The sequence below is a fragment of the Oryza glaberrima genome, chromosome 1, assembly GCF_000147395.1.
Source record: "Oryza glaberrima chromosome 1, OglaRS2, whole genome shotgun sequence".
Taxonomy (NCBI): domain Eukaryota; kingdom Viridiplantae; phylum Streptophyta; class Magnoliopsida; order Poales; family Poaceae; genus Oryza; species Oryza glaberrima.
Genome location: NC_068326.1, coordinates 21,264,380 through 21,333,310, shown reverse-complemented (window position 1 = coordinate 21,333,310; position 68,931 = coordinate 21,264,380). Strand labels below are relative to the sequence as shown.

Sequence of the window (68,931 nt, the reverse complement as noted above, 5' to 3'; positions counted from 1 at the left end):
CCACTCTGTCGACGTCGGCGATGTACAGTCGATGCTTCTCTGTCCATGTCGGCCTTGAATCCCTCTGCTACTATTTCTTCAAAAATATCATCCTCTGTGATCAAGTCTTCCACGGTGAACACATCTTCAAACTCTTCGGCATCTTCGACTTCATCTTCTTCGTGCGGCTCCATTCAAAGAGTTACGATACACCTTGTTTGATGCAAGTGTTTGGATGGTGGAGTAGTGTACAGAGGAGCGCACAGAACAACGATGTTTTATAGAATAAAAAAAGATGACCATTCATATTTACAAAAACTGATCGGCACCACTAAACTGATCAACTACTAGCATTCAAGCTACATTCAAATTCAGCATTCACATTTACATTCAAGTGGCACATTCAAGCTACTAAATAGATCAACATCGCACTACAGCGGCTAAACTGATCAACTGATCAACTCCAGCACCACTTAAAAGATGACCATTCACATTTACATTCAAGTTCAGCATTGCAGTTCAGAAAACTGATCAACTCCGGCTCAATTACAGTTCAGAAAACTGACCAATTACAGTTCAAATTTGTCTAGCTCAATAGGAGAATCCTTTGAGTGACCATCATCACTACTGCTGGAACCCTTTAACTTGCCATTTTTAGCTGCTAGAGCTGCCTTTTTAGCTGCCTTCTGACCAATTGGTCGTTGTGGCATCTCATCACAAGTGTCCTCATTTTCCTCAGATTCTCCTTCCAGATGGAATGCTTTCCTTTTACGTGCATTCTTCAGGTTTTCATTATATGTTTTCCACTTTGGCACATCTCGGCAAATTTTCCAAACCTCTGTCAGCATATAAGGTCCAACCACGTCTTTGCATTCTTTGTTGTCATCCACATAGAACTTGTGTGCTGCATCAAGCCACATTTCAGCCGAATATCCACTTGTAAATACTCTACGAGCCTTAGCGTAAGCACATTCAAAGAGGTCTGTCCATTTGTTAATCTTGTGCCATCTATCCTTGCATTGCTTCGCATTTCTTCTTCGAAGTGGAGGGGTAGTTTTGTTGTACGTTTCGACAACCTCACCCCAATATTGGACACCACCCTTATCCGCACCACAGGTAGAGTCGGTTGAATGTTCTAACCAAGCGCTCATCACTCTAACATCCTTGTCCGGAGTCCACATGATCCTCTTCTCGGTTCTAACACTGTCATTGCCATGTAATATTTCCACTTCGGGCGGTGAACTACCATTGTGTGCCTGATTCAGAGGACTCATGTGAATAACTACACCAACCAAATGAGAGTTCTGTGCTTCATTTCCAAAATAGCTCATGAAACCACCAGGTGGACGTACATCTTGGTCCCTGCAGGAAATTGCAATTAACATGAAATTTTCCATGGTCCATCTACAAATAAAATTCAGATGCAGTAGTAGTACTATTGTGGCTGTATTTATGAAGGGTTAGAAGGTAAAATTAGCTTAAAATGATTTCAGCACAGAAGCTTAACATGAAATTAGCTTAAAATATGAAATTAGCTTAAAATGATCAGTTGGACACAGAAGCTTGATGGGTATTTTTACTCTTTAAGAACAACTAGCAAAGAGTACAATATGTTGGACACAGAAGCTTGATGGGCTCATTTTTATGATAATCATTTATCAGTTGAATATCTAACAAAGAGTTCAATGAATCACTTCTGGACATTGTCAAAATATGGTATAAAAGGGATCCAGGTACAACAGCATGGGATTTACAGATTCACAATGCTTAATATCAACTACAAAATTATCTAGATTCACAATGCCTAATATCAACTACAAAATCAGCAATGAAACAAGGATTTACCATGATCCAGGAGATGAGGGATCACCGCCGGCCGCATCAAACCAAGGTTGAGACGATGCATGAGGACCAATTGAGCTGGTGAAGTCACCTCCGACAGAACCATCAATGGAGAAAGCCGGGACGGTCGTCGCTGCCGCTACTGACCGGCGACCGCGTCCACGAGAACGGGGCGGTGGTGGTAGCCCGACAACGTGACCAAAAGAACCCCGACCGAACGAGGGAGCCGCCGCCGCCGCCCCGACACCTAGGGTTCGGCCTGGGGCCGTCGCCGCCGCATCCAATGTCCTCGATCCATTCCTACTCCGAGCTGCGCCGGGCGTGGACATCCCGCCGCACCAACTCCGGCGAGAATACCAGATGGGGGGCGAGCAGATGGCGGCCGCGCAGATGGGCGGGCGAAGAAATTTGAGGCAAGTCGCGAGCAGAGCGCGGGAGAACAGCGCGCGCGGTTGCCTGGGAAATTTGTGGGCGAGCGCGGCCGCACGCAGGATCCGTTCGCCCGTCGCCTGGGGACGACGGCGCTCTACAGCGCGTGGGCTCGCGTCGACTCCGCCTGGGAGAACGGGATGAACTCGTCGCGTCGGGAGGCGCCGGGCTGCCCGCCTCTGCGCGTGCACGGGTTTTTTTTGCAAAATCACCAACACACAGACGGGGCGAGGAGACGGGTTGTACATGCCCTTAGGTAGGGGATGGGGACTCAGGGACTCTGTTTTTCGTTGTTTATGATGCACAAGGTTATAAGGAAAATTGCTCCCGCTTGGTCGTCCGGTTACACCCGTTATCTCCTAAGTGCTTCCGGTCAGTCACCAAATTAAAGCGTGTGTTTCAATTAGAACCCGACTCTATTGCATTAAGTTCTATTTTGTGTTTCTCTTACTGTTTTAGTTACTGGGATAATGTTTTGTTGGTGTTGCATTAGTACTTTTTGATACTGTATCTCGTTGAAACACTTCAGTACTTCACCCAACGAGCCGAAACATCTAATCAAATGATGCATAATTTTCTGTATCTATCGGAGCAATGCCCCATTTTTTAGCAAAAGCCGGACGTCCAGCGTCTTGTCCCACTTCTTATCCTCTTTATCCTCTTTTCTTTAGGTCATCTTTCTTTAGGCTTATTACTAAACTTAGGGGCTGTTCACTTTGGTGTCATTTTCAACCTTACTAAATTTTGGTAAAGTTGCCAAAAAAGTAGGTACATTTAGTTTGCTGCCAAATTTTGGTAACTATATAAGAAATCCTGCCAAAATTTTGGCATAGTTGCCAAAATTTTAGCAATGCCAAAATTTGGTAAGGTTTTTTGGCAGCAAAGTGAACAGGCCCTTATGAGTCGGTGTACTGTGCGCGGTAGGAGAAGGACGACTTAAACCATTTTTAAGGCAGTAGAGATGACAACGGGGCACTACTCACTTTTACACTTTGATCATTTGTCCATTTTGCAAAAATATCAACAAATACTAAGGAAGATCCACACTATTATTATGGCTAAGAAAACTTTTACTTACTTTGCCATAACCATTTAAAGAGTAATTCGTAGTGGTCAACATTCAAGTTAAAGTTAAAATTGTTAGTTATCTAAAAATGGAGGGGTAATACACAGGAGTAACAGTCAAAAGTAGCTCCCCTATGACAAAGCACGGGCCGGGGGGGGGGGAGGGGGGGATTCGATCTAATCCTCTCGCTCTCGATGGCTCCTCCAGGCGAAAAGAAGGTCTTCTTCCTCACTCTCCGTCAGGCCCCTTTCCTCCATTGATTCCGGCAAGTCCAGTCGCCGGTGATGGGGCAGGGGAGTCTAGGTAGTCGGGTTCTTCCCGTAGTAGTGTTTTCCTCTTTGTTTTCTCTTTTCTTTTGGTACTTTTGTGTAGTGCAAGAGTTTGTCAGCGTCACGTTTCTCTTGTCCCGGTGATCATCTATGGTTCCCAACCAAATCCATCCATGGAGTGGTCTCTGGGTTTGCTAGGGACGACTTCAATTGGAAGTAAGACAAGTTTACATCGGCCATTTGGTTCATCTCCGGCGAGGCAACCACAAATATGCAAGCCTTCTTCGTCACCGATGGTGCATCATCAGAGAGAAGCCAAGTTTTCATGGTTTTGTCATGTAAGCCTCAACCTCCAAGCGGAGGTCCCTTTTGGGTATGCTTCCTTGTATCTATAGATGGCCAAATGGGTCGCCCGACCCGGCACAGCCTAGGAACGGCCGGGCTTGGGCCGAGGTTAGTCGAGCCGGCATGGCCCGACCTACACGCCGAGCCGGCCCTTGCCTGTCCACGGGCTGCACCCATGGCCCAGGCATGGCCCAATAAGACTTGGGTCATGCCGGGTTGGCTCGAAGGCACGACAGCCCATTGTGCTTCTCTATAAAATAAGTATATTTTCCCTCCCTCATCTCTTTGGGTTGTCTTATATGGTTGCATTAAGTCTATTTTGTATCCCTCTTATCTTTGGGCCTTGCCTCAAATGGGCTGAAAGTATGTCTATGTTGGATCCCTCAACTGTTTTTTTTTAATTGTGCCATACCGGGCCGGCATGGGCTTGACCCTAGCGGGTCGGGCGGTGCCTAGGTCGGGCCAAATTCTCATGCCTTGGGCCAGGCCGTCGGGACTCGGGCCATATGGCCAACTATACTTAGTATCTTCATCTGCAGTCACTCTTGGTTTCTTCATCAGCGTTGCAGCCATGGATCTAGCTTGCTACCTGACAGAGAAGAGAAGGACTTATTGCTTTTTCTAGTTTCTTAGGAGTCCTTCCTGCGAATTTTCAGGAGCTTATGTTAATTTGGCCATCTTCAAGGGACATTTTATGCAAAACTGCTTTTACTTGCAATTGATTTCCCGCTAGGGATAACTCATGTGATATGTACCTAGTTATCTATAATTAATAAAATGCATGAGTTTTTTTTTTTTAAAAAGTAGCTCTCCTATAGATATGACATGTCTCGAAATAGGTGTTTTCCCTCTATTAAATTAAAAAAGTGATGCCTCTTCAGGCAACGATAATTTCATGATGACTGTTTATTTATCCTGATTTTAGAAATATACATAAAATTGTACCCCACACTTTTAAAAATATTTCCCGATTTTATAAATATTCTTAAAAGTGTTCCCCACACTTTAAGAATAATTAGGATTTCTAAAAAAAAATCAAAGGTCTACTCATAGGAAATGCAGCCTTTTCCCTACATCGGATACTAATCTATTTTAACGTCTAATTAGATCATAGAGTTCTTCCAATTAAGAAGTTAAGCTTGTTGCCTTTTGTTTTGCCAGAATTGGAGCCAGGCTCTATCATTTATTCATTAGACCCAGAAAATCAGAATTTTATTTTTCCATTAAAAAATCCAAAATAAAAAATTGATTTTATTACGACACGCTATTTTTTCCATTCATTACCCTTGAGGATAGTCGCGGTCTTATATAAGTATACCCCACCATTTATTATACTAGGTGAAACCCTGCGCGTTGTTGCGAGAGTTTACTATGATAACAATAAGTAAAAATAAATGTGTAAAATAGCTTTAACAACATAAGCTTACATAAACATAAGTTTAGATAAGTTGATGTGATTTAAATTTAAAAAGTACTACCTCCGTTTTTTAATAGATGACGCCGTTGACTTTTTCTCACATGTTTGACCATTCGTCTTATTCAAAAAATTTATGCAAATTTATAAGATATAAATCACACTTAAAGTACTATGAGTTGATAAAACAACCCATAACAAAATAAATTATAATTACGTAAATTTTTTGAATAAGACGAATGGTCAAACATGTGAGAAAAAGTCAACGGCGTCATCTATTAAAAAACGGAGGGAGTATGTAGAATGATGATTCAAATGTAAAAGTAGGATGTTGTGCTTTTATGAGAGAACAAAAGAAAGAAGATCATTTAGACCATGCATCTAAGGGCTAAAAAAATTAAAATGATACGGCTTAATGAGAGAAGAAAAGAAGAGAGATAATTTAAACCGTAGATTAATCATCTAAGGACTAAAAACAATTGATGTAATATGACTTAATAAGAGAAAAGAAAAATAACATGAACTAAGTGATGATGAACTGTAGGTATATAGGATATTCTAAAAAATAAAGAGATAAATTGAAATATTATGTGAATTATGTGGGATGATTTAACATGCTTACATTTTAAATCTCTAAAATTTAATAAATTATTAAATTATAGATAATATAGCATGCTTGCATGATGCTTAAATATAACAATTCTTAGTGGATGATGATGTGGCATCATTGCATGTTAATTTTTAGGAATTAGTGTGCTATAATTAACTTTATATAAGAGAGGATTTCTCGATTTTAAGTGTATTATATAAAATCTTGTATGACCAGATAACTCACTGCACGATAAGTCAAGTGACTCCAATGCCTTGAGATCACTGAGTTCTCGTGTATTCTTCTACACAGATTGTTTTGAGATAAGTTCAAATTCTTTAGCGTAACTAGCTAGAGCATTGATCTCATTAGGGATCTTTCAGTAAATAATCTGTTGCAAGATGAAATCGAGGTTTACAGTGTACACTTGTGGAGAAATCATTTTTACTCCCGGTTGGTAACCCCCTATAGTCCCGATTTTCCAACCGGGAGTACGAATCTGGGACTAAAGATCGGTTCAAATATCTTTGATCTTCAGTCCCGGTTGGTGTTACCAACCGGAAAAAAAGAGAGGAATCTTTAGTCCCGGTTGATAACACCAACCGGGACTAAAGAGAGTAGCGCTTTTTTTTCTTTTACCAGGTTTAATCTCTATATTTTCTCCCGAATTTAGTGCCATGTATATCCCTAAATCAATCCCCAAATCCCCAATTCAAAGTAACATCCCAAATCTTAAGTTACTTATAAATATAAATCAAATACATCACAAATCCTAAAAAATACACACAAATCAAATACATCACAGATTATACATCTCATATCCATGCAATGAATCACAAAATTACACATCTCAATCAATCACAAATTATAAAAAAAAGAAAAAAATAAGAAAAGAGGCCGACCGGCAGTCGAGAGGGCACGGCCGCCGCCGGGCGCGCCCCCGCCGGTAGCCGCGGCGAGCGGCACCTCCAGCCGCCCGCCAGGAGTGCCGCCGCCGGGCGTGGCCCCGCTGGCTGCCGTCGGGCGCGGCCCCGCCAGCCGCCGCCTGCCACGGCCGTCGCCGCCGCCGCAGCCCCGCCGGCCACCGGATGGGAAGTGAGGAGGGGGATGAGAGGGGAGGAGGGGAGGAGGAGTTAGATCTGTGAAGAGGAAGGGAAACGGATCTGTGAAGTGTAGGAGAGGATAAGGGATAGGGATTATATACTACGTATTAAATTTTAGTCTCGGTTGGTAATACTAACCGGGACTAAAGATCAATATAATTTTTAGTCCCGGTTAGTATTATCAACCAGGACTATAAAGATGTTACCAACGGGGACTAAAGATCCTCGGCCCCCTGACTGACATGGGATGAACTGGGAGTAAAGATGATCTTTAGTCCCGGTTGGTGTTTTTAACCGGGACTAAAGATCATTTTTAGTCCCGGTTTTTATTGTAACCGGGACTATTGTGGATTTTGGTCGATCGATAAAAGATGGTTTCTCCACCAGTGGTAGTCCGTACATGTGACACCTTCAAGCTGCTGCCCTTTTGTAAATCACCGATGTGTTTCTTTTGATAGTACCTGATGGCTGATGAGGCATATCATCATCGGTTTTCGTAGCGGCCAAAAATAGTGTTTTCAGGTGAGGAAAAGGACCGACCGTAAACAAAGGAATTTACGTATGATGATCGACGAACAAGTAACAGTACAAGTTGGTGAATGGCCTCTTTCAATTTGCATGTGATATTTCCGTAAAAAGCCCGTTTATGCGTGACTAACTGTCTACTTTTTTGCTAGGCTAACTACTGTCTGTTTGCCACGGGACAACACCTAGTTAATCAGGAGGTTCACATCCTCACCATAATACGTGTGAGACAATAAAAGGATACCAGTGACTAATGGTAATGATATTATGATAGAAGATCCTCACCCGTCGTTCAAGTCCCCCAGAAACGTTTGATCGGTAAGGTGTAAATGGCTAACTGTGAAATCCATTTATTTGCAAAAAAAAAAAATACAAAGCTGCTTATTTTGACTTATAAATGGGTATACAGGTTCACGGGTTAGCCACTTACATTCTACTTGTATGAGTTCAATCATTTACAACTTTTTCGCCTGTCAGATTATTTATTTAATTACATTTTAAAACAAAATACAAACATAGATGCTCACAATACGCATACACTTATCCTTATGAAGGCGCACACACAGTACACCCTACCCTTGTAAAGTATAAACACCTTCGGAAGTTTATTTATTTAATTACTTTTTAAAACAAAGTACAAACATAGGTGCTCACAATACGCGCTCACTCACCCGTATGAAGCTACACTCGGCATACGGCCTACCCATGTAAACCTAGCACACTCATCTTATGAAGGCACAAATACGTACCCTAGCCCTATAAACACCTCCGGAAGATTGGGACCATATATCTTAAAATCGATGGAGTTACCATGGAGCCTTCCTGCAACGTAAATACGAGCACGTGTGTTAAGTCCAAGATATGAATACGGATGGGCTAGTTTCGCCACAAGTAACTTAATCAGTTGAGTTATGCTCACCTTGCTATTCATTTACTTATTTATAATTTTATCTTACAAAAGTTAGTGATATAGTACTTCATTTGTTTTATTATTGGGTTTTAATTGGGACGGATGGAGCGTTTTCTTTTGTTGTTTTTACTCACGCTCACTTGCTTTTTTCTTTAAAAAAAAGAAAGCATACTCAATTGTTGCATCTCTGTAGCAGTCAATATTTCGTCATGCTCGTTGTCGTTGATTCACAAATCACAAGCTGGGTCTTAACCCCCGAACAATGCAAATCTAATGCGCGGCTATCCGCGCCCTCCCGAGTCTACCTATATCATTGTCAACAGATTTCTAAATAGAGAAAATCCCTTGTATGCCCATGAAAACTCATCCAATCCCTTCCATGCCCTCGAATTTTACTCAATCTCCTCTGTACCCCTCAAATTTCGCTTTGATCCCTTCCATGCCCCTCCCGTTAGGTTTCCGTTAGAAATGGTAATCAAACCGTGTGTTGTATTGTCAGTATTTTAAAAAAAATACCAAAATGCCCCTCCAACCCTAAGTCTTATCCCCTTTTTGGTCAACCTGCCTCTTATCCACTCGACTCGAGCGGCCTTCTGCGCCGCTGGCTTGCAGTAGCTAGCGCCGCCGTTCCGCCCCCCTCCGGCAGCACGCGCCACCCTCCCGCCTCGCGCGTCGTCGTCCAGCCGTCTTCTTCCTGCCACGCGGGCGTCGCCCTCCCGCCGCGCGCGTCGTCGTCCAGCCGTCCCGCCGCCCTCCCGCTACGCGCGTCGTCGTCCAGCCGTCCCGCCACCCTCCCGCTGCGCGCGTCGTCGTTCAGCCGTCTTCTTCCTGCCGCGCGGGCGTCGCCCTCCCACCGCGCGCGCCGCCCTCCCCGCCGCGCACGTCGTCGTCCAGCCGTCTTCTTCCCGCCGCACGGGCCGCCGGCCACCGCCCTCCCTGGAGCAGGAGGAGAAACCCCAAAGGAAGTTGGGGATCTCATCAGTTGGGGATCATCTAGCCGGTAAGTTAATCCTCTTCTTTTCCTGTTGGTTTGTTGCACTTCTTATTGGGGGTGGATCTACCATAACTAATCGACGGCGTGAGTATCCCAATGATCTGCCTCTCCTGGAGCTTCCTTGCAAGCGCTTGGAGACCAACAACACTACCTAGGCCTAGGGCACTTTATTACTAGGAGTTCAGCGACATTGTCCAACCTCTATTTGGAATTTCCCATGCATTCCCCGCGCTGTTTGTTGCAAGCTTGTGCTGTTTCTAGCATCGACAAATTTTGGTCACTCGCATTGCCTTGGCAAGAGCAGCGCTACAGCCAGCAGCTGAAGCTAACAACAGCCGAGACGACAAGCGCAGCGATTTTTCCCCTAATGTGTTAAACTATCGAATGATTTAGTGCTTTAGCGAGCCCTTTTTTTTAATTATCATGGCTGCTCCAATAGTTACACCAATAATGGCATACTCTCCTAGGTTAGACAAATTTCTTTATTTCATTCTACATGGATTTAGATCAGTTAGGTATATAACAATTTATTTTCCACAGTCAAAACTTTCATTTCACTGAGGACAATAGTACATGGAACAATAGCTCATGTTCAAGTATATCAATTAGTAAAGTAATTAGATCAATTATGTCAATTTGCTGGCATTATGTTGTTCTATGCAATTTATTCTCAACTCTCTTTTCTAGATCAAGATCACTTACTGGCTCTAATCAACCTGAGCCATCTAACGTGTTGCAGCCTTGCCATGTCTTGGAGATAAAACACCTACTGTTGCACCAAAAAAGGCGAAGAGCAAAACAAAGGGAAAGCCATCACGTTCTGGTACTCCTGATAGCCTAGCTATGTGCACAAGGAGCAAAAATAAGAGTCCTGCAATGGGCACTAGGAGCAAAAGAAAGCTTATGGGCTAAATCATATATATGGCTTGCTGATTAGGTTTTATTTTGGTACTGCCATTTCTCTTGTGGAGGCTGCTGGGTTTTGTTGTTGTGATGCCCTGCAAAGTGCTCTAGTCATAGTTGACATCTCATTTCGCTATTGTAAGGATTGCTTTCTCATGAAATGTCCCTGTTATGGACATACTGTTATGGACCTTATGCCATTGTGCTCCTGATGTATGGAATGAAAAGTTGGTTTGGTTCCTGCACTACTGGGTATGGAAATGGAATTGTGTGTGCATGATATGAACTGGTATGTATGGAAAGGATTTTTTTGTATGTCTCTATAGTTATGTATGAAGCTATTGATGCTCTTATTGTACTAGAATCATTTTCTTGTACAGAGGATCCAATTTCTTCTATAGAGGAAACTCATGCATGTTGCTTTTCCTCATCCTATTATTTTTCCTAAACAAAAAGATATATTACATTTTTCAGTACCACAATAAATTTGTTATACACTCATTTAGCCTCAAAATACACATTGTTCAGTCACCATTTGTTTTATTTTTTTCAATCTAGCTGTCGCTCATACGGAAGATACACATTGCTCACCCTATTGCAGAAGGGTATTTTGGACATTTGGAACCACACTTAACTGCCAAATGAAGGAAACCTAACGGGAGGGGCATGGAAGGGATCAAAGCGAAATTTGAGAGGTACAGAGGAGATCAAGTAAAATTCGAGGGCATGGAAGGGATTGGATGAGTTTTCATGGGCACACAAGGGATTTTCTCTTCTAAATAACTATCAGTGTAAGTAGGGTTCTAGTTACACCCCAGTTACATTGTAACTACGCTTTATAAATTGTATATAATTGGGTTTCAAACATAAAAACAATTCTAACTTAGTGATAAATGAGGCGCACTTGTAAAGTCATTCACAGTGTACCTAGGTGTCATTCTCTCTCATCTAGCTAGCTCAAAGATTCCTCTCCACCTAGGCATAGTTCGGAGCCTCGGCTCTTCGTCAGTTCACAACTTTTGGGCCCACAAGAGAAGAGGTGAAGAAGGGAGAGGGAGGGGAGAAGCGTCGATGCCCGCGCCGCCGCCGGAGGGGAGAGGCGGCACCGGAGCCTAGAGGGGAGAGAGGAGAGGCGGCCGCTCGTCGTCGGCGCCGCCAGATCCGCCCCGCCGAGCTCCCGGGAGGCCGCGCTGGCACCTGAGGGGAGAGGCCGTTGTCGGCGCTAGAGGGGAGAGGCAGCCGCTCGTCGCCAGCGCCGCTAGATCCGTCCCGCTGAGCTGTTGGGAGGCCGTGCTGGTACCGGAGAGGAGAGGGGAGAGGCCGCCACCGGCACCGGAGGGGAGAGGCCACCGCTCGTCGCCGGCATCGCTTGCAAATCTCAGCCGCTTGAAGAGCGAGAGAGAGAGAGAGAGAGATGGGAAGGAGCCGAGTAAGGAAGATGAAGAGAGAGACGGGCCTGGGAATTGAAAATGGAGAAAAGTCGTGGCGAGACCGGCCTTAAAAAATTACGCTCCTAAAGTCACGCCTACGCGTGCACGTGCACTGAGGAGAGAGGAGCTTGACTCCTTTTTTCGAGTTTTTCTCCTACGTGGACAAACTTGTTTTTTTGCATTTGTGCGACGCACTGCTGCTGCCCTAAAAGAGGCGGGATCCATTCATACCCCACGCGTGAAGACCTGATATTTTACGCATTATGCCTGCACCAATCTTGGAACAAATCCGGTAGTGGAGAAATTGGACAGATTTATTTGAAAAAGAACGGTCGAAATCCACCGCGCGGGCACGGGGCACGAGACCAACCACGCATTCTAGCGCCACCGAACAAGCTGCAACAGCAGCAGCGTGGCAACGCCACGTGGCTCGTGGGCCCCAGTCCCCCGTACTCACAGTCTCACTGACACGTATGGCCCACGACGCGCAAAAGCGCCAACGTGGGGGGCCCACCCCCAGACGCTGCCGTCACGCGACGACCCCATAATAAAAACATCTCGTTGCCGCCGTCCGCCGCCCCAGAGGCTGCGGCTTCACTAGAGAGAGATGGTGAACGGCGAGCCTCTCTGGCACGGCGTCCGCCATGGCGGCGGCGGCGGCGACGCGAGGCAGAAGCACCACCACCACCAGCTCAGTCACGGCTTCGGCGCCAAGGATGCCTCTGCGTCCTCGCCGTGGTCGTCGTCCGACGGCCTGTGGACCGACGGCCTCGTCTGCGCCTTCGAGTTCGTGCGCGGCGGCGGCGGCGGCGCCCATGGCTTCGTTACCCCGGCCAACTTGTGCCGGAGCAAGTGCTGCTCCTTGCTGCAGTCCAAGGACCTCGCCGTCCAGGACCGCAGGAGATAACTCGCGGCCAGGATCGGAGACAACGGCGACGAGCCGAGGCCGCCGACGGTGGCGCCGGCGGAGAGCTTGTGGGTGCCGATCGGGTGGAGGAGGATCACGCAGCTGGTGGGGATGGTGGGAGGGGACGCCGCGGCGTGGCACGACGACGGGCAGAGCATGAGCCTCATGGAGCACCACGACGGCGGCGGCGACGAGCAGTGCGACGACATCACCGTCGCCGACGTCGCGGCGCCGTACTGGCAGCGGGCGGCGGGGCCCACCTGGTGGTGCCACGTGACGGCGGGGCACCCGGCGGTGGACGCGTGGCTGGCCGCCGCGCGGTGGCTGCACCCGGCGATCTGCGTGGCGCTCAGGGACGAGAGCGTGCTCATCAGTGAGAAGATGAAGCATCTGCTCTACGAGGTGAGCTTTCCCTTACCTTACTTCTCCGCGGCTTTCTACTCCAAATTTTCTACCGAAAGCTAGAAAGAAATCCAGCACTGCACTACCCAAGAGATTGGGTAATTCATCCATTTTCTACTGTTTTATATGTTTAAGGTACCATTTTTTTAGAGGGAAAGCCAAAAGAGGCCCGGCTTTTTGATAGAAAGCACCATGTCTTGGTACTATTTGTATGCAAATCATTATGACTACATATGTTCAACTAGCATGGTGGCCCGTGCAGATTGCGCGGCTAGCATCATTATATTTTCTCTCATATAATATCATATATGTTTTCTTATTATATTATTAAAATATATTACAATGACAACATAATTTTAAATTTTACAATAATTTTACGAAACTACTAATGTGTAATAACTACTCTAGTCTCCTCTTCTAATATTCCTTATTTTCTAATTCTGAATTTCAGCTATTTCTAAATTGTATTTCTATATGAACTCTATTTTTTCTTTTTCTCCGATTAATGTGAGAATTTCTAGGCCATAAGAGCGAACGTGGAGGCTCCTTTTTATTCCGAATTTTAGTTGGTTTTAAATTCCAATATGGACTCTATACTCTACTTCTAATATTCCTTATTTTTTAATTCCAAATTTCTTTTTTTTTCTTAATTGTATTTCTATATGGACTCTATACTCTACTTCTAATATTTCTTATTTTTAATTCCGAATTTCAGTTATTTCCTAATTGTATTTCTATATGGACTCTAGTCTCTCTTCTAATATTCCTTATTTTTTTAATTCCGAATTTCAGTTATTTTCTAATTGTATTTCTATATGGACTCTAGTATTCTCTTCTAATATTCCTTATTTTTTAATTATGAATTTCAACTATTTCTAAAGTGTATTTCTATATGGACTCTAGTCACCTCTTCTAATATTCCTTATTTTTTAATTCCGAATTTCAGCTATTTCTAAATTGTATTTCTATATGGACTCTGTTTTTTTCTTTTTCTCCGATTAATGTCAGAATTTCTAGGGCATGAGAGCGAACGTGGAGGCTCCTTTTTCTATTCCTTTAATTATATAATAGATAGATAGATTTTGAGTCTATTGATGTTCTGTCTAGAATTAAACACTCTTTCGTGCGTAAACGCTTGTAAGCGAATTTGTGTAATAATTGGTTGTAGCAAGTTAAGCAAAGGCATAAAATATATTACATTATCTAAAAATATATGTTCATTTAGATATGTAGGAGACTACGAGTGTCAATGTTTCAGTGTGACTCTACTGCCACTTCTTAGCTTGAATGTCTGAAAGACTGAAACTCTTTGATGATTTCATATGGCCTACTCATTTCGGTGACCCCCGATACGATATTAATTCGGCCGAAATTTTTGAATTTTTCAATTTTTTCATGAATTTGGATAATATTTGTTCAAATTCAATTAAATTTTGTTCAAAATTTCAGAAATTTCGGACCGAAATTTCCGAAATTTCGGGATTTCGGTGACCCCTGATAGAAACCCCTGAACCGATAGAGTGAACCCTGCTCCCATGTACTACATGCACAATTGTGGAATGTCCTGAATTAGTGTGTCTACCTAGATGCAGTATTTATCTAAGCTTACTGTTACTTGGAATATTGTCTGGATTTTCTTCACTTGATAGTGTAGTGGCAAGGGGCATGTGTTTTCAACCCTGAGGTCTCGTGTTCAATCCCCAGCGCACTTACAATTTCTTCTTGAAAAATATTTGGAGGGACGTCTCTCCCTCCTAACCTCGTATCTTTTTTTAACATATTTCAGGTCCCTGTAAGAGTTGCAGGAGGCTTGCTATTTGAACTGTTGGGGCAGTCGGTTGGTGATCCAGCTCGTGACGAAGAAGACATTCCAATTGTGCTCCGTGCTTGGCAAGCTCAAAATTTTCTGATAACTGCACTTCACGTGAAGGGATCTGCACCAAACGTTAACGTCATTGGAGTTACTGAAGTTCAGGTGGTAGCTCATATATATATATTAAGTCGTTTCGCTCAGCAATCTTCCTTCTTTAACCCATTGTCTTGCATGTTTCCCGTGTTGTTTAGGAGCTTCTTTCTGCCTGTGGAAGTACAGGTACAGCTCCTAAAAATATTCAGGAAGTTATAGCACATTTGGCTTCACGGCTTGCCCGATGGGATGACAGGTAAACTCAGAAGTTGTGCAATGAAGTTATAGCACTTATGTTTTCTATACTGTAACTTTATGTTTAAAGCATGATATGTTCAGATTGTGGCGTAAATATGTCTTCGGTGCCGCTGATGAAATAGAACTTAAATTTGTAAACAGGTAAGTTAATACTCATAGTATGTTATACTCTGTTATTCGAAAAAAAAGTACTGCATCCGTTTCACAATGTAAGACTTTCTAGCATTGCTCATATTCACATAGATGTTAATGAATCTAAACACATACATATGTCTAGATTCATTAACATCTAAATGAATGTAGGCAATGCTAGAAAGTTTTACATTGTGAAACGGAGGAAGTAGTACGTTATACTCATCTTCTTTGAATTCCTTTCTTCTGTATATATAACTGCATTAGCGTTTTCAGGCGAAACCAAGAAGATTTGAAACTGCTGTGCATGATATTTAACCAAGACATTAGAAGATTGGCCACTCAGGTATGTGTCCAGACCAAAATAATTCACAGGGACCTGAAATATAGTGAATTCCATGCATTGACTTGAATTACGCATTCTATTTAATTTGACTAGGTTATCAGAGTGAAATGGTCACTGCATGCTAGGGAGGAGATAATTTTTGAGCTGCTGAAGTATCTAGGAGGCAGCACCACAAAATCATTACTTGAAGCGATAAAGAAAGACGCAAGACAAATGATTGAAGAGCAGGAGGCAGTTCGTGGCCGGCTGTTCACCATCCAAGATGTGATGCAGAGCACCCTCCGTGCTTGGTCACAGGTATGAGTTATAAAATGACCTTCTGAATCCTTGTGCATTCTAAATGAACATCAAATCCTTATATCCTACTGAACAAGTGAACAGACAATATGACACTATGAATCTAGTTGTTTAGTGATAGCTGAAGTGTCATGTCTGAAGACTAAACTCTGTTGTTGTGCTACTTAGGAGAAGAGCCTTCGCATTACGCATAACCTGACAATTTTCGGTGGGTGTGGCTTGGTTCTGTCCATCATCGCCGGATTGTTTGGAATCAATGTTGATGGGATACCAGGAGCTGAGAACACTCCCTACGCTTTCGCGCTATTCTCCGCGCTGCTTTTCTTGGTTGGACTCCTGTTGATCATCGTGGGGATAGTCTATTTCGGACTGCAGAAACCGATCAGCGATGAGCAGGTCCAGGTGAGGAAGTTAGAGCTCCAGGAACTGGTCTCGATGTTCCAGCACGAAGCCGAGACACACGCCAGGGTGAAAGAAGGGGTCTTGAGGAGTGACTTGCCTCCCAGAGCTGCCGATCTCATATGTGATGATAATGGTGATTCACGTCTCCTTGTTTGACTGTTGAAGTTGAAATAGCCAATAGGTCTAGCTGCTTTGGGTCTTCAGTTTTTTTCCCTGTTTTTAGCTTCATTTCCGTTTTGCATGGTCGAGCACGATCTGGGCTCTGTCGCCTTCCCGGATCTTGCGCAGTTAAGCCGGACTCTCGTCGCGCGCTTATGTAGGAGTCCATTACATTTTCAGTTGTAATTCCCTTATTAGTAGTCCAATGCAATAATCAGAAAAAGCTGCAGCTTCGCAGCACCAAAAAAACTCGAAGTGTTCCTTTTTTTTTTTTCTTTCTTGCAAAGGTCTCAGAATCTTTGAGTGTTTCTGTCATTGACAGCAGCGACTAACAAGAGTATAACTGAACCTAACTGAATTGCACAAATTGGACATCAACATGAAAAGACAGTGTGATACTACGTGGACAAACTTGTGAACCTCTAAGACCCAACAACAGAATCACTAGAACCAGTTTACAATTCCGAGATAGCCTTCCGTTTCGGGCTCTGGCGGAATGATGGTTTTCACGAAATCCGGTAGAAAGCCGGTAGATTCCGAATAAATTTTATAAATCAAAATTTGAATACAAATTCCCTGAGTTTACCGATAAGCTCGTGAAAACCGGTCGGCTTTGGCGAAATTCCGAGCGAAATCATCGAAATTTGAATCGGTAACTAGAACAATAGGTAATTGATTTTTTTTCCTTTTTTAATTCATTATTCTTTTCTTTCCTACTGTAAATTTCAGAAAATACACGTAATACATCATTTTTTTTTTGAAAATTTATATCCCAATAGATTTTATGAATATCATACTATTTATAAGATTTTGTTTGATTTTTTCTTTTTTATCAATTCAAATTTGAATTTGGATGAAACTCATCGAAATCTCAGACGGCTTCTACTTTCGAGCCTCGTCAAAACCTCGAAATTTCGCGGAATTCGATCGGTTTTCATCGGAATTGTGAACCCTGACGAGAACTTGTACATTTTGAACTTATTTGTAACAAGCTTAATTTTAACCTATATGTATCTTTCCTACTGTTCATATTAAAAAATAAAAATAAAATAAGGATAGCCAAGATTTTTCTTTGAAAACAAAAGGATTACTCATTGTATGGAAGCACGCATCTCCCTGACCTTGTTGTAAAAAAATAACAATAAATAGAAGTATGGCCCAAACCTAGAACTTCTAAAACCATACCACAAAAAATCTGCAACTTATGTCCTTCATGTTTTTCTCATTTGATTTGTTCAGTGTGCAAACTGGGAGGTTTCTTCTCATCTGAAGCTAAAAAATGAGCCAACCCTTCAAGGTTACCACTTGGTTTCCCTTTGCACACCCTGTAGGAGCAAAACAATGAGGTCAGCAGAGCACATCCATCCATCAAACTGTTCTCTCACCATGCAAGGTAACACTGCTGATTTCTTTGATTCATGCAGCCCAAGATAGGAGCGAATGCAGCAGGTTCGTCGCAGCATGCCCAGTTCTGAAGAAGAAACTAGACGGAATGGTACATTTCAGAGCCCTTTTCAGAGGCAGGCAAACGTAACAAGGTGATCTTTCCAAATTATCACGTACGTCGCTGTGGTGTTTTCATCAGACTTTGTATATAAGATAATAGCTAGAACTTTGTTGTAGTACTTCACTACTTCCTTGAGCGATCCCTCTCATGATCATGTGACATTCACATGACCAGAGCCCAGAGAGGTTGATGTAACTTGTAATTTTCCTCCCAATTCACATGGGTATTGAGGTCGATGTAACTGTAACTTTCCAACCACTACAAGTTGGGTGAAACACTGAAACCAGACAGTGCTAAGTTTCTCAGAATTGGCCATATTCTTAGAAAGTTCACAAAGTGTTTTTCAACTATACGTATCTGTCACTGCTAGCTTAGCAGTTGAAATAGAAAGTTCTAGATGAAATTATACCCAAATTTCCTTGTCAATGTAGTGTAATCGCTATCCACCTAATTTATTGTAACCTCAGCAGGAAGCAAATCTTAGCATGATTAGTGTTGCTTCAAGCAAAAATCATCAGATATGATGCATCCAGTGCTTGTAAATTTGAGTGGTAAGATCGTTCAGACTTCACCTAACTACCCTAACTTGTCAACTAAAACTTCCGTAATTTTGGGCTATGAAACTGTAGTGTGTGTATACTATCAATTAATTTTCGTTCAAAATACTAACAGTTAAAGCATGTTCAGGTTAATTTTGATCATTCTATGCTTAATTCAGTTCGTATACTCTTTTGGGAGTAATTTTCTCCTACTAATTATCAGAAGAATTATTATATTAAACAAGCTAATTTTATAATTAATTCACAACACCATATTTCATTGATCAGGTTCAGAACCTGCACAGAAATGCACACTACCGGTACAGATCTCACCCTCTCTCCAATACTCGTACATCCATCCACGCGGTCCACACGAATACGTACATCTATACGGTACACGTACGTCCATCTACTGCACCGCGTACACACACGCACACTCTCCTGCAGAGACGCGCATCGTCGTCAACCAAGCTAGCTTAGCTGAAGGCGATGCGTGGCCATGGCAGCACGGCGGCGGCGGCGCTCACTTGCCGGGGACGAAGTTGGTGGCGTAGGCCCAGGCGTTGTTGTTGACGGGGTCGGCGAGGTGGTCGGCGAGGTTCTCGAGGGGGCCCTTGCCGGTGACGATGGCCTGGACGAAGAAGCCGAACATGGAGAACATGGCGAGGCGGCCGTTCTTGATCTCCTTCACCTTGAGCTCGGCGAAGGCCTCCGGGTCGTCGGCGAGGCCGAGCGGGTCGAAGCTGCCGCCGGGGTAGAGCGGGTCGACGACCTCGCCGAGCGGCCCGCCGGCGATGCGGTACCCCTCGACGGCGCCCATGAGCACCACCTGCACCGCCCAGATCGCCAGGATGCTCTGCGCGTGGATCAGGCTCGGGTTGCCGAGGTAGTCGAGCCCGCCCTCGCTGAAGATCTGCGACCCCGCCTTGAACCACACCGCCTCGCCGAACTTGACGCCGTTGCGGGCGAGGAGCTCCGGGAACACGCAGCCCAGCGCGCCGAGCATCGCCCACCTGGAGTGGATCACCTCCAGCTCCCGGTTCTTGGCGAACGTCTCCGGGTCGGCGGAGAGCCCCGCGGTGTCCCACCCGTAGTCGCCGGGGAACTCGCCGGTCAGGTAGCTCGGCGGCTCGCCGGAGAGCGGGCCGAGGTAGAGCACGCGGTCGGCGCCGTACCACGGGCTCCCCGACGCGGCGGGCTTGGGCTTCGCCGCCGACTTGCGCATGGTGATGCGCCCCTCGCCGAACACCTTCGCGGCGGCCTTGCCGGCCAGCGCCGGGGAGGAGAGGGCCATGGTGGCGGCGGCCATGTCTACCTCGCTTGCTGCTTCAAGTTCAGCTGCTGCTGCTGCTGCTGGGGTGTGTGTGCGTGCTGTGTCATGGCGACGAACACTTGGCGTATTAATACGTGGAGAGGCTTATCTGGTGGCCACTTGGGAAGATTTTTTGCTGGGCTGGGATTGGCTGGATGGGCCGGGATGAGGGTGACGTGGACGATGACGTGGCGGTCGGTGCGGCCCGTGTAGCCGCCTATCGAGAGAATCTTGGGGGTGCCATGTAGGATAGGGCGCGTCCAATCAGGAGTTGCCATTTGGTGTCAAGAAGGGTATGGATGGATGAGATTGGTTTTGGTTTAGCAGACTGGAGAGTAGTGTGCTGTGCTGCTAATTGACGAAAAGCAATCAATGAAGTGTTCTTTTGTGTCGATTCAAACGAGTGGCTCTCGATGGATCTTCACGAGTTACTTACGAGAGAGCGTTTTTATTTTCTTTGTTGCTCTTTTATTTCAAAAAAGTTTAGATTCTTAAAAAATATATTTATGAAAATATTTTGTTATAGAATCCAAAAATACATTGGAATATAGAGTCCGGAAAACCCATTTTATATATTTTTACCATATGGCTATTCACTAACTAGAACAGTACGAGACATTTCATAATATAACGAAACTGAATATGTCTCTTATCTAGATTTGTTGTTTATAATATAATGAATTTGAACATGTCGTATATCCAGATTTGTCGTATGAAATGTCTACTACCCTATGGGATGAAGGGAGTAGTTGTTTTACACAACCTTGAGCTTTTTAAATAGGGCCTATAGCTACTAGCTGTGTTAAATACTTCCTTGGGTAGTAGATAGTACCAAGGAAGACAAATGATTACAGGATAAATTGGCAGGAGAAGCAAGAAGATATCGACAAGGTAAGCTTACTGTTAAAGTAATTCTCGTTTATGTCATCATCCTGGACTCCTAGTTGCCCTAATGTCAGTTTGTTGGAAAGCCTCTCTCCTTACGTTTACGAGAGTGTAATAACTAATGTCCTATGTTTCTAAATGGTTAATATTAATAAAAGTCATGAGTTCTAAAAGAAAAAAAAAAAAGAGCGACCGCGCGCACGCTGGAAGGCACGGTTAACCATTTCACAGCTCGTGACTAAGATCATATTAATGGGATCTCAGAGTCCCATATATTAACAAAATCAACGGGACAAGGCCGAACGTGTTTACAGGCCAGGACGGGGTGAGTCCAGTCCATTTTGGACTCAAAGATGGGCTACAAGCCTACCCTTGTAAGCAATAAGTCCACGTTGACTCCCTCGAATATAGGTCAAGTCTGATTGGTATCCCTCAACGCAATATCAGATATCTTTTTTTTACTGAAAAATAATATCTCAATTATCAAAACCGATGCAAAATAACTCCCCCGGTGGTTTTGAAGGTGATTTTCGTTGAATGGCATCTACATATCGTATTGACTTAGTTTTCGTCATTGACATGGCATTACAATAAAAAAAAATAATGTGTGGAACCCATGGATCAGTGACCACTTCTCCTTTTTCCTCCCCTTTCACCCCACTCTCTCTCGCTGGTCAGGACGATGGCGCGAACCGACAAAACCAAGGTGATGTCGGGCGAAAGAAGAGCCGGAGGCAGCAGCTACATCGTCGGTGAGAGAGGCAATGGCCATGCGTGGCTGGAATCAGCTAGGCGGGAGAGAACAGCGGTGGGGAACTCAGGTCTGACACAGGTGTTGTCGGTCTCGCCCTGGCCACGGCGGGGAGGCGGGAGAGGAAGACAACAGGAAGGACCAGCCGGCGTTGGTTTGGTAGACGAGGAAGACGACGAGGAGGCCAAGGCCAGGGGTGGCGGTAGGCAACAACGAGGAGCCTCAAGATTTCCAAGCAGCAGCGGCAGCGTCAACTTCTCTCTCGCCTCGAAACCAGCTCGCTCACCATCTCCCCAATGTTGCGACGGCCGCACTCGCTGACTCCCGTCTCGCTCTCTGTCTCCCCTCCCTCGAGCTTACGCAACAGCGGTAGAGGGGAGCACGCTGACGAAGATGACGGAGCGGGATACGACGGGGCGGGGGACACCATGGGATCACCCGGAGGAAGGACTCGGCAAGAAAGGCAGCGGTTGTGGGAGTGGGGGCACGCAGGGCTCGAGAAACGCGAGCTTCAGCTCCAGGTCAACTAGGGAGTGCTTCAATTGCGTGGTCTCCTCCAACGCCTTGTCCCGCTCTGTGCGCATCACTGCTACGAGCCGTCATGATAGGTTGTGACATCTTGGTCCAGGGCTTAATAGAATTAATAGAATACTCATACCAACAAGTTGCAACTTTGTCTGGAGCAATTTCAGGATAGGTGACCGACCAGGAAATTCTTTCTGGGTGCATATGAGTGAGGACAAGGTGTGCAAAAAAGACCTTGTATTGGTCTGTGAGGGCATCTATATCCAAGAAAAACTGCCAGTTGTAAGTGAGCCCGGCTTGGGAGAGGCGGGACGTTAAATAATAGTATCAGAGCCTACTCTCGCAGTTTCACGGGTGCGTGTTGGTATGTGAGGGTAGTCTATGTCCAAGAAAAGCTGCCAAATGAAAGTGGGTCCAGCCTAGAAGAGGCGGGACGTTACATAATGGTATCAGAGCCGACTCTCACGGTTTCACGGGCGCGTGTGTCGCAATTGCACAGGCATGGTGCGCATGGCTGGTGTGGACTCGAAGTGGTAACACAGCATGGTACATGCGCTGGCACTAAACATATGGACGTGGCCAAGAGGGGACGTTCCTAGCTTGGGGTTGACTGACGACGTCGATCTCTTAAGGGGGTAAGGATGTGATGGCTTAATTGCAACATCTTTTTTAGAAGCCGATCTCCAAAGAAATATAAGGATAAGCGTGCTTGGCCTGGAGCAATTTTGGGATGGATGACCGATCGGGAAATTCTTTCCGGTGCACACTAGTGAGGACAAAATGTGCAGAAAAGACTTGTGTTGCGTGCGAAGACGCTACTTGAAGCGGCAGCCAGAGTAGGAAGTAAGTCGTGGAGTCCGCTACGCCGCCACCCCCTCCTCCACCTCGGTTCGGGCACCCCTGTTCTCTCCACTTCGACTCCTCATGTCATTCCCTCGCAGGCATCGTAGGCATCATTCCCTTGCACCGGTCTCCCTTGCCATAGTCGTTGCCGAGCTCCTCCCCCTTGTCACCCTGTTCTCTCCACTCCGGTCTCCCTTGCCATAGTCGTTGCCGAGCTCCTCCCCCTTGTCACCCTGTTCTCTCCACTTCGACTCCTCATCGTCTCCATGTCGTAGTCGCTGCCGAGCTCCTCCCCCTTGTCACCCTGTTCTCTCCGGTTCAACAAGCTACGTAAGTGAAAATCGCCTTGAAAACAGTTAAGGGAGTTATTATGTACCGGTTTTAATAGTCGTAGTATTAATATATCTAGTAATTCCCCCTTTAGGGCCCCTTTGAATTGTAGGAGTGAAAAAACAGAGGAATAGGAAAAACACAGGATTCTGACAGGAACACAATTGTAAAACAGAGGATTGCAAAACATAGAAAAAACACAGGAATGGCCGTTTGATTAGACCACAGGAAAACGCAGGAATCAGATGAGAGAAATGGACTCAGAGGAAATGTTCAAAGAGGTTAGACCTCTTGCTAACTTTCCTCCAAAATATACATAGTATTACCCATTCCATAGGAATTTTAAAGGATTCGATAGGATTCAATCCTTTATTTCAAAGGTCTTCATATGATTTTTTTTTCATAGGATTGAAATCCTCCAAAATTTCTATATTTTTCATACAAATCAAAGGGGACCTTAAAAATCCTAAACTGGTCAAGGGCCCAATGACATTTTTTTCCTCTTCACTTCTAACTGTTCTTACTTGGCGATGCGCTCTCAGTTCATTATGGCAACGATTAGAGTACGCTGAACATGGATAATGTTGTTCTGAAAAAAACTTGGATTATATTACACAGATCTAGTTTACAAGATGAACCGTGCGGGGTATCTATCTTGTTAAGAATGAGAGCTAAACATGGCAAACTAACTGTGCTAGAATACTAGAAAAAATGTTGGAACTGAATATGAAGGAAATTGATTCCTATAAGGAAAATAGATAAGTGCATTTCCATTATTTAGCAATTTACAAGAGGGCCGGATTTCCATTATTATAACTGCGCTTCACGTGAAAGGATCTACACCAAACGTTAACGTCATAGGAGTTACTGAAGTTCAGGTGGTAGCTCGTATTAAGGCCAGGTTTAGTTTCCAAAATTTTTTGTTTTGGGTGTCACTTCGGATATACTGACACACATTTGAAGTATTAAACGTTGTCTAATAACAAAATAAATTATAGATTCTGCCAGAAAACTACGAGACGAATTTATTATGCCTAATTAATCCGTCGTTAGCAAATGTTTACTGTAGCACAGCATTGTCAAATCATAGAGCAATTAAGCTTAAAAGATTCGTCTCACAAATTAGTCATAATATGTGCGATTAGTTATTTTTTAGCCTATATTTAATACTTCATGCATGTGTTTAAACGTTCGATGTGACATGGTGAAAAAATTTAGGGTGGGATCTAAACCCGTGATCCGGTGACGAGGGGAGCAACACGGTTGTTTCCATGGCCTTTTCTGTGAAATCATTGTGATGATTAACATTTTGTGATGAATAATTGGCTTTGCAAATGATTTAATCAATAAAAAGATACGTGAATGTTGGTGTGAGTGCGTGTGACTAATGTGGGTCAGGTTGTTATATTTGTATCCAGAAACGATTGTTTTGTCTGATTATGTGCATGTGACTTAAGGTCAGCCTTGGTCAATGCTGAGGACCGGAACTATGCTTAGGGAGGAGTAGAGGTCTAGTGCGGTCGGGATACCATGTGAGAAGGTGACTAGAGTCAGAATTCTTGAAGAACAAATTTGGTCAACGGTGGGGGTCAGGATTAGACTCAGAGAGGAGTTGAGGTCCAGACGGTTAAGAATACCAAGTGACGAAGTTGGATACAATATGGCACATGGTGGAGAGACACCGTATAGGAGATATCTTCGTAACGGGCTTCACGTGGTATGTGTGTAAGCGTCGGTGTTCGCGAAGGGAGTTGAAAGAAAATTGGAGAGGAGTATATGATACTACAGTACGGCGAGCTACTGTAGCATGCATATATGTATGTGTACTGTGGCGAGCAATGCGTGGTGATGGCTGTTTTGGGAGCAGCAGCTGCACGTGTGCTGCAGCAGCAAAGGCTCGGTTGGTGGGCAAAGCCGAGTCGGCCCAGGAAGCAGCAGGGAACGGCCCACGCGGGTGGCCGGCTCCGAGGCGGATGTGTCCGATGCCGCGAAGGACGAAGGAAATCGAGTGCCGTGGAGTCCGACTGGGATCGTGGCCGGTTGAGCCTGCAGTTTTATATGTGGATTTAGATATTGAAGATTGAGTGCCAGAGCAACTAGGAGTTCTACTCCTACTTTTTTAGGAGGTTTTGGGTATATAAATAGATGAGGGGTTGAGGTTCAAAGAAATTGACTTTTCTGGGAGTGAAAAGTTAGGGTTTATACTTGAGGTTTCAATCCTAGCTTGTGAGTTGAGAGAGGAGTGCTTTAGGTGCAATAAAGTTGATATACTTTCAAGTATTTTGTCGATACGTGTTTTTTTTATCCCGACGATTTGACCGGAGGCGAGTCGGTGGTCTAACTGTCGGGAGGTCACACCGGTGGCAGGGAGGCGATCCAACACACGACAAGGGGAGTAACACGGTTGTTTCCATGGCCTCCGTCGACTACGAGGGGAGAAACCAAGGTGGTGGTCTTCCCCACGGCGAGAGTAGTACTGCAGGAGAAACGCCGGATCTTGGCACTCCTCCTGCATCCTCCTTCAACACCAAGACTAGTGGCGTGCAGGAAACTGCGACGGCTGCAAGCAAATGCGTGCCCACCATCCACTTTGTGCGGGCGAGCTCCGGCGACACGGATCACCATCGTCTATCGTTGTTTTCCCCACCCGCTTACTGCATTTCCTACTATCCCCCGTTGCCGCCGCAGCCCGGGAGCCTGGCGACAAATCAGATAGTGGCGAGGTTGATGGCTCAGATGAACTACGAGGAAGGCGCCGGCCTTGGCAAGTACGGCCACGGGATTATCGATCCCATCAAGCCGACCATAAAGCACGGGAAAGGAGGCATTGGAAAATTCGAGTCACCGTACGACAGTGACTCGAATTATGACATGGGGCCGCCTGCAGAGCCCGAGCTCGAGCGGGGCACCGGTGAAGCAGAGCCAGAGGCCGTTGTCGACGCCGAGGAGGTCCGTGCCATGGACACGCTGCAGAGAGAACGCGAAGCCTATGCCGCCGCGCGGGCGCGGGAGCGGCACCACGAGTTGTACGGGCCTATAACATGCGTGGGCAACGCCCACCGAAACTCGACGCTGCCGACGACGACTGGGAGGGGATAACCTCTGGGTACACGGCGATCAAGCGCGCCTTGAAGGTGGTCCGGGAGCAGAGCGAGTCGGGAAAGCTCACGTTGGGCGGCTTGATCCACGAGTTCGCGGGAGTGAAGGCGAAGTTCCCGGAGGAGTACAGGACGAACCGTATGCCGTACAAGGCGATCAGCTTCGCAACGCCGCTGCTCCACTTGCAGCTGAGTCGACAGTACAACGCAAGTGAGTACGGAGGCACGGAGCCGTTGCTGAACCGTACGCTTGTCATGGTAGAAGCGCTCAAGGACATGCTAGGAGCTGACACGTCGGCGGCGTACCCTCGCCTGATCCACGATCTCGTGATGTCGCCACCCTTGGATGCGTGGAGGTGGAGGGCTGAGGAGCCGAAGCCGATGCTACGGTTCATCAATAGATGGAAGGGCCTCCTTCCGCAAGCTACCATGGATTCCATACTGGATGAGGTCGTCTTGCCGGAGCTGGTAGCCGCGGCGGACGTGTTTAGGCTGATGACGTGGTCGAGTAAGCCGAGCATTTGCGTGGGCATGTGGATTCCTCATCTCGGCCACGCCCGCCTACGAATAGTGTACATCATTATAAGCAGGCGGCTCAGAGATCGATTGTGCGGCGGGATCTCTGACTACGACTACAGGCTTGCGTTGCCATGGAAAAAGGTGTTCGATCCAGTGAGCTGGGACGAACACATCAAGCGGCATGTGCTGCCTCATATGAGGAAGGCTCTCCATGATCTCGAGATCTCGGTAAGAATGACTTGGCTACAAAACAACAACTTCTTCCCTCTTGTTATGAGGTGGGCATCCATCGTGCCGGTAAAGTACATGGTGCCACTTTTGATACAAGGGTTCTTCAAGAAATGGATGTACGCCAACTATCGGTACCTAATGGGCGAGAGGCCTCGGCTGGATGAGGCGATGGCTTGGTATGAAGTGTGGAAAGGGCTTTTCACGCCGGAACTGCTTGCGGAGAAGCGCGTGGTCGTGCAACTCGAGGCTGGCCTCGACATGATCAACCGCGCGACGCAGGGACTGGAGATAAGCGTGCCGGAGCATTAGAGCAGGTACAATTGTAGGCTATAAGCAAGCTATAAACACATATCGAGGAGATGAAAGAAGAGAGAGATGAGCAGCGGGCTACAGATTTGTGGTCAGCTACAGTACGGGCTTCAAGACATAATGTGTGTATAATAGGTGGGACCAGATATTAATAGTGTATAGTATATATTTATAGGTAACTATTATATGAATTGGCTACTAAATTGACTATAGACGATTTGGAGCCAGTAGTTGGCTATACTATTAAACTTGCTCTTACTAACATAAACTGCTGAGGTCTATGCGAGTTCGAGATGCTTAGCCCCTGCTAGTAAGAAGCTTGTATGTGTTAGATATGGAAAACTGAATTCATCCCTTAAGAGGATATCTCATCATTTCTTCATGTCACTTAAAAAGTCATTCAAAAAAATTTAAAAAAAATAGTAGGGTAGATCAATATGTGATATGCCACTTCACAAACATGCAAATTCAACTTATACAAATAGAAACAAAAATAACAAATTTGACTATGAATAGGACGCGTAAATCACGGTAAAATTTGTTATTTTTGTTTTGAATTGTATAAGTCGAATTTTAACTTGCATGTTTGCGAGAAAATATATCATATATTGATCTATCCTGATAAATTTTTTAGAAAACTTTTTATAATTTTTTGAACGATATGCACAAAACGAGGGGATGTCCCCTCGAGGAAAAAAAAACCAGTTCCGTTAGATATTGTGTTTACCAGGAATTTATGCATGACATCTACGATCATGTCGTGATATGAAGTTTAAGTTTAGTTTTCTTTTTTTTTTTTTTTTGCCTCTTAGCTTGTTATGTCTATACTATGTCTATGAATGTCATTTTTACTGGCTTTTGATTTAAACCCAGGGTTTGATTTCTTTTTTTTTTACGGAGGGGTAATATGAATGTTAATTTTTACTGGCTTTTGATTTAAACCCAGGATTTGATTTTTTTTTTTTGACGGAGGGGTAGACCTTTGCATCTTGTCGGTCAAACCATCAAAATAATGTCTACAGCACCTGTAACAACGAGAAACTCACGGTTTCCAAAAAATATTGATGCTCAATTTATTTATTCTTTTTTAATAGGTCCACGGAGGCTATTCCCACTTCCCAGTAGGTGGACGCATATCCTCAGTAGCAGCAGTGGTTGACGTGTAGGTACTACAGACGGACAATACCCGTCGGTTCCAGGTAGGCTTTTATTTATATATAGATTAAATATAAAAGAGATAATCGCTAAACAGATGTACTAAAATCGATCACCACGATCGATCTGCTAATGGTACCATGGGATACAGAATCAGAGAGCAAGCATGTGTAAGGAGGAGGGAGGCAGGCAAGTCAGCCTGGAGACGGCAGCGCGGGCAAACGGAGAACACAGGACAGGTCATATTGCGGATTGCGGTGGTGTGGTGGACGCGTAGAGTAGAACCCTAACAAGTCGCCACCGCCGGCCCAACAACCACCACCGGGGTGCGGGGTGCCTTGCGGCCTTGCCTATATAAAGCCGACACGGACGCCACGCCACCAAAGAAGTCACAAAGGAAATTTGCTTGCAAACGTTGGCGTCAGTCAGGCGCCGCCGTGCGTCGTCTGGCGACCGCGACTCCCTCTTGACCCTTCCGGCCTTCCCCCGGTCACCGTCGGAGCAGCTCAGATGGCCGCTGGCGTTGACGGCGACACGGCCGCCGCCGCCGCCGCCGCCGCCGGCGGCGGGGTGGTGGTGGTGTTCGACTTCGACAGGACCATCATCGAGTGGGACAGCGACGACTGGGTCATCACCAAGCTCGGCGCCTCCGACGCCTTTCGCCGCCTCCGCCCCACCATGCGCTGGAACCCCCTCATGGTACGATCACCCTGCGCGCGCGCACACACACAGAACACAAGAACATGCATAGATTGAACCTGCGAGGATGGGTGGCTTCTTCCAGGACAGGATGATGGTGGAGCTGCACGCCCAGGGGAGGTCGGCCGACGACATCCGCGACTGCCTCAAGAGCGCCCCCCTCGACGCCCACGTCCTCTCCGCCATCACCACGGCCTCGGCATTAGGGTACCGCACCATCAATGATCAATCCATCCACCTCTAAAGCTCTGATGGCGCCATGGATAATCTTTGGTGGTTGTGGTGGTTGTGTTCCACCTGTTGTGTTGTTTGTTGCAGGTGTGATTTGAGGGTGGCGAGCGACGCCAACGCCTTCTTCATCGAGACCGTGCTGGAGCACCACGGCGTCCTCGGATGCTTCTCGGAGATCAGCACGAACCCGGCGCGCGTCGACGGCAACGGCAGGCTGAGGATCTCGCCGTTCCACGACCCCGACGACAGCTCGCCCCATGGATGCAGCCTCTGCCCTGAGAACATGTGCAAGGTATGGACAGTAGGACACCAGCAGATTGACAGGTCAGTTCACATTTTTCATGTCAGCCTTTAGCGCGTCCGCCCCGATGCACGTGGCTGATGGAGACAAAAGAAACAGCATCATCTGTCCAAAAGAAACAGTATAGATAGATCATGGATAAAGCAAAGAGTGTGATGGATTATGCAATCTGAATCTTACACATAACAAATAAGAATATTGCATTGTTCAACAATTATAAGTATTAAAGTTTCTTTGCGCTAAAATCTTAGTGCATTTATTCAGATGAAGAGGGATATGAATAATGGAAAGCATGCATGGTCCCCCGCTAAAGTGTAGCTTTATCATGTGCAGGGCAAGATAATTGAGAGGATTCAGGCGACGGCCAATGGTAAAAGGCATTTCATCTACATTGGTGACGGCAGAGGAGATTACTGCCCCTCCCTTAAGCTAGGGGAAGGGGACTATGTCATGCCAAAGGAGAATTACCCCCTCTGGAATCTCATCAGCAGCAACAAACAGCTTCTCAAGGCCGAGGTTCATCCATGGAATAATGGCGAGGAACTCGAACAGACCTTACTTAAGTTGGTCAACAAGTTGATCACCCCACCTGCACAACCATCCCAATTTGAATATAAATGTGATATGAGCAATCCAGTATCCACTGAAGTAGGACAGGCTCTTCGTGTGCCACATTAATCTGTAACCAATTCTTTACTCACAATGGCAGGCAATATTGCCTTACCATTTCCATATGCCTCGACTAAGGAACTCTCCTCAGTCTGCATTTATCCTGATATGTGCTGTAATAAAAAGGATGCAATGATTTAACAGATGGATTTGCTGAAAGTGAAGGATAGCATGAGATTGAACTATATGGATTGAGACTTACTGAGTTACTGCCAGTTAAGTGGGCAACTATATAAGTCTTCAGACAAATCTACGTTTCCAGCAGTATAGTTTACCCTAAGATTAGCCTGTTTAAATCAGATAAAACAGTTCACCAATTAGCAGAGTTATGTAGATTGGATACTGAACACGCATCATGTACAATGATAATTCTCTTAAAAAAGATTCATCAGAACTAGATAATACCTGGAACCGGTTTTCTGGTCTGTGACTGCATTGGCATTTCAGATTGCAGGACCAAGATGGGTGAAATACACCACTCAAATTTTAGTATTTAGCGCACCCATCTTGTGACAGGAAAACATGTAACTTCCCATTGATTTCAATCCAGCTGCACCCTGGTTCCTTCTTTACTCCACGATCTACTAGCATACTCCTAAGTTTAGCAACATCATTCCACCTTTTTAAATCCGCATAAATGTTAGACAACAATATGCAAGAAGATATATCATCTGGTTGTGACTCAAACAATTTTTCTGCTGCTCGCTCAGCAATCTCAATGTTTCCATGCATCCTACATGCTCCAAGAATGGTCTTCCATAAGGATGCATCTGGGGTCAATGGCATCTCATTAATAAGAGATTCAGCCTCAGCTAGTTTTCCAGCCTTGGCCAGAATATCAACCATGCAAGCATAGTGTTCCAGTGTAGGAGTAATTCCGTACACACTACTCAGCAATTTGAAGTACCTCCTTCCCTCATCAAGTAATCCTGCATGGCTACAAGCTGAGAGGACACCCACAAATGTTATCTCATCAGGTACATTCCCCTCATCTATCATCTCTTGGAAGGCTTCCAATGCCTTATACCCATGACCATGTTGAGCATAACCACAGATGATTGTATTCCATTCAACTAAGTCATGTGTGTCTGACTCGTCAAATAGCATCTCAGCATCTGCTAAGTTCCCGCACTTTACATACATGTCAACTAAAGCACTGGAAACAACTGAACTGTTCCATCCTGATTTGATGGTATATGAATGCAGCTGGAGGCCACTGCCCAAGCACGCCAAATCAGAACAAACACTTAGCGAGGTAGCTAATGTGGCATCATTAGGCCTTTTGTTTTCTCGCAACATTGAGCGGAAGCATTCTATTGCCTTCTCACCTTCATCAGTTTTAGCATATGTTGACATAACAACTGTCCATGAGAACACATCTCTTTCTTTCAGTCGGTCAAATACCAAGCGTGCATTTGTAAAGCACCCAGCTTGCACATACATGTCAAGAAGCATTTTTGAAACATCATAATCTCCTTGAAACCCACTTTTAAGAACACATGCATGAACTTGACAACCAAACCTCAAGTCCATCAAGCTAGTGCAACACCTCAAAATTCCTACATAAGTATATTTATTTGCTAAAACACCTTCACAAATCAACTCCTTGAAAATCCTCAAACCATGCTCGCAGTTGTTTCCACTATAAAATCCAGAGAGAAGTGTGTTCCAAGAAGCTATGTCAGGCCCCTGCATAAGATCAAAGGCGAGAATCGCATCTTGAACAGCACCAGTTTTCACATACATACCTACAATGGCATCACACACTCCTTTTGTCCTAGAAAATCCACTCTTCACAATGTGTGCATGAATGCTGCGACATAGGTTCACATCACCGGTTCTTGATGCAACGATGGCTAAGCCGACAAATGTATATTGATTAGGTTTGACTCCCATGTCTGACATCTGCATGAAAATATCGAATGCTTCTGGAGCCATGTCATGCCGATCGAAACAAGAGATCATCAAACTGCAATGCACCACATCTGGTTCATCTATCCTGGCAAAGACCTCATAGGCATCTTCAGCCGACAGACACTTTGAATACATCTCAATAAGGCAATTGTTCAACACTCTTTCTGTTTCCAGCCCTCTCTTGATCACCAAACCATGCACAGCCTGACCAGATTTCGCAAGACCGAGCTCCATGCAGCACTTGAGAACAGTAGGTAAAGTATACTTGCTTATCTCATCACCAGATTCCACCAGCTTATCAAAAACAAGCATGACCTTGGCGTAGTCACCATCCCGAGCATACTCATTGAGCAGAGCATTCCATGACACATCGCTTCTCACCGGCGAGTCCAACAAGGCTCTCTCAGCAACATCCACCTCGCCACAGCTCACGTAAGCCTCGACCAAGGAAGAAGAGACGTATGGATCAAGCAAACCTTCCAGCTTCACCGCCTGAGCGTGCACCTGAGGCGTAAACCCCAGGTCCGAGCCCACCGTGCAGGCCTTCAGCGCCGCGGCGAGCGCGAACCCGTTGGGGACGACCCCTTCCTCGCTCATCTCGGCGAACAGCCGGAGGGCAGCACCGGCATCTCCCGCCGCGGTGATAGCGGAGACCATGGCCGTCCAGGCGACGACGTCCCGGTGCGGCATCCCGTCGAACACGCTGCGTGCGTCCGCGAGGCGGCCGCACTTGCAGTACATGTTGAGCAGCGAGTCGTGCAGGAACGCGTCCGGGCGCGGCCCGGACCGGAGCAGGCGCGCGTGGAGGGCCTTCCCGCGGCGGAGCGCGCGGCTGGCGGCGCAGCCCTGGAGTGCCGCGGCGTAGGACCGGAGCTCCTCGGCTCGGAGTCGGAGGCGCTCATCATCGCGCGGAGACGGAGAGGGGACCGAGGGGTGCGCCGCGGCGAGGCGAGAGGGGAGTGGCGGTGGCGGTGGCGAGGGAGGAAGGCGGCGGTGCGAGCGGGAGAGGAGGGGCTCGTGGTGAAGAGCAGGGAGTGAGAGGGAAGCCATGGCTCGCCTCACCTCCCCTTGCCGCAAGGAGCAGCCAAGAATGACACTCCGATGACGCGGAGAACGGCAAATACGCCTATCTCCCGAGGAGGCGTATTTTAACAGGAACGCCTCTCTTGCAGGAAGGCGTATTACAATTTAGAAGAATCTCTTCTATGTACTGAAGACAGCATTCATGAGCCATGACAATATCTATCTATTACTCTAAAGACAAATATGTCATGACAAATCTGATTGAAGACAGTGTTCATGAGTTATGACAATATCTATCTATTACTCCCTCCATCCCAAAAAGTATCAACATCAAGTATTATGTTGGATTTTTATGGGACGGAGAAAGTGGAGCAGTGAAGACCGTGTTCATGAGTCATGACAAAACCTAGTATGTTGTAACAAACGGCGCTCAACTGAATTCTGACTCACGGAGTTCACATTTTATGCTTTAAAGGGATCACATGATTCCCATCTTAACGGCACAAGCAACTACTCTACAACATCTAAACGTAACTTGTGATGCAACACCTCAATTTTCACCCGAGCGTCCTACCGAGCAATCCACCGATATTTCACGTCTTCACCATGATCGTCACAGAAAATAGCAACTCTACACAGAACATGCCAATGTTGCAATGTAGAAACACTAATCGTAACAGCTACACAAATGCTAGGATTTCACTAACTTAAAAGATGTTCCGTGGGATAACATAAAAGGTACTCTTCTCTTACAGAAGTCTTTAAAGTAGATCTACATTTTGAAGTCTCTATTGCATATAGAAGAGAACATGATATATAGTTTGTAGCATCATGCATCGAGTCTAAGTTAGCTAAGCAGTTACTACTATATCGGTAAGCCTGGCTGGGGTCGGGCTCTGCGTTGCAGATTATTATCCTAGAATCCCGCTTCATTCATCATCCAGACAGAAGCTGCATGACATCCTACAGAAGGGGAACCTGAAGCAACAGCAATCGTCCCAACTCCAGACTCGCCAAAAGACTCTCCCAAGTAAGCATTAGCGGATGGTTTCCTCTCTATCCATCAATCAGTTTCTTCCATCTCATCATCAGACTGTGGATTCTCTACCTCACTACCACTGCTCATACCATTATTTGCCGACAAGAAGTAATCCTTCACTGAGCTGTCTTCAACCTTGTACTTCACAAACTTGACCACATTTGCGTCTTCAGCCCCGCAATCCTTCCTTTTCCTCATGCCATTAGCCATCGCCTTCATAGACTGAGCAGCAGCCATAAAAGCATTGTCTGCTGTTTCCATCTCAACAGCTTCTTCATCCTCACCAGCTCTTGTGTCCATAACCTCCCCACCGCTCTGCTTGTCAATGAAGAAAAGGTCAGCATCTGAGTGAGTCATCCTGCTCTGGTAACCATTCTTGACCTCGTCATACATCAGCCTCTCCCTAATCCTGGAAACATTCTCTCCAAATACTTTGAAGCCCTTATCTTCCAGATCTACAAGCCACTCTGTCAAAAAGCAAACATATAGGGATTTTATTAGTTACTCTATAAAAACATCGACCCACTCTACTGAAAATCAAGTGAATCATGCTATATCAATACATACTGAGAAGAGCTTGTGGTGTGATAGCAGCTGGTTTGCTGAGTTGGTTGAAGCCAACTTGACTAGTAGCGCACTTGGCAAAATAAGTGGGGATGTTTGAAGTGAAGAAGGCATTCATGAAAGACATCGCCCTTCCTTGATCACCTTTGCTCCTGTCAGAAGGAAATGGAATGAGGAGAAATTTCTAACATCAGCTAAGTTCCGGTTACACAAACACTTTATCACCTGGCGTCATTGATGGCATCATGAGTGATAAGCAATCTTGACACATAAAGGGGCAAAAGGGAGCTATCAGCTTGATCAACTCCTGCTCCTTTGTTAATGAAAGAATAATCCACCAAAATCAGAGCATCATAAAGGACATCTCTCACCAAGATTTCATCATCAGCACTCTGAATTATGCATAAGAAACCAATATGCAGCATCAATAAGATGGCACAAAATCCCAGCAATGGCATCGTCACAACCCACATTCGATGGCTAATAACTAACAGCTCACTCTTCTAAATGAAATATTACCAGAGTAAATGAAGGAAACTGATCAAGTAGTCATCTACTCAAGGAACACATAAGAACAAGTGCGATATACAAAATAAATTAGTTTCGCAACAATATATGATGATTATATTGGTGAACTTAATTAATTAGGGAGTAAATAATATGGCCATGATCAGCATTTCCTTATAAGTAAACAGTATAACGAATAATATTTGTTCAGGCAACATCAAGTTTGCTAGCTTCTCACAACACAGCATAGTCATTCCTAGTGAATATCATATTATCAATTGAATAAAAGGGTGTAAGAATATCCACAGTTCAGACTTCAACCTGTTTGCTCATCCCAAAGATGAGATAGAACTCCATCCCAATTCAGCCTCCTTGAGGATACATCGACAGCAATAATGGTACAGTAACACCAGCATTGGGAAACATAATATTCCTAATACTGTTCTCCTCTTTAATTTCCGCAAGTTAACACAGACTCCTGAGTCCAAGCACAATTGAAGTACAAAGGAACAAGTTGCAGAGTTCTTATTTCACAAAGGTAATTTGTGCTAATTAACTAAACACACAACAGATAATGATAAACCTGAGCATACACCCGCTTGTTAATTCAAGGCATGAGCTTATTAAGTTAATTTCAAATCCTAGGCTTCTTGTGATACATATTGGAATGACAATACTGTGGAAATACAATGTTCATGATGCCGAAATGCATTAAGAGGCTAGTGCATACTACCCCTATGTTGCTAGCCTAGTCATACACTAACTATATCCCTCAAATCAATCATTAAGCATGAAACACGTACCAGTAGTGAATAAACAGGTAGCGGAGGATTCACGAGCATGTTCAGCAGAACCCCTGCGAAATCCATCAGCACAACGGTCATCACAATCGGGTCACTGCACCTGAATCCTAAGAGAAACCATGATACAAACACAGGTAGCATCATATCAAGTCTTACCGAAGAATTGCTGGTTCTGGAAGACCGAGATGGAGCTCACTGCCCAGATCCTGAGCTCCTTCTGCAGCTCGGAGCGTGACGCGCCTGCCGCGCCCTGCACCTTGAGGCAGAGCCTGAGCAGGAACGCCTCGGCAACCACCGCCCCGGCGAGGAAGGCGACGCTGCAGCCTTCCCTCATGAGCTCCCGCCTGGCGTCCTCCCCGACAAGAGGGAAGAGCACCTGGAACGGGCACCTGTCCCTCGAGTGGCGCACGCTCCACACCTTCACCAGCTCGCCGAAGGCCGGCAGCAGGCTCCCGGCGTCGGCGCCATCGCCGGCGGCGGGGGCGGCGCGGCTGCTGCAGATGCTGATGTAGCTGAGGACGGCCTCGACCAGGGCCTCGGCCTCCCTCCGGGGCTTGGCGGAGTGGTAGAGCTCGGAGACGACGGGGGCGAGGAGGGCGAGCGGCTTGGCGGCGGAGCGGGAGGAGGCGGTGAAGGCGGAGAGGAGGTGGAGGAGGCTGCGGAGGTCGCCGGGGTTGTCGTGGAAGGAGAGCGCGGAGAAGAACCAGACGGCCTCCAGCGGCGGGTCCGGGTAGGTGTTGAGCACCCGGGAGAAGAGGGAGCGGAAGTTGGTGAGGTCCGGGTCGGGCGCGGCGGAGACGGCAGCGAGGAAGCGGGAGGTGGAGTCGCGGAGGAGGGACTCGAGGCTGGAGAAGCAGCAGGCGGCGCCCATGGAGGGGAAGTCCACCACGATGGAGCCGGCGGCCATGGCGGGAGGGGGAGGCGGAGGCGGGTGGATTCGGAAGCCGGTGGGGAGGAGGGGGGCCGAAACCCTAACCCTAGGTTTCGAGGGGAGCAGAGCGAGGGGAGAAGGGGAAGGGGTTTGGTTGGGGAATGGGGGAGGAGTTCGAAATGGTCGTGGGGCGTGAGGGGTTTTTGAAGATGGAAGGGGGCGGGGAGGGGGTGACACTGGTGGGTGGGTCCCACATGTCATTCGGCGATGGACCGTTGCGTTCGGCTCAGCTTGAGTTTGGGGGAAAAGGGGGCCCAGTAAAATATTTGGGCTAGAGGTATCGTGGGTTGATGACCACTTGACTTGAGACCGTGTGGATTCGAGGCCTAGTGAGATACTTGGGCTAGTACGGATTATCTTATCTATGAGCTTCTTTTTTTTTTATTATTGCGTACTAACCACGGGCTTCTCTCAAAACAAGCGAAAGCGACGAAAAAAGACGTTCGTCTGCTGTGCGCGTGTGGTGTGACATGAGCGTGGTGTTTCTGTGTGTCATATGCAAGTCAAAGTGTACCCTCACAAGTAAAAAACATTTCCAGAGGTAGTACTAGTACTTATTTGCACAAGACTTATGTAAGAGTCAAGACATGACGGTATATTTTTCCTAGAATGATTTGAAGCATACAATGTGAAAATTATATTGACCAAACTAATACAAATCATAAGCAAATAAAGGGCTTAGACAAGTCGGGAGAGCAGAAAAGATGGCACATGTCTGCATCTGGTTTTGATGCTCATCCATTTTGCATTACGTCGCATAACGACGGACTGCTACCCAGGCATTCGGTAGGAAAGAAAAGCTACGGCACATAGGAAAGAAATATCACTTTTGTAAAAACAAAATTATCAAAAGCTTCAGTGCCTCTGTCCTGAAGTTACAAGACCATAATTTCAACATGAATACAACGGAAGATCATCCCCTTATCATCTAACCACAGATTCCCAACAGTTCTTGTTCCTTCCAAATGTCGAACTAGAAATCTTATCTTTTAAATCTAAATGAACCTATAAGGGAAAGACAGGCCTTTCCCCTCGAAAAAAAATAATCAGAATCAAGCTGCTTCCCGGGAATGATCGAGTCACTTCCTCTTGGACTCTGGACAGCTCTATATGGCACTCAAAAGAACAGCATGTGACCGGCCCAAAAAAAACACCACTACCAGCAACTCCCTGCTCTGCTGCACCAGGGGTTAAAACACTTCTCACCGGGAGCAGCTACCAAAAATACTGTCGCTCTTCTTATCCCCTCCTTGTTTATGCATAGTACATGTACAAGCTGTTCGCAGCGGCACAAGCAATTAAATTTTCGGATGGGTGCCATGCTAGATGGAGCAACTTTGTGCTCAGATCGTAGGAATTTCCATTGGCCTCTATTCCGGTGCTTTCAGCACCTGCATAAGGATTCAAAATTAGTAGTTGAAATGACGAGCTTCTACAAAGTTAAACATGCTACACATCATGAAGGTAACCTCGTCTAACAACTCTTGTCAGAGTGCTTAGAGATCTAGCAGGCCTTGTGGGATTCTGAAGTTGCCTCCTGGTTACACATTAGACAAATAAGAGTGGAAAAGATGTTAGTGCCAATAGCTGAATTTGAAATACTCCACTTCATTGGAGCAAATGGGACTGGTAGAGGCGCATCAGATGAACACTATTATAGTTAGTTTTACAGGCAGAAATAAACAGCAGATGTGTACAGTATAAAGTTAGCTTCCATTATTCATATAGGAGAAGGATTACCTAGTAGGGTTTCGAGTTGCCTCAAGTGTCGTTGCCTCATTGCTACCAGTGCCACAACCAAACACACGAAAAATGTTGCTGAAAGAGCATACATCAACTAACAATTAGTTCACATGAAGGAGACCGAGCAGTACCATAACTGAGATGAGCAAAAGCAACACCTGTAAGAACCAGTTGCTACTCGCAATCCATCTCCGCTTTGACAGCACTCAAACTTATCAAAAATGGAATCATTTTCATATAAATCACATAGCTGCAGTTTCAGGAAGCAATACATGAATCAGAGTTACTCCAGTGAAATAGTTTTTTGTTCATGATCCTCAAAGAAGTATGGATTATTCATCTTAACATGTACAGAATTACCTTGGGCCTTAAATACTCATGAACCTGGAATGTTGCAACTGGACCAGAGTTCATGTTAATATCCCAAAGCTGGAACAAAAGGAAAAAATTATATGAACACAAAAACATCGAAGTAACAGCTGCAGAAAAATAACACCTCTATGGCTACAGAAAATAGTATAAATCACCAGCTTCCCAGAATGTAAACCATAGCGGTTACAATGAATATAGAGACCATAATAGTGAAAAATGAAGTATGAAACATCTGAGGCAGTATATGCAATGCAGTGCAGATATGTAGATGATCATCTAAAGGTAGCCCTGCTAATCTGGTTATCCTGTCTAGGGATAACTGAAGCATGATGTAGCCAAGTAATATCCAAAATAATCAATGCTTCTTGATGACTAAGATCAATAAAAAGTAAAGGGATGTCAACAGGTAAACTGGTACAGACCTTCAGTGTCATGTAATCACGACTGAGAATATGTCTCCCATCCTTGGAAAACTTTATGTCTGAAATCGAGGCTATAATCTCGGTAAAGAATGATCTTGAACCTGGGGCCTCATGCTGCTCAAAGCTACACACATAGAATAGGAATAGCTATAATAAAAAATAGTACGAACAAGACAGGCCAATCCACCAGATGCTCATCCAAATAAACTATGTTGAATATTGAAAAAGAGTATGAGTAACAAATGAAAACTCACAGTTGGGAATGAGTGTCACAAAGGGCTGACTGCCTCAGGTCAACAAGTCGAATGGAGCCCTTTGAGCTACTATAAGCCAATGTATTACAGTGAGTAGGGTGGAACTCAGCAGATGTTATCACCTCTGCACACAATACAATAAAATAATATCAATAAATACATTGGGCAGATAGATGATACTCCCTCCATCCACAAAAGTTACACATATTTCACATTTGAGTTTTTCCAAATAAGTGGTTCCTATTTGTAGTCTTTATGCATTTAAGACTTAAATGAAGAGATAAATTAAATGTTTTATTAGATCCCAAGGAGTCCTCTAAATACTCATTGGTTGCATGCTTGCATTCACTACTTGATTTTGTAACATCCAAGGTGATTTAATTTCTCCTTGGTCTTGGTGTCAAAAGTAATATGTCTAACTTTTGTGGATGGAGGGAGTACCTCTTAATTTGAAAGGTGTAGTAAAACAACAAAGGTCGGTTAGGATACACTTGCACAAAAACCAGTAAACCATCTTTGACATACAAACTTAATTATCACACAAATCCATTTTACTAAAACACATCTTAGCTTAGCTGACTTATTTGTCATAATTGCATGCAAGGAAACAGTGTTAGCAGTTAGCATAATGCAGAACTGTTTGAATACATGACAATTCAGAATGACTAGACCATGGGTTGAACATCAGTCACATAATTTTGCTTACTGTAGCTATATAGGACTGCACTTTTTTCCCATTGTGTGAGAAAAGGCTGTATATGTTAATACTCACTAGTCAGCATAGCTAAGAGTTTGAAGATTTGAAAGTTATACCAGTCAGGTCCTCCATGTTTGTAGGTTTAACATCAATAATGTTAAAACTTTGGTTGCTAATTTCCAAATTCCAAAGATTTATCCGCAAATCATCTGCTGATATGAAAGTCTCACCATCACTGTGGAAAAAAAAAAGAGCAGGCAACAATATGTCACTACATAAAACTCGAAAGGGTACATTACATCTAATCGAATGTATATGAGATGCACATCAGCAAAATATATAGCAAACACACATGGAAAGTAGGAGGTGGTGTATTAAATTATCTATAGCTGATGGCATACAGCTCAATCACAGACGATATTACTACAGATGACAAATTTTCAGCGCGCACACAAATACGGCACAAGCATCAAAAATCTCCTGTGGAGAATGAATTGACTATAGCGATCTTGGGCTACAGGGTTCAGATGAACTTCCCAAAACTATACAATATTACTACAGAGGTAGTAGATATGAATCTGTTAGGCTTTCGCTACCCTGATTTCCATACTAGTTAAGGCACATTAAGGTATGTTTTACATTGAGATTATCAAACAAAGAGTCCCTAAAAGGATATTGAGAACTTTATTCTGGTATGTCAAAGAGCAAATAAATTTGGCATATTGTGGGATGCAAATTTATCATATATGCAGAAACTGTGAAGCTAGGTGGCTTGGTTGGTTACAAATATGCTAGATGCAGTTATCATGTGCAAGGTGAAACCAAATAAGCTTTTGCCCTTAAGAAGGCCCTTTTCTAGCAACACTCATTTGGAGCTAATGGCCGTGGTCATATTCAATAGCAACAAGTTCAAATAATATCTATTATACAACTAAATAAAAAAATTAATAATGTAGAAGACCTGTTATTTGAAATAGAGTTTATATGGTAGTCATGTGCATGCGTAAAGACTCTTCGGCAACTTGCAGCAAGACTTGTTTCTTGGCTTGTAACCTGTCATACAAAGTTAAGTAAATATAACAAATCAAAGAAATAAAGTTACAATAAACACAGGAAATACATATGAGGCAATAAAAACAACTGAATAGTTGAAGATGCATGCTAGGCACAACAGAAATGGCAGGAATTAGCTCAATAATACTGTCTGAGACCAATTTCGAATAGATTTTCTTGTGGTAATGAAAATTTTAAGTTCGGTACTACCACCACAGGCAGGCGAAGCGAATTGAATCCAACAGGTTTTGAAATGCCACCATTTGGGAGATATGCGCTCGAACCACTAGCATTACTGCCAGCAGGTCTACCATTTGCAGATGCATTTGAAGGGCTCAAATTCATCTCAGATACCTTTTTGACCTTCTTTTCTTGAACCTACAAATAAAAAAAAAAAAACTCCGATTAATATAGCTCAGGTAAGTACAAGAATAAAAGAATAATCCATTGCCAGGGCAAACTTTTGGTAGCAAATAAACCTGGAAAGGACAGAGTACATTAAGCATTTAAAAAGCATTTTTCAAGATGTTAAAATGTGTAAAGCAAATTTTGAACATCAGAAAATTCAAAATTATCACTGAGTTGCACATACATATGTAAAGAAGCATGCAACAGTTTAGCAATACTGGTTTACAAGAAATTTCTATGATTTCTAAATGATGAATAATACCTTCCAAAACTTTATTGTCTTATCATTTGTGGACAGAAGAAACAATGCTCCATTTGCTGTTTGGCACCACTTTATCTTGTTAATCTTCTCTTCAATTTCCAAGCTCTTAAGGTAATCAAACTAATCGCATGACAAGACAAATTAGTTAAACAACAGAAATTACAGGTACTTCACTAAGCAGTTAGTCTTGTACAATATACCTCTGGTTCATGGCTTTGAAACTCAGTTTTGTAGCGAAATTCAGGATGCCTGCTAACGGAATAATCAACTTTCTCAGCCTCTTTTCTACAGGCATTCTAAGGGAAACAGAAAGAAAATATGTTCAGTCATCAGAGTGAGACAAGACAAGGTCATATGACTTCCTTTGTGAAAATGCACAGTCAGTTCCATATACATACATCCTTGGCATCTGTCCTTTCAAACAAAACAACTCGCCCCCCTCTGTCCCCAGTGGCAAGATGCTGTCCTGATTTATTGAATTCTATTGCTGATATGATGTCCACTACACAAAGGAACAAGAGAAACATAGTAATGTTAAAGCAGTTCACAACCATATTATACTCCGTCACTCTATTATTTAATATCAAGAAATAAAGGGAAGAAACATGTATTACAGCAGGCAAAACATCCACATTCAACACATGATTTCCCTGGTGCACGTGTATACAAGCAATGACTAAAAACTAAGACAACTGGAGGAGAAAATAACACAAATTGTTGCAAGTCATGTGTAACTTCAAAGATAGAGGTAAAGATACTCAATATATATACTAAGATAATGTTATAGAGTATTTTGGTTCTGCCTCTGATAACCAACACAATGGAAAAACAGAAAGACCTAGGAAATTGAGATCATTAATAGAATATTCATGTTACTTCAAAATGTGAGTACAAAATGCAGAGAATGAAATAAGCAATGGATCACATTAGAATTGCAGAGTAAATCTTTAGTTTCTATTAAAAGTTTTGCATTTCAGATATATGACCGGTGACAATGCAACAGGTCCATTTTAACTGGGGTAGAGAAGAATAAAAAAAATATTTTCTTCATTGATATATCAAGCTTTATCTGAATATTCCAATAGTTTGTCAGACAGCAAACTCCTGTGCTCTCGACACAACAACACATCAGTAGCAAAGCAACAGCATGAGTCCCAAAAGGCATTTATGAGTCCAAGGCGCACACATCGCTAAATCCATGTTTGGAATTCTCCATTAGTCGCGTAACAATTTGTCGGCTAGCGACCATAATCGGATGCAGCACCACAACAGGCCATATCATGTGCAAACTCTAGTGCACACCATTCACATTATTGAGCTTACTTAAGCAGAAGAGGAGAACATCATAGATCATCTGCACTCGGCGACAACATTTATCACCTGGCGAACGCCACCCTGAATCCATAACTGTAGTTGCATATATACTAATAATCCTACAATGGCATTCAGCTAGATTCCGACAGAGTGCACCCTACCACCCTATCAGTCCATCACCCATGAAACCACCTCAGCTGCACCACCGAATTGCACAGTGCCTCACATCTACAAGTCAAAACTACCTGCGTGCTACACACGACAGGATAAAGGCACTGATCTGGAGGAGAGGGAGCAGCAAATTCCACATCCATGACACCTAAGCATCGGGCTATAGCGCATCGCATCCGAAGCAACCGCTGCCGCAGCGAATTGGTGACTCGATCTAAGCATCAGGCCCCCCCGACCATGGGCATCCCATCGCCCATTCACCGCCCGTCACCTCGTACCCAGCTCCGGAGCACAGGAACACTAAGATCCAGCAGCTAGCAGCACCCAGAGCGCCCCAAAAAAATTAAAAAAAAAAACCCACGACGACGAGAGGGGCCGAGAGGGGACAAGCGATGGATCGTCTTACCATCCTGGACCTCCTCCCCAGCGCTGCGCTCGCCGAACACCTGCGAGAACCTCCACTCGGGCGGCGAAGGCGAAGCCTGTGCCGGGGACGACGCCGCCGCGGCGGGCTCGGGTACTACCGCCTCCCCGTTCATCGTGCCCCCCCGCGCGGCGATGCGGCGGGATCGGATGCGTCCGCGTGGGCGGGGTGAAGGCGGGGGGGGGGGGGGGGGGGGGGGCGGCGGGATCGGGTGGGGGGAGGCTGGCGGCGGACCACCGGCGAGAGGAGAAGGGCGGGTGCGCTACGCGAGCGCGGCGAGGCCGGCGAGGGTTTGGGGTTTCATGGGGGGTGGAATGGAATGGAATGGCCAATGGAATGGAGAGGAAGAGGAGACGAGGAGAGGAGAGAGGAGGGAGGAGAGCGAGATGGGGAGGAGGGGAGGAAGGGAGAGGAGAGGAGGAGGTGGTGGGGGCAAAGGCTTCGATACGACAAACGGAGAGGGAAGAGACCAAAAGAATTGGTTTTTTCTTTTCTTTTCTCGCTCTCTCTCTCTCTCTCTCTCTCTGTGTTTTGTGTGTGTGTGTGTGTTTTTTTTTTGTCATCCTTCCTTTTGGGTTTTCTATTCATGTTTTGTGTGCCATCTCCAAGGAGATTGCTAAGCGATGGAAAATATAATATTTTTTCCACGAATGAGAAATGGTTGTAAGTTTTAACTCTAGCCAGTTGGGCATTGTGTTTTGCTCCAAAAAGTAAGTATATTGTTATGCTGGTTGTTGTTTCTTTATGACCATTGGATAAAGAGAAACACCGAAAAATTTTTTACATATCGTTCCATAACATGTTGGGTGCTTATTATATATCAGTGTAAGCTAATAAATGTAATAAGTTGCTTAAGATATTACTAGCAATTACATTGATGATTGGGTTATTGTAAAAACAAAAGGAGTATATGGACGTTGTTAAGTCGGTTACAAATTTATGAATATAGTAAGGTGGTGACACTATTTAATTACATTGTACCGGTTATAAAACAAAAAGAGTTACATCACCCTAGTGCACTTTTATTTTGTTACGACGGACCTGTTTACTTCTATACTATTATAAAAATTAAAGATGTTTTCACTGGAATTTCAATACATCATCCGTATTTCAGTTAGTATATATCGTTTGTATCCAATTCGATATGAGTTTAGAATAACTATTATACACACATATATCAGCCCAACACAACCCAACCTCCCAACATCATCCTGCCACCCTATCATGTGGGCCTCCACTCGGCGCCTCGCACGCCCCTCCCCCAACCGGTGTATTTTTTCTTTCCCTTTTTCCTTTTTATTTTTATCCTTTTTCTCTCGATAATCCTGACCCTCTCCCTCATCTTCCAATCTCCTCTTTTATCCTCCTTTTCTCTTTTTTCCTCTTTTTTTCTCTTCCAAATATCTCTCCTCATAATATTTTTCTTTTGAATTTATCATTGTTTAAGGTATGTATGTAGCAATTTTGTTACTTTACAAATGATTTTCGTCTATATAAAAAAATTACTAACTGAATAACTAAAATTTTAATATTTGATCAATGAGATATAGTAAAATGCACATGTGTCAACTTATGGAATAGCCACCCGATCGATTGTGAAGCTATAAAAACTTCTGGAATGCATCAACCTCATTTGATGATGCATGAAGCATGTGCAACCTAGTTCAATGTTATATATGATTTTTGACTTTGTTTTGCTATTGTTTCAGTTTGTCGTTTAAATTGAGAGTTTTTATCAGTCATGAAAATTATTTACACATGTTGCAACGCACAAGTATTTTTTTCTAGTCTGTACAAAAATAAACCTTACCAAATTTTAAATTACCAAATATTGCCATTGCCGATATTTGGCTATACCAATTTTTTTCTCTGCAAAGTGAACATGCCCTACGTACTAATTTTCTTACGCATTTTGTTTCATAATATTTTGTTCACCGAGGAAATCAAATTAGTGCGTAGGGTTGCCTCGTTAACTCGGCTGTTTTTATTTTTCGCTTTCTCCTTTATGTACAATCTGGACAGGAGTATCGGGAATAATATATCTTATCAGTACTAACTTCATAGCTTTGCGGTACTATTCCACTATATACACACACGGTGGAAGTTGGTAAGAGTGGCCCTGATGAACATGCTAATTGCTATCAGCTGTCTTTTCAATATTTTTCCTACTGCTCCCTCCGTATTTTAATATATGACGCCTTTGACTTTTCGACCAACGTTTGACCATTCGCTTTATTTAAAATTTTTGTGCAAATATGAAAATATTTATGTCATGCTTAAAGAACAATTTGATGACAAATCAAGTCATAATAAAATAAATAATAATTATATATATATTTTAAATAAAACGACATTGGATAAAAAATTAACGGCGTGATTAAGAAAATATGGAGGTAGTACTAGTTTTGTTGAGATCAATCCCTCTTCTTTTTCTCCCTCCGATCTCTAATCCTGTAGAACGTGTGCACTGGGACAACAGATTGTGACGATAGGTTCCTTGTTTCTAGCAAGGAGGTAAGTAAAAGCCATTGCGTGATGGCAACTTGGGTAAAGAACTGGCTGCTAATTAACCAAAGCATGGCTTGCTGGTTAGTAGGCTACAGCTGTAATCTGTGAGTACTGGCATTACCAAATCCCTCTGACGAAAGCTGCGATAGCAACGTTAATTAAAGGCAAGATGAAGAAAAAAAACACTGGCATGACATGACATCAAGCCATTTTAACCTGTCTCTTAGATTTAAATTTAACTACGGTTATACCCGAACAAGTTTTATGTTGTTGCAGGCCTTACTGTTTTTGACCACGTGATTAGTGTCAGTTTGAGGAAAAGATAGGTCGTTATGGTAGCTTTATCGCAGCTTTCCGGATTCATAATTAAACTACCCATCTTTTTACCGTACGTGTTCTCTTGATTTTGTTGGGATTGTGAGTGAAGCTCGAGGTGCCAGCATGTGGATCGCACTGCACGATTCGATTTGACATTAACTTCTTGATGTTTTCTCATTAAACAAAACTATATTTCCGAAGCGCCTTGGAAATTTCCGGAAAACATCAGGACCGGAATTCAAGTTCAACACCACTTCCAATATTTCCGAAAGTACCTTCGGAAATTTCTGAAAAAGACCAGTACTTAATTTTACTCCAAATAACAGCTTTAGAAATTTTCGAAAAAAACCAGTACTTAATTTTGCTTCAACTAACAGCTTCGGAATTTTCCAAAGTCAATTGTAAAGTTCCAAAGTCAATTGTAAAGTTCCAAAAACACTAACCTAATTCAGCCAAATCAACAAAGTTCAGAAATTCCCGAAACTCATTCGGAAACTTCCGAAAAAGATTGGTACTGATTTATGCAAGTTCACGTCATTTCGGATATTTTCAAGGTGCATTCGGAAATTTTCGAAAAAGACCAATACCCTTTATCGAAGGCAAATACACTTTGAAAATTTCCGAACTTGTTTTTAAAAAACTCCGTAAAACAACAATACACAAATCTAAGAAAGAGAACCACTTCAACTAAAACTTTTGACCACTTTTCTCATTCCTATATATCAATGCAACATCGCCTTGATAGCATGGATTTCCTATTGATCCAATCAAATGAAAATTTACAATTTACTAATAAATTTTTGCCGCTTTTCATCAAACTCCACACATAAGGATATTGCATCGAGCATCATCTCATGGCGGACTAATATTCCTTCACACATTCTCAATCACAAGCATTAATCCTCGCTAATCGAATTATCATTAACCATAAAAAATAAATAGGGTCCTAGATGCACTTTTAGAACATACATTGCAACGTCCCATTTCTTAAGAAGCCTTTGTAGAGCATAAAAAACTACGAGCAATGTGGCTTTCTTATAAATTAACGAATATTTTTGTGGGAAAAAAGATTCTTCGCATGCTTATACTCCTGGACTCTTTCACCACGAAAGTAAGCAATTTTTGTAAACAACAACAAAAAAAACTGTTGCGGATATCTAATCATATCTGTTAGCCACTTCACTAGTCAAAACACATATCCAAAGAAAGCATACATGCTTTTCCTTGATACCTCGAAGAAACGGTTGATTATACATTTCACAATGTAAATATATAATTCCTTTTCTTTTATTTTGGTAAATATCAATATGCCTTTAAACACGTTCATACATTATAACCTTACTTCACAGATATACATCACGCAAATACTAATTAGTATAGCAATCAGCAGGGTTTACGATTCCGACAGTCCTTTCCGTTTCGGGCACTGGCGGAATTCGGAATTTTACGAAATCCGGTAAAAAACCGGTAAATTCCGAACAAATTTCATAAACCAAAATTTGAATACAAATTCCCTGAGTTTGCCGGTAAGTTCTTGAAAGCCGGTCGGTTTTGGCGAAATTCCGATCAAAATCATCGAAATTTCGATCAGCAAGTGTTTTCCTTTTTTTAATTCTGGTCGTTTTTGGCCCATGTAAGTGTTTTTTTTAATTCTTTACTCTTTTATTTCGTGATGTAAGTTTCAGTAAATACACACAATACATTATTTTTTTAAAAAAATTTATCCTAATAGGTTCTATGAATATCATTGTAGTTATAAGATTTTATTTGATTTTTTTCTTTTTTTATCGATTCAAATTTTAATTTGGATGAAACTTCTTAAAATTTCAGACGGTTTCTACTTTCGAGCCTCATCGAAACATCGAAATTTGGTGAAATCCGGTCAGATTTCGTCGGAATCATAAACCCTATTTCGAAGAACTCACGAATGCTAACGCATCTCCTTCTCCCACCATCATCTACTAGCACGGATCTCAACGCGCGTCCAATAACAAGACGCAGCTGCACAGTGAGCCGGGAGGCGAAGAAAAACCCTAACCAACAAGTAGACGGACGAAACTACCCTCCCGTCCACCCCCACCCCACCCCACCCACCGTTTTCCCCTCTCCTCCCATCCCCCCGCACCCATCTCGCCGTCCTCCTCCTCCTCACCTCAACCTCGCCCCGGATCCCCCATCCCCCTCGCGACCTCTCCTCTCCTCTCCTCTTCCCGGCGCTTCACCACGGTAGCAATCACTCCCCCCCAAAACCCTAGCTCCTCCGATCCGCCCGCCGCTCGCTGGCCCTTCCGAGTCCCGGATCGGCGCGGGCGGCCAGATCTGCTTCCCACCGCTCGATCTGACTCGGTTTCTCTCTTTTCATTCCGCGTGTGTGGTGTTGGGTTTGGTTGGTTGGTGGGTGTGGGTGTGTATCCAGGCGATGGCGTCGAGGCTAGCGCAGCTACGGTCCAAGGCGGCGCAGGCGTCGGAGCTCGTGTCGAAGCACGGGTGCGCCTACTACAAGGAGGTGATGGAGAAGAACAAGCAGCACGTGGTGCAGCCACCCACCGTGGAGAAGTGCCAGGAGCTCTCCAAGCAGCTCTTCTACACCCGCCTCGCCAGGTGATCCCCGGATTTTTTTTGCCCCCGCCCGCTGTTCATGCGGCTCCATTTGGTCGCTGTTTCGTAGTAGGCGGTGTGTTGCGATCTGTTGCCAATTGGGGGTGGTTCAGGCTTGGGTGTTCCGACGAATGTATCTTGGCACGATCGAAAATTCGCCAATAATTGTGCCAATAATTGGTGGCTATCCAAATTATCGTGCCTCCGATTACTCTAGTTTAACCTGAATTTGGTATGGCTTGCTCTGCTTATGGTCTGCAATTTGGGTAGTCAGGGTGAGCCTGCAAAGTGGTTAGTAGATTTCGCTCGACGATGTTTTTCTTTTGTCTGGTAGTCTGGTTGTGCTTTTGTTGTTGTCATGACCTATTAGGGGTTTGAGAGCTCCCTTCCATACCTGCACTTTATAAATCTTAATCGTTTGAGTTGACCATTTGTTCACACGCTCCCCCCTTTATGAATTGTGCTTATGTAACTTGTTGCATGTATAAACTTCGGAGAGCTCGTAACCATGTGTTATGAGTCTGTTTTAATGTTTTGGTCTGTGGGATGCGTGATGCTCTCTTGAAATACGCTACCTGCTACATTGTTTTGGTTAGATTTGCTATGCTCAATAATTTGGTGAAAGAGGATAGGCACAGTCTTAATTTGCTAATTTTGGAACTACTACATCCATATTTATACGTATTTTAACTAGCCAGCGTCATATAGAAAGAACCGGAGGGAGTACTTATTAAGAGTGCATTTCATCTGGTCATGCAGGCACTGAGTTCTGTAAGACACATAATCTGTCAGTTTTGAAATTTTGTAACAAAAGAAACCTGTGCAATAAGTATGATATACCTGATTTCCATCAGAGGATCTGTTAGGCTCTTGCTGTATATTCCTTGTTACTTTTGTATTTTTGCTTGGATCCATGGTACATGAAGACATAGAATGATGCATTACTGTTAGGCAAAAGTGTGAAGTCAAATACACTGTGTGAAATCTATTCTGAATGATACATAATGACAAAATGGAATGGTATGTTTTTTGTATGATTTAAGAAATGAACTTTTATCAATATTGCTGTGGTTATAACATTAGCAGTTTGTTCAGTATGCTTGAAATTATTTCTTGTTTGTTTGTTTCCGCCGAAAAGACATTGCAGTAAAAGCTATTACCAATTTACTTTATGAGATCTACCTAATTACTATGAAGTATAATACAAAATCTACATTAATCCATTGTCTGCTCTGAGAATGTTATAGAGGTACAGCTCTGTCATAAATCTGTAGGATAAGATGAATATTTTACTGGGCCTCAGTCTTCTTTTCTTTTGCACTTGGCAACCAGCTGTGTTTAGAATCAAACAAGTGATAACAATTCAATCATGGATGCAAATATTAGGCTTTATCATGGAAAAGTAATTTGTTGAATCCCAATCCAGTGGCCGCACATTAGCCTGCTTTATGATTATGACGGACATTGTTTTTGCTGATTGCTGTATAATGCTGCTAATCCTTGTTTGTGTACATGGTTTGATGAGTAGTCTTGTTCATTGTGGGAGCTGATGACAGAACAAACTGGCTTGGTCAGTGACCACCGATCAGTCTGGTTTACAGAACTTTGTCGTAGACATGATGTGCAACCAATAACATGCGATTTAGTTAGTATTTTGTCTGCAATGTTTCAAGTCATGATTGATAATTCTGGCTAGCAATCACGTCTGTATTAAGGCTGAGCAATTTCTTCTTGTGTTATAAATTGGTCTTGAAGTGTTTTAAGGTTGGTCCGGAGCAACTATTAATTTTATTTTTACACACGTTTTTGCACTAGAATTTTGTATGTCGTTTCCCCCTTTTTTTTTATTCATTAGAGCTCTTAATCAAGGCACTATCTCCAATATTGTAGCAGATGGTATACCTTGACCATCTTCTGCTGTGATGTTAGAATTAGGGCTCACCAGGTTGAAACTATATTGATCAATCCAGGCTGGTCCAAAGTGCATGCATGAGACAATGAGATGGATGGGACACACCTTATGTGATTTGCCGGTGCCCATGTTTACCTATCATGAGGGAAATGAACGGATTGACAAAAAATGGGTAAACTGGATTTGTTTACTCTTAACTTTGAATGACTAATTAAGATGTTGCGTTAGCCCTTAGATGCATATGCATAGGGACCAGTCACGTGCTTGTTGTGGATTGTTGGATGGAGAAGTTGCAAGGTCTGATACGGAAAGTAATTGTGCATGTATTTATGAATGTGTATCAACTTGGATGGAGCATTGTGCTTTTAACCCTTTTTTTTTTTGGGGGGGGGGGGGGGAGGGGGGTGTCTGCCATATTTTCTTGAACAAGTCATCGATTCTGCATTGTGAATATGCCTTTGTTACTATGCTTGTTTACTTTGGAGCTCTGATCTCAATGACATATATATGGCTGTTGTTTTCTTCAGTTTGCCTGGCCGCTATGAGGCATTTTGGAAGGAATTTGATGGTGTCAAGCAGGTATGGAAGAATAGAAAGGAGCTCAAGGTAGAGGACCTTGGAATTGTGACATTATTTGGAGTTGAGCTTTATGCGTGGTTCTGCGTAGGCGAGATTGTTGGCAGAGGATTCACCATAACCGGCTATAAGGTCTAGATGAGTTCTGATTAAGACCTGGTTTATAAAATACACTGTTAGTTGATGCTTGTCGAAATGACAAAGATACCTCCTGCCTTTTCACAATTTTGTTTATGGAAAGTCTTTCTAGTGCTGGATGTCAGCCAAGACGAGCACATCGTTGCAACACTGCTTCAATAATTTGCTCGATCTCTCGATTGCCATTTTGGTGTCCTGTAATGTGCAATACTGAAATTGCACCTTGCCCCACCCGTCAAATTGTCATTTATTTGTTCTCTTGAATCCATCTCAAACTGCAAGACTCAAGTTTGTCGCTTGTTCAAAATGCTTTTCTGTTGATGTTGGCATATACATCATGTTGTGCAGCTAGAAACGATGAAAGCGTCAGTACTGTTCTATTGCTCGTTAGAGTTTGCTTTAAACAATGAATATCTAATTATCTTACTTATAGAACCGGGGTCTTCCTGAATACCGGCACTTTTATTTCCAAATCACTAGTACTTCCTCGGTAACAGCCAGGCTAACAACAACCTAATGTAGATCAACCGGGACAAGCTCTACAGGAGAACGTGGCGACAAAGCTAGCAGAAAAATGGTAAAAAAGAAAAGAAAAGCTGTTCCTAAGGTGAGTTGGGTGGGCTTCAGTTGTATAGCAGCACTAGGAAAGTAGTGAAGCTGCTGCTTGCCAGTACGAGGATCCAGCCCTTGCTCGCCCCGCACATCCTCTCCGCCGCCGCCGCCCCCTTCCTGGTGAAGAGGAACAGCACCCTGTCGCACGCCAGCTTGAACAGCGCCAGGCACGCGAAGAAGAGGCTGATGGACAGCACGGCCAGCTCCTTGTTCTGCATCGTCTCCTGGATGCTCCTCATCTCCTCGACATTCGACCTGCACCCAACACAACAATTCTCATCAAGAATCCGTAGCGCCTTCTGCGAACAAATGGAGAATCGCAGCTGGAGAGACAGAGAGCTTGCCTCATGTCCTCGTTGTCTCTGATGAGATCGTCCAGCTTGCCGGACACGGCTGATCTCCACTCCTTGAGCTCGCCGAGATCCTTGGCCTGATCAACAACAACAAATGGCAAAGCAAATTTGGTGGATTAATTTTATGATGACAAGTTTCAGCTCTCGTCAACAAGCTACAGGAATCAATCAATGGTGATGGTTTTGTACCACGTTGCCCTTCCACTCAACGAGGTCGCGGACGTCGGCCTTCATCTTGTCGAGCGCCATGGCCGTCTGGGAGAGGCCGGTGTGGAGGTCGGGCAGCTTGGCGCCGTACCGGTGGTTGAGCGCCTTGGTGTAGTCCTCCAGCGTCGAGAGGCCCAGCTCCAGGGACCGCATCTTCTGCATCATGATCTTGAGCACGGCGTCGCCGTGGAACCGCCCCGCCGCCGCCGGCTTCCCGTCGCCGGCCACCGTCATCCTCGACCCGTTGTTCTTGGCGCCCGCGCCTGCGCCGTCGCCGGCGCTGTCGTTCCGGCCGGCGGCGCCTCCTCCTCCTACTCCTCCTCCCACGCCGTCCAGCCTTGCGTTGGCCTGCGCGGTGTCGTCGCGGAGGGTGCCGCCGTCGCCGCCCTCTTCGGCCTTGGTGGCGGCGGAGGCGTCGGTGTCGGCGCCAGCGCCGGCGCCGGAGATGATCTCCTGCAGCATCTGCTCGACGGCGTCGATGCCGTACACCTCGAGGTAGCTGAGGATGCAGTAGAAGCCGGAGCCGTAGTGGGTGGCGAGGCGGAGGCGGAGGTAGCGCGTCCACCTGGGGTCCGGCAGCACGAAGCGCTGCGCGTGCTTGGCGTTCTCGGCGGTGAAGCGGCCGAGGAGCTCCCACTCCTCCGCCGGGTAGCTCGGGCTGCCGTACAGCTCGAAGTCCCTGAAGTTGGAGGAGTAGTGCTCCAGGTTGGCGAGGCCGATGGTGCGCACCAGCGTCTCCTCCGACAGCTCGACGTCGACGAACTTGTCGTCGGCGGAGCACGGGTTGCGCAGGTACCGGTCCTTGTCGCCGCCGAGGATGTTGGCGGCGCCCTTGGCCTCCCTGTTGTGGGCGAGCACCTTGGCGCCCTTGGACGCCGCCGCGTAGTTGTACTCCGCGCCGCTCGGCTCCAGCCGGTGGGCCGCCGGCGCCGCGCCGTCGGGGACGCGGCCGTTCTCGGCCTTGCCCTGCAGGATCCGGCTCCGGAACTCGTTGAGCTCGTCGAGCGCCGCCGCCGCCTCCGCCGACGATTTGCCGCCGCCGGTCGTGGTGTTGAACGGCTCGGGCTCCAGGCTCCGGTGGTCGGTTTCCTGCTGCGGCTGATCCGGCGGGTGCAACGATGGCTGGCACGTCGGCGCGGCCGCGGAGGCGTTATACTCGGTCGGAAAAATGTAGGCCTCCAGCGGCATTACCTTGCAGTAGTTTTCACGCATTCCGTCCTCCACGTCGTCGTAGAAATCTACAAATCAAGAAGCGATCAATCAAAAGCCAGGGTGACATTATGACATCGATCGATCCATAAGCATGAGAGGTGGATCGTTCGTGGGTACGTACCTGAAGGGTCGGTCTGGCTGTGGAGGAACTGGGAGCGAAGGAGGAAGAGGAGGCACCAGACGGAGAAGACGACGGAGAGGGACACCTCGCGGAGGCCGCCGTCCATGGACAGCGCATCGGTCACGGCCGGCGGGTCGCAGCCGCCGCTTCCTCCGCCGCCTCCTTCTCTCCTCTTCTTGCTCATGCATGCACCTGCGCGCGCCTTCCTCCTGCTGCTGTGCCAAAGCTAGCGCTAACCACGTACGCAGCTGTACGCTCTCACCACAAACCTTGCCTCTGCCTGCCTACCCGAACGACGTACGCGCGGTGGATCGATCGATCGGTCTCGCGGACATGCACTACGAGTGGATTCGGGAGATGCGCAAGAGCCAGCGGTGGAGCGGCAACGTCGGAGCGGAGCTAGGGGCGCGTGCGGACCGAGCACGCGCTGCGCCGGCCGCGGCCGAGGCAACTTGGGCGGTGCCCGGTGATGCCCACTGTCTCGGCGCGTGTGAACTGACACGTGGTCCCATGGTTTTTTATTTTTATTTTCTTATCAAATTGTCACGTAAGCGCCACGTCAATATCACTTGGGACGAAGACTTAGTCAAAAAAGCCACGTAGATGTCACGTCAGCCAAAACAGAACACATTACTATCGAGGGACATTGTTTGCACGGTTTTATCAGTTGAAGAATGCGTGGTATTTGATTTTGCACTCAAGAGACTCGCGACAAATTGAGGAACCTAAAGTGAACTTATTCCTTTGGGCGAGGTGGTGGCCCAGTGAAACGTGGGCCGAGGCCTAGGCCCTTCTTCTGGTTGGTGAAAGCGAAGAGAATACGAACCGTGGGCTGGTAGCCCAGTGTATGCCTGTATGTGACAGGATTAAGTCCACTGTTACTCCCTCAATTCGTATCCCTCAACCATAATACAGGTATATATCTTAACCCTCAAACTATTGAAACTAGTTTAAATTGACTCACTCGACGGTTTTTGAGAGTGGTTTTCACTTATATAGCTCGTTGACCCGGACTAACTAGCTTAGTAAGCACGTGTGACCCACATATCAGTGTCACATATTTCTTCTCCTCTCCTCTTCTCTTTGTTCCCTCTCCTTTCCCTCATAGGCACACAACGATGACACCGACTAGCTCGTCTAGGGGGGACGGCCATCGGTGGCTTCAGCGGGCCAAGAGCAGAGCGGAGGAGAAGGCATGGTAGAAGGAAGGAAAGTGGCCCTTGGCATGGCCTTCCGCCACGTCGGGTAGCCGTTGTCGTTGTTGCCCTGCCGCCGCCCCGTTGCGCCACCTCCTTCTCCGTCATTGGTAGCGCCGCCCTCCATGATAACGATGCAGCCCCATGCTCGCATTCTCCAATTGATCCGGCGATCGAGCTCTCGGAGGGCCTCCACCTCTCCGCGTAGCCCCGCCGCTTTGCCTCCGCTTTGAACTCCACCAAGCTCCCTTGCTCAATCCACCTCCGACTTGAGGGCCTTGTCGCACACCACAACAGTGAGTGGAAGAGCAGGAAGAAAGAGATGTAGGCGGCTTTGGGGAGGAGGTCGTTGGGCTACGGGCTTGTGGCGGCGGCGGAGACCCACGTGAAAGGGCGATCGATCTGCCTCAGTCCCCATCAGGGTTGGAAATTTTGAACCGAAATTTCAGCCCCCTACGATACGATATTATTTCGACCGAAATTTTTAATTTTTTTCATGAATTTTGGTAATATTTGTTCAAATTCAACTAAAATTTGTCCAAAATTTTGGAAGTTTTGGACCGAAATTTCGAAAATTTTGGCAAATTTTGACATTTCGATGGTGGCCGATCAAATCGGTTAAACCTTTTCGGTTTAACCTGGTCCCCAACATGACGGAGCGAAACCTCGCGGAGCGGGTCGGTGGTGAGGCGCCAGAGGCAGACGGCGACGCGCTGGGGCACAGGGATGAAGGCGTGCACCGTGCAGTGTGGTGTACTCGTTGGTGACGACGGTGGCCAGGTGGTCGCAAAGCTTGTCAAACACTACACACGGAATGCGGAAGGCTCGCCGGAAGTCCATCGGGCTCCTGCAGCATTGCTAGCCAAGCGCCCGAGCAACCACTATTCGTACATGCTCTTCGCCACGTCCTCTATCTTGCTGCACCCCGTTGTCGCCCTGAACTCAACTGCTCTATTATGCACGATGCCACCTACTCACACCTAGGGGTAAAAATGGGGAGGGTATTTCCCGCCCGCCCGCCCGACCCGAGTCTCGCGGGAGGAATATGGGAGAAACAATGGAATACCCGATACTATCCGAGTTTGAATCCGAATTCGTTAGAAAATATGGGTTAGGATACGGGAAGATATGTATCGCCTGTATGTCCCATGTTATAAAATATGTATGAAAATGCATTATAAATGCACCTATAAACATGATAAAAGATTGATTAATCGCTATTTTACGAGCTCACATGCAATATTGTATAATTTTTCTCTTGATGTTATGATGTATCTCTTTTAATACTTTAATTACCTTATTATATTTAATATCTATGAATTAGAGGTGCAAATAGATATCTGTTTCCAAATCTGATTCGAGGAAAATAATATGGGATATGATACGGGACGAGTGATATATTATCCGGCACTACCCGTACCCAATTCCGAATTTAAAGGAAAATATGGGTTAGGATATGAGAATGCAATAATCCGACCGTATCCGCCCGTTTCTCTATTTATTTTACTTAGAGCATCACTAACAGTCCCCTTATTCCATTCCCAATCCTAATATTTTGGGATTTTGATGAAAAAAACACCTCCAACATATCTCCTATCCGAATCCTAATTTATTAGAAACCCCTTCCCCACATCTTTCGGTCTCTTTATTTGAGGGAGAGAGACGGTGCTTCTACTTTTCCCAATCTGTCATTTGCGCTAGATTTTTTCTCCGGGGAAGTGCGACACGCTCGGAGGGAGCGCCATGAGCTCACGAGAGAGGAAGACGGAAAAAAATTTGATGATATTTTAACAGAAGGGCCCACTTTTAGTTTTGGGGATAAAATTTAGGTTTTCTTTTGGAGTGGTATGTTTTCTGGCTACCTATTTTCTATTTAGGAAACCAAAAACAAATTTTTGGAACAGATTATACGTGATCTGTTGGTGATGCTCTAGAAGATCTGTAGTGGTGGCGGTGAAGCCAACACTGATAGACACACATAATATGGACCATCCGATTGCCAGATCCAACGGTTCGGATAGAAGGCAGACACACGTTTCACTCTGCATCTGCCCACCCCTAAGAGCATCTCCAACGGCCTATCCAAACCGGACTCTCTAAACATCCGTATAGCCAACTCTCCGATTGATTTGGCTAGGCAAACTAGTTATTCGCTCCAACAGCCTCTCCATCTACCCACTCTATTTTAAGTCTATGATACGGGGTCCCCTCATGTCAATCACTGCTTCTTCTTCCTCCTCTCCCCTTCTTCGTCTTTCTCCCGTGCGAGTCGACGGCGACGGCGAGGGAAGGTAATGACGGCGGCGCTAGGACGGACGGCACTGGGAGGACGACGACCGCCGTGAGGACGACGACGGTGGCGCTGTGAGGATGACCATGGCGCGCCTCGGGGTCGCCGGGCTCCGTGAAGTCGGCAGCAGTTGAGGCACACGGGGAGCCGTCTCCCCAGCGTCGGCGGCCCTCGCAGAAGCGGCGTCGTGCTCCGGACGGCGCCGAGCCCCCCATGTGGCGGCAGAGCGGTGTATAGCGGGCGGCGGTGCCGACGACGGGCGCCGGGCCGAGGAGGAGGCGGAGCCAAGGACAGTTGCAGGCTATCACCATACATTTGACAGATACTGCTCTGTCCATGGTGGATACAACCACAAACCAAAACAAACATAGGGAGGAGGAGCATGATGCATATCACACCATCTAAACTAGCCTAGATGACAGATAATAATTATACACGGGATTAGCATCGGATCGAACCAGATGACGACAATTATACATTAATACATAGGTCTAGCTATTTGACACTCCAGAGTAGAATCACACACTAACTGTCACTCAAGCTCTGAATCGACACCATCCTACTTAATATGCTTCCGCTGAATATTCAGTGTTCAGTGAACAAGCTTGGACATGAGTTCCTTGAGAATGGCAGGGGTGAGATGCTCGAAGCCGTCGGTCGCCATGGTCGAGCTCAGGTGGTCGGTGTATATGAAGTGCAGCATCGCCCTGAACACCGGCCCCTCGATGTCGTTGATGCGCGTTGGCGTGGCGGCGGTGGTGCTCCGTGGCTGCGCCATCGGGCCGAGGAGCTCCGCCTTGAGCACGGACGAGCGGGCGGCGAGCACGGACCTGTGCGCCGGCCTTGAACGTCTCGCCGCCGGCCTCGAGAGTGACGTCCGTGCCGTCCCCGCTGGCGAGCAGCTTGCCGAGGTGGCGGTGCAGGTCGGACGGCGGCACGGAGACGTAGGACGGAAATTCGGCGGCGGCGGCCACGGACGACAGTAGTTGTATTTACTGGATCTAGAGTTCTACCGGCCATCGACCATTGTGATCTAGGCGGCGAGGTGTCCCGTGTGGAGGCCGTCGACCACTACGTCGCCACACTGGCCAGTGTAGCGTCGGGAGGACGGCGGCGGCGGCGCTGGGCGGATGGCGCGGCGGGTAGGGAGGGCGCGGCGGACGGGATGGGAAAAGCGGGAGAGAGAGGAGAGAGGGGTGGAACCCACACCGGATGGCAAGCCATCCAGGCTAGCCAACTCTGGCTAGTGAGGTGGGGAATTTAGCCAGCCGGATAGTTTAGAGAGCCATTTAGCTAGTCTGTTGGAGTAAATTTTTTTTTCCATCTTAGCTAAATTTTAACTTAAAGAGCTATTTGGCTAGTCTCTTGGAGATGCTCTGATCTCATCCGCATCGGGCGGAACCTCTCGTCACAACGTAACCCACCGCCGGCTTCTCTCCCTACCGCGAATCCCTCCGCTCTCCACCGTGCCCCACCACACGTCGTCAGGTCACCGTCATCCTGCTCCGGAGGCGCCGCTGCGCCCCCATGCCGCCGATCCCTCGCCACTAGGTCACCTTTGTGCTGCCACGTCACCAGTGGCACCCTCAGGCACCGCTGCCTGATCTCCATCGACGGCCACCACATCTCGCCTCCGTCTGCGCTCCTCCAGCCTAATTTTAAAATATACTATTCATTCATTTTTTTTTCATAAATATTCGGGATGTAATTTATTTAGCAAGAATATACCATCGTTCTCGCGTAACCGGTGTGTGAAACCACGGTCTCGCGAGGCGACGGTGCGATACCGCGTGGTGTCGCGCAGCAAAGTCGCGAGACCGAGCGGTCTCGCCCGGCCAACCAGCGATACCGCAACGATAGAAAGCGCCAGCGCCAATCATTATCGACTATTGATCATGATTAGCAATTAAGTGGTGATTAGTTAATCTAATTAGAGATTAATTAATTAATAATTAATTCGCTAATTGAGAATTAATCACTAATTAATTGCTAAAAATTAACGTGTTCTTTCGGTCTCGCATGTTGGATGTGCGAGACCGTTCGATCTCGCATCCTCCTCGCGCGACACCACGCGCTCTCGTATTTTCTTCACGCTACACCGCACGGTCTCGCATCTTCACCGTGCGAGACCGTGCGTGTCGTCACGCATACGTCGTTCTCGCGTATTGATTATGCGAGATCGACGGTATATTTTCGCTAATATAGTTGTGTCCCGAATATTTATGAAAAAATTAAATAAACAGTATATTTTTAAATTTAATTCGATCTTGCCTCCATATGTGCCGTCGCAAAGGTCTCTTCTACTATAAATAATTTTCAAATTTGCTTTCCAGCGTGTGGAATTGACAGGAGTTATGTGTATATAGGATCTAGCTAACGCTTGAGAAGGGAGGATATCAAGATCTTGCTGGCGTAAGAAACCGATGTTGATGAACAGGTCATGCTTCACTGCCCAATTCTGCTCTATCATTGAAGATTTTGACACTTTTTTACCCACTTCGACGCCATATCCTTTCCAAACTACATAATGCTATCTTCAGATACGTGCACATAACTACAACTTAATTTGGGTTGACCCCCTTAACTACCGTCAAAAATGATTTGTTAATTTGTATTTTTGGCTGCCAACAGCTCCTTGTGAAGGTCATCAAGTATGTCTGTTAGTCAGCATATAGGATATTTTACTTAAATTATAAAAGTTGCTCATGTAAGTTGTGTACTTATATCCGATTCAAGCTACTTGCAAGCAGCAATCAACCTGTCTAGCAAATTTCAGCTACCCCGCGTCGCTCCTAGAGCAGGGGCAACATGGGTGGCGACCGCTGCCACCGCAGCACCACCACCCCGCCTCCTTCCCTTCTTCGTCTCGCCGCCCGAGCGGGCCGTCGGAAACCGCGCGGCCACAAGGACGGCGGCGGCGGGGCCTCCTTTTCTTCCCCCGAGGACGTGGGTCGGAGCCCACGACCCTGCCTGGATCTGGTGTGCCGACAGCCTCGACGAAGCTGGGCGAAGGGCTAGCTCCCAGTGGCGTCGGCGGCGGGGAGAGTGGTAGCGTCGACGGCGAGGCGGAGACGACCGGAACGACGGGGCGGAGGCGGTGTCGGCCAGTGTGATGACAGCGAGGCGGCGCCGCCGGATCTAGCGTCTCCTCGGCGCGGAAGGCTGGCTCCTGAGCCGGATCAAGTGACGAGGCGGCGAGGCACGGCTGGGTGGTGCGGGAGGCCGACTCCTAAGCCAGTAGCAGGGATGAGGCGGCGTCGTGGTGATGGCGGCGGTGGTCGACGGCGGCGGTGGCTGAGGCCGCCACAGCTGTGACTCGTGGTGGCGGCGGCGGTTGACGGTGTATAATACCCCATACGATACCTTATATAATACTCGATGTATCATGCCAAAACTTTACACCCTGAATCTAAACACCCCCTAAGTTATTAGGTAATAAATAGTTATAGTTATTACGTATAACTAAATCTATTTATATCTATATCTTAACTATTTAAAAAAATTATAACTTTCCGTTCGTCACATCAAATTTTCGTCCACAACATGAATTTTTCGTCCGTAAATCCAATCGAAATCCAATCAAACAATCCAAAGAAAGAGAAAACGAACTGGAAAAATAATAAAAAGCGCACAAATCTTATCTCAATCCCGCGGGAAGCCGTCGACACAGTTGAATCCGCACGTGGGAAGTCGCTGTCACCACCGGATCCGCCTGCGGGAAGCTGCTGACGCCACCGGATCCACCCGCGGGAAGCCGCACGATGCCACCAGATCCGCCTGTGGAAGCCACTGGAGGATGCCGTCGCTCACGATATGGGAGGGAGCCGCCATTGCTCGCGGTATGGGAGGGTGCCGCCAATATCACTCGCAGTATGGGAGGGCGCCGGCGCGGCCGCTTGAGCACCACCACCGTCGCTTGCGGTGGGGGAGGCTCACGCTCGTCGCCGGGAGAGAGGATCAGGAGAGAGAAGGGAGAATGTGAGGGTTAGGATTAGGGTTTTCTCCGGTCCGCATCTTCTGCGGCGTGGAGGCAATCCAAGCCGTGCATCAAATTGCCTCTGCGTCGGGCTGCCTTCATCGCTGGGCCACATCACTGCTCGGCCTCGCACGCTTGATGGGCCGAGGGCAGGCCAACGGGTCCAACACAACGCAGTGAGGAGGAGTTGGGGGGAGGCAAATTAGACTTGAGTTGCGAGCTGAGAAAGTAAATGGGCTGAAAATGGCCGAGAGAGAAATTGGGATTTTTATTTAAATAAATGCTAAAATGATGTTTGTATTACCAAAATTAGCAATTAAGCTTCAAAAATTCCAGCAAAATTTCAAAGAGTGTTATTAATCATGGTTAATTTAATAAAAATTAAATCCAACCATATCATATTATTTCGCCACCGCTGTCGCTCACGGTGGGAGAGAACTAGGGTTAGATATAGATTTATTTCATTGTTTACGTCTAGAAGTATCTCATATAACTCCCATGAAACTATAAAATAACTATAATCATTATTATAACATTAGTTTTTTTTTTCCGTTGCAACGCACAGGAATTTTTCTAGTATATTAATAAATCTGAAATGGAGGGAGTAACTATTATAGTCTCGAAAGTTATTTTAAAACAATTTTCTAAGTTGAAAAATGGCATTAACCGAACCAAATTATCACGGGCTATCAGAAGCACAAGATGCTAGAGGATCCAAAACCCTCGTCACTTCCTTCTCCTGGAAGCCGTCGTCTCCCCAGTTCCGTTCCCCGCCTAGACCCCGAAAACCCCCAACCATTCCGCCGCGCGTGCTCCGCCCTAGTTATTCAAAAGCTTCTTTTGATTTCTACCTATGTCCTTTCTAAGAGCAGGTACAATAGCAGGCTAATGCCAGCTATAAACATATTTTAATGAGATAAACGATGAGAGAGAAGAGCAGCGGGCTATAGATTTGTAGCCAGCTGCAGCATGGACTATAAGACGCAATGTGTGTATGACAGGTGGGACCATATATTAATAATATAGTAAATAACTATTATATAAATTAACTATTAGATTGGCTATAAATAAATTGAAGCTAGTAGTGGGCTATACTATTGAACTTGCTCTAATGATCGTTATAGAGGAGTACAGGACCACCACCATCGTACCTCGCCAATCACAACAACAGAGGCTGCAGCCTCCATCTTTCCATCCATATAACCTTAGGCCATTGCCCAGCCATGACAATTTGTTACTCTTAACTGCATTTGAGAACTAATTAATTTGTTTCTTAACGCATGCATTGCAGCAGGGCATCGCATGCTTATTCTTCCCAGTTACCAGGAAAAACTCACATCTGGATAATTCTTTGTAGCATTTACAAGTGGAAGCAAATAATTTATGGCGTTGAGTTGAGGTACCTCTCATGTTCTCTGATTTAATATTAGCACGATGCCTTTTCAAATACTATTCATGAACCAATATTTATATTCTACTGACAGGTAAAATAAAAATTCGGAAGGATATACTTACAGCTAGGACTACTGTGAATTTGGACTCAGGTCCACAAGGGGACTGTAAAGTCGTTTGCTTAATTATATTTCCTATTTCCAAATTTCCTTGTAAGTCAGATGATATATTTTGCTTAGAGATATCCCTGTTACGGATTCTTTCACATCAACATGCATATCCAAAACTAACTGGAGTGCTCCAGCAATTGATCTGATAGGTTTTGCTGTTTACTATGTTAGCTCTGTTCCATTAATTAGCACTGGATTGAAATTAATACCTTGACCATACTTTGCTCGGAGTTGGGATGAAATCACCACTGGGTTAATTTTGTGATGGCATATCCATCTAGCCATATGGCCAACTACATAGAGGAATAACTATGTATTTATTTGCTTAGATAAGTGAAATGCTCTGCTGGGTAAAATGATTAATATGGTCAAGGGATTTTTGTTTGGCGTATATTGTTCGATGCAATAGATATTTGGTTGTATTGCTGACAAAAATGTTTGATATAAAATTTTATTGATTCATGTAGATTAACAATTGATTCCATAAGCAAACGAAAGAGTGCGTTTCTTTAGACATTTATTATGGGTACACTTGCTATTTTTTTTTACTGAGGAGGTGTTTCTTAATTTTCAATCCCATTGTTAGGTGCTGTTAAGGAGGGAAGATGTTGGAACTAGGGTTGTCAACGAGCCGAGCTCGAGCGAGCTCGTCTGCCTAGGCTCGAGCTCGATACAAGCTCAAGCCGAACCTATAAAATGCTCGAGCTTTCTGACAGGCTCGGCTCGAGCTCGACTACCGAGCTTGATTTTTAAGTAACACAATATATATTTCAAAGATAATCTTTAAAAAATAATTAATTTCTAGTTCATCATATTAGTAGAAGAGGAAAAAAGAATAAACTAAATATATGATGTCAATATAAGGCATACAAATAATATATTTGATCTCCTAATTTATTAAATAACAACAAAAATAATATATTATTAGGCTCGTTGGAAGCTCGAGCTCAGCTCGACAAAGCTCGCGAGGTTAGGGAGAGGCTCGGGCTCGGCTCGTTTGGAGCTCGAGCCGAGCTCAAATCAAGCCTAAAACGTGCCGAGCTCGAGCAGCTCGCGAGCCTCGAGCTTTTTTGGCAGCCCTAGTTGGAACTGCCAAGAAGGCTGAGCTCCAATTGGTCTACCGCTTCTTCATTGGCAAGATCAGCCTCAACCTGCGCTTGTGGAAGTTTGACATGCTAATTAACTACCATCCTATATAGCCGGGTTGACTTGGTGTTGTATCACATTCTGTTGGCGATAGTTTTTTATTATTTAGCCCAAAAGACAATCGATTAATTTTGTAAAACTGAATCATTATTAGCATTTTTTTGTCAGTGCTATATATGGTGATAGATTAATGTGATTAGTTACTTTGGTCACATTGCAATGTAAGATGACGTATGATCAATACGTAATGCATATATAAAATTAGATCTCTGCTTTTCTATCGGCTCAAAAGCTAGCTCCTATTATTTTAGTTGTTTTGTCCTTTCGCATATCAACAAATTTTCAATATATAAACATTTCATCTTTTTTGTATCATAAGCTAGCTCCTGTATGTTTCAGTTATTACAGTGTTTTCTGATATTAATAATTATCCAGTTTATCATCACAGTTTAATTTATGTAGCACGTATAGTTAAATGCTAGCTGAATTTTAGTTAAGTGGGTATGTGAATTTTTGTATGCACGAACAGAGTAAGGTGTATAATTATTTATCCCTTGCCATGTAAAATATTCACTTCTTTTATGATCTGAGTTGCGTTTATATCTGATTTTTATGGAAAAATGCTCGAGGTTACTAAAACACAATCCACCCTAATGTATGAAGCTAGCTGCCTCCTGGAGATTACTTAATCACAATCCACCCTAATGTATGAAGCTAGCTCTAGAAAATAATTTGTGCAGCATAGTTAAAACACTATCCACCTATATAATATGGTGCACAAATTACTTTCTTTTCCATTATGCTCATCATGCACGTCGAATATTAAGTTTGATCATTTCGGATCCTTCCATAGAGATTGTTTGCTATGTTGTCACTAATGACCCCATTTGAACAAGGATAATAACTATGTTATTTAATTTTTATAAATGTGGCAATTTAAATAACAACATAATAACCATATCCATCGATCTTAATTTGTACTCCCTCCATACTCATAAAGAAAGTCGTTTAGGACAGCGACACAGTCTCTAAAACACAACTTTAACTTCTTATTTCTATAAAAATATTTATTGAAAAGTGATATATGCATACCTTTATGAAAGTATTTTTTAAGACAAATCTTTTCGCATAGTTTTTACATTTTCAAACTCAACAACTTAAGAGTTATTTATGATTTATTTTTTTAAGGTTTGACTTAAATATTGTCCTAAATAAGTTCCTTTATGAGTATGGAGGGAGTATTTCTGAATATCAGCGTAGCATTAGCGCCGGCAGATTACTATTCACCCCTACTCGCACCGCGCAGGGTTTCCTATCTCTCGCGCGCGCGTGGGCCCGCCCCGCCCTCCACTATCTCCACACGGATCTCTTTCGATCGCGAGTCGGAGCGAGCGCAGCGGCGACGGTTTCCCTTCGGCGGCGGCGGCTCCGGCTCCGGCGAGCCCGCTCCTCTTACCTCCCACGAGCCCCTCATCACTCCGGCGGCCACGAGGCGACAGCTGAGTGGCGACGCCGGCGAGTCCCCTTCCTCCTCTCCTCGGCCAGGTTAGCATTTCCCTCCCCCCTCCCCCCGGGCCGACCACCACCCCCACCGTGCCGCCGCCCCGGCATCGCCAGCGCCGAAAGGCGTCAACGTGCCGGCGCGGCCCCGCCCGGCCGACCTCCTCCCCTTTGCCCCCGCCACCATCACCGGCCCACCGCCCGCGGCCGACCCCGCGGCTCCGGCGGACTTATTTTTACATCCTCTTCATAATACGTGATAGACAGATGGATGAATGGATGGATAGATAGATACCATGGCTATATATGTGCAATCATGATGTAGCACTCTTTGAACACTAGCAGTTGCCACGGTTCACCGGAAGACAAGTTTATAACTAAGGGTTTTTTTTTTGGTTTCAACAAGCAAGATAAAAAGTTCAACTAGATTTTTCACTTTTGAAAACCTTTTAACTTTACCTATATCAGTGGTGTAATTGAAAAGAGAGATGCATCAACTCTGAACTAGAGAAATTTTTAGGATACAACTGAACTAGCTTAACCAAATTTTCCTTGTCCTAAGCAGCAAATGATTCATTGACTCATTCAGTTGATTTAGTGATTTCGAACCTACCGTTTTCTACAACTGATTCAGTGACTAAGTTTAAAACAAAACAAAAGGCCGATTGGTTGGGAGATTTGAGAAGAAACTACTAGGTGGTGGTTTGGTCTGTGGAGGGGAGGGGGCTCAGGGGCTGACCACCTCGCAGCTCGGGGCTCCGATCTATGCCTCCCACCCTTCCGCCGCGTGCCCGCGAGACCGGAGGTGACTGAGTGCGGCGAGGTCAGCGCTTCGGCCGTTCGGCGTCGCTGCGTCGGGCGCCCGGAGGGTGTCGTGGTTCGGGGGTTGGAGGGTGGCTACTCAGCTGGACCGATGGAGCCCAAAGGAATCTAGGGTTACATGCTATTTTGTTGGGCCTATTTTATGGGCCTGCGACTTTGCAGTTGGCCGATGCATATTGGAATAAGTTTACTTTAGGGTCCTCAATTGCTCGTCGAGCCTAAAATTCGTCCCTAGACCGCAAAACCAGATACATCGCAACCCCCAACTAAGGTAAAGTAGCAATGGCGGTGGGCGGCCAGCGAGGAGGGCCGCGGTGGTCTGTGACGACAGAGGAGGTGAGGGGGGAGTGTCGGGGAGAAGGGAGGCGAGGGAACTCGAGCTCACCATTCCCTCCGTGGTACAGCAACAACAACGAGGAGGGGGCCAGGAGTGGCGTTGGCAACAGTGCGGGAGTCGAAGATTGAGTAGAATCGCTGTTGGGATTTAGGAGAATTGCCACCCACGCTTTGTGGTCTCGCGTCACACGCAACACCTGCTCTTGCGCCGCCGATGCCCTCCTGCGGCGGCGCCAACTCCTTGCCGATGCTGATGCCCTCCTCTCTTCCTCTCTTCCCCATCTTGAGGGCGACAACCGATGGGAGAAGGGCAGCACAAGGCGGGCGCTGGCGGCCAGTGAGAGAAGAATCGAGCGATGTGCGGCGGCGGCGTCAAGCGGGCCCTTGAGCATGCTGCCGCCGTCCTTGCGCACGGAGAAGGACGCGGCGGCGTCCTTGCGCACGGAGAAGGACGCGGCGGCGCATCTTGGTAAAGGAGCTCGTACGGCGAAACCCATCCCCTGCTCATGCAGCCCTCCTCGTCCCAACCCTCCATGGGGTGTGCTGCTGCTACCCTCGCTCACGAAGGATGCAACGACGTGCTCCATCCAGGGGAGGAGCTAGTGCGGCGGGACCCAACCCCTGTCCTCGTGGCCCTCCTCATCCCCGTTCCCCCTATCGGCGCATGGCGGGCATCACGAAGGACTCCAACCTAAGGATCCACTCAACGCCGCCGTCACGCATCGCTCAGTTCCGCTTCCGCTGGCATGGGGAACGGGACAAGGAGGACTGCGGGAGCAGGGGATGGATCCTGGCGCACAAGCTCCTCTGTGGGGAGTGCGGCGCTGTGTCCTTTGTGTGCGAGGGTGGCGGCCGCTTGCTCAAGGCCCCGCTCGTCGTCACGCGCCGCTTGACTCCTTTCTCACTGGCCACCGGCGCCCGCCGCGTGCTTCCTTCAACCATTGGCTGTCGCCCTCAAGATGGAGAAAAGAGAGGAGGGTGTTGACGGAGGCAGGGTGTTGGCGCCGCCGCGGGAGGAGGGCGTCGGCGGCGCGGGAGAAGGCGCTGCGCGTGACGCGAGGCCACAAAGCGCGGGTGGCGGTGGTTCTTCATCCCGACGATGGTTTTCCTCCATCCCAACGACAATTCTCATCCAT

The 68,931-nt window shown here is 45.7% G+C and overlaps 9 protein-coding genes and 2 pseudogenes across 9 annotated transcripts in view; 5 read left to right on the top strand and 6 right to left on the bottom strand.

Moving 5' to 3' along the window:
- Positions 1 to 12,405: 12,405 nt before the first annotated feature.
- On the top strand, positions 12,406 to 16,828 carry LOC127760213 (uncharacterized; annotated as a pseudogene).
- A 2,074-nt stretch (positions 16,829 to 18,902) lies between these two features.
- Positions 18,903 to 20,041, bottom strand: LOC127779679 (chlorophyll a-b binding protein 2, chloroplastic). Its single transcript, XM_052306539.1, has one exon. It carries the CDS (start codon positions 19,960 to 19,962, stop codon positions 19,177 to 19,179), a length of 786 nt encoding a protein of 261 aa, XP_052162499.1. The 5' UTR covers positions 19,963 to 20,041; the 3' UTR covers positions 18,903 to 19,176.
- Positions 20,042 to 25,711: 5,670 nt separating this feature from the next.
- LOC127780334 (septin and tuftelin-interacting protein 1 homolog 1-like) lies at positions 25,712 to 27,456 on the top strand. Its single transcript, XM_052307267.1, has 2 exons — positions 25,712 to 26,344; positions 26,434 to 27,456. Exons 1-2 carry the CDS (start codon positions 25,712 to 25,714, stop codon positions 27,454 to 27,456), a joined length of 1,656 nt encoding a protein of 551 aa, XP_052163227.1.
- Positions 27,457 to 29,006: 1,550 nt separating this feature from the next.
- LOC127768929 (thiamine phosphate phosphatase-like protein) lies at positions 29,007 to 30,520 on the top strand. Its single transcript, XM_052294600.1, has 4 exons — positions 29,007 to 29,310; positions 29,396 to 29,517; positions 29,629 to 29,833; positions 30,176 to 30,520. Exons 1-4 carry the CDS (start codon positions 29,122 to 29,124, stop codon positions 30,518 to 30,520), a joined length of 861 nt encoding a protein of 286 aa, XP_052150560.1. The 5' UTR covers positions 29,007 to 29,121.
- LOC127768908 (putative pentatricopeptide repeat-containing protein At3g25970) lies at positions 30,476 to 33,555 on the bottom strand. The gene is made up of 3 exons (XM_052294583.1): positions 30,917 to 33,555; positions 30,714 to 30,798; positions 30,476 to 30,624 (listed from the first exon to the last, which is right to left on the bottom strand). The coding sequence occupies exon 1, from the start codon at positions 33,473 to 33,475 to the stop codon at positions 30,998 to 31,000; it is 2,478 nt and encodes an 825-aa protein (XP_052150543.1). The 5' UTR covers positions 33,476 to 33,555; the 3' UTR covers positions 30,476 to 30,624; positions 30,714 to 30,798; positions 30,917 to 30,997.
- Positions 33,556 to 34,175: 620 nt separating this feature from the next.
- On the bottom strand, positions 34,176 to 37,397 carry LOC127768919 (uncharacterized). The gene is made up of 5 exons (XM_052294590.1): positions 36,518 to 37,397; positions 36,362 to 36,414; positions 35,277 to 35,443; positions 35,055 to 35,203; positions 34,176 to 34,954 (listed from the first exon to the last, which is right to left on the bottom strand). The coding sequence occupies exons 1-5, from the start codon at positions 37,266 to 37,268 to the stop codon at positions 34,512 to 34,514; spliced, it is 1,563 nt and encodes a 520-aa protein (XP_052150550.1). The 5' UTR covers positions 37,269 to 37,397; the 3' UTR covers positions 34,176 to 34,511.
- Positions 37,398 to 38,115: 718 nt separating this feature from the next.
- Positions 38,116 to 44,832, bottom strand: LOC127770352 (serine/threonine protein phosphatase 2A 55 kDa regulatory subunit B beta isoform-like). Its single transcript, XM_052296021.1, has 14 exons — positions 44,395 to 44,832; positions 42,902 to 43,005; positions 42,704 to 42,799; positions 42,504 to 42,623; positions 42,044 to 42,211; positions 41,742 to 41,833; positions 40,897 to 41,015; positions 40,084 to 40,207; positions 39,830 to 39,953; positions 39,396 to 39,464; positions 39,194 to 39,285; positions 39,033 to 39,110; positions 38,762 to 38,829; positions 38,116 to 38,683 (listed from the first exon to the last, which is right to left on the bottom strand). The coding sequence occupies exons 1-14, from the start codon at positions 44,525 to 44,527 to the stop codon at positions 38,547 to 38,549; spliced, it is 1,524 nt and encodes a 507-aa protein (XP_052151981.1). The 5' UTR covers positions 44,528 to 44,832; the 3' UTR covers positions 38,116 to 38,546.
- A 4,490-nt stretch (positions 44,833 to 49,322) lies between these two features.
- LOC127770359 (uncharacterized) lies at positions 49,323 to 52,750 on the top strand. The gene is made up of 3 exons (XM_052296035.1): positions 49,323 to 49,464; positions 49,655 to 49,839; positions 52,276 to 52,750. The coding sequence occupies exons 2-3, from the start codon at positions 49,658 to 49,660 to the stop codon at positions 52,460 to 52,462; spliced, it is 369 nt and encodes a 122-aa protein (XP_052151995.1). The 5' UTR covers positions 49,323 to 49,464; positions 49,655 to 49,657; the 3' UTR covers positions 52,463 to 52,750.
- Positions 52,751 to 52,884: 134 nt separating this feature from the next.
- On the bottom strand, positions 52,885 to 55,262 carry LOC127770342 (SUN domain-containing protein 5-like). The gene is made up of 4 exons (XM_052296010.1): positions 54,968 to 55,262; positions 53,617 to 54,872; positions 53,419 to 53,504; positions 52,885 to 53,329 (listed from the first exon to the last, which is right to left on the bottom strand). Exons 1-4 carry the CDS (start codon positions 55,149 to 55,151, stop codon positions 53,086 to 53,088), a joined length of 1,770 nt encoding a protein of 589 aa, XP_052151970.1. The 5' UTR covers positions 55,152 to 55,262; the 3' UTR covers positions 52,885 to 53,085.
- A 3,435-nt stretch (positions 55,263 to 58,697) lies between these two features.
- Positions 58,698 to 68,382, bottom strand: LOC127780231 (uncharacterized; annotated as a pseudogene).
- LOC127755539 (cytoplasmic tRNA 2-thiolation protein 1-like) overlaps positions 66,468 to 68,931 on the top strand; it is a 6,948-nt gene continuing 4,484 nt past the window's right edge. Inside the window, exon 1 of the mRNA XM_052281216.1 lies at positions 66,468 to 66,682. The gene's annotated coding sequence lies outside the window, so the exon portion shown is untranslated. The remainder of the gene's footprint in view (positions 66,683 to 68,931) is intronic.

Excerpts from the sequence above, each read along its gene's own strand:
- LOC127768929 (XM_052294600.1), top strand. The coding sequence starts at position 29,122 with ATGGCCGCTGGCGTTGACGGCGACACGGCCGCCGCCGCCGCCGCCGCC. Across the intron at positions 29,311-29,395 it reads TGCGCTGGAACCCCCTCATG|GACAGGATGATGGTGGAGCT; the intron begins GTACGATCACCC and ends GGCTTCTTCCAG. Across the intron at positions 29,834-30,175 it reads GCCCTGAGAACATGTGCAAG|GGCAAGATAATTGAGAGGAT; the intron begins GTATGGACAGTA and ends TATCATGTGCAG.
- LOC127768919 (XM_052294590.1), bottom strand. The coding sequence starts at position 37,268 with ATGGCCGCCGGCTCCATCGTGGTGGACTTCCCCTCCATGGGCGCCGCC. Across the intron at positions 35,444-36,361 it reads TACCTGTTTATTCACTACTG|AGTGCTGATGATGAAATCTT; the intron begins GTACGTGTTTCA and ends TGCATAATTCAG. Across the intron at positions 34,955-35,054 it reads CACACCACAAGCTCTTCTCA|AGTGGCTTGTAGATCTGGAA; the intron begins GTATGTATTGAT and ends GCTTTTTGACAG.
- LOC127768908 (XM_052294583.1), bottom strand. The coding sequence starts at position 33,475 with ATGGCTTCCCTCTCACTCCCTGCTCTTCACCACGAGCCCCTCCTCTCC.
- LOC127770352 (XM_052296021.1), bottom strand. The coding sequence starts at position 44,527 with ATGAACGGGGAGGCGGTAGTACCCGAGCCCGCCGCGGCGGCGTCGTCC. Across the intron at positions 42,800-42,901 it reads AAAGGACAGATGCCAAGGAT|AATGCCTGTAGAAAAGAGGC; the intron begins GTATGTATATGG and ends TGTTTCCCTTAG. Across the intron at positions 39,465-39,829 it reads GTGATTACATGACACTGAAG|CTTTGGGATATTAACATGAA; the intron begins GTCTGTACCAGT and ends CTTTTGTTCCAG.
- LOC127770359 (XM_052296035.1), top strand. The coding sequence starts at position 49,658 with ATGGCGTCGAGGCTAGCGCAGCTACGGTCCAAGGCGGCGCAGGCGTCG. Across the intron at positions 49,840-52,275 it reads TTCTACACCCGCCTCGCCAG|TTTGCCTGGCCGCTATGAGG; the intron begins GTGATCCCCGGA and ends TGTTTTCTTCAG.
- LOC127780334 (XM_052307267.1), top strand. The coding sequence starts at position 25,712 with ATGGCCTCCGTCGACTACGAGGGGAGAAACCAAGGTGGTGGTCTTCCC. Across the intron at positions 26,345-26,433 it reads TGTACGGGCCTATAACATGC|GTGGTCCGGGAGCAGAGCGA; the intron begins GTGGGCAACGCC and ends CGCGCCTTGAAG.
- LOC127770342 (XM_052296010.1), bottom strand. The coding sequence starts at position 55,151 with ATGAGCAAGAAGAGGAGAGAAGGAGGCGGCGGAGGAAGCGGCGGCTGC. Across the intron at positions 54,873-54,967 it reads CAGCCAGACCGACCCTTCAG|ATTTCTACGACGACGTGGAG; the intron begins GTACGTACCCAC and ends CTTGATTTGTAG. Across the intron at positions 53,330-53,418 it reads AGAGACAACGAGGACATGAG|GTCGAATGTCGAGGAGATGA; the intron begins GCAAGCTCTCTG and ends TGTTGGGTGCAG.
- LOC127779679 (XM_052306539.1), bottom strand. The coding sequence starts at position 19,962 with ATGGCCGCCGCCACCATGGCCCTCTCCTCCCCGGCGCTGGCCGGCAAG.